The sequence below is a fragment of the Salmo salar genome, chromosome ssa19 (assembly GCF_905237065.1).
Source record: "Salmo salar chromosome ssa19, Ssal_v3.1, whole genome shotgun sequence".
NCBI classification, from domain to species: Eukaryota; Metazoa; Chordata; class Actinopteri; order Salmoniformes; family Salmonidae; genus Salmo; species Salmo salar.
Genome location: NC_059460.1, coordinates 22,137,158 through 22,209,246, shown reverse-complemented (window position 1 = coordinate 22,209,246; position 72,089 = coordinate 22,137,158). Strand labels below are relative to the sequence as shown.

At 42.0% G+C, this 72,089-nt stretch overlaps 1 protein-coding gene across 3 annotated transcripts; it reads left to right on the top strand.

Annotated features, from left to right (window-relative positions):
- Nucleotides 1-49,994: 49,994 nt before the first annotated feature.
- Nucleotides 49,995-55,728, top strand: LOC123728993 (uncharacterized). Of its 3 annotated transcripts, XM_045702150.1 has the most exons (4): nucleotides 50,021-50,326; nucleotides 50,539-50,647; nucleotides 50,754-50,939; nucleotides 51,039-55,728. In XM_045702150.1, exon 4 carries the CDS (start codon nucleotides 52,200-52,202, stop codon nucleotides 55,461-55,463), a length of 3,264 nt encoding a protein of 1,087 aa, XP_045558106.1. In that variant the 5' UTR covers nucleotides 50,021-50,326; nucleotides 50,539-50,647; nucleotides 50,754-50,939; nucleotides 51,039-52,199; the 3' UTR covers nucleotides 55,464-55,728. The 3 variants fall into 3 exon arrangements, with proteins under 3 accessions (XP_045558108.1, XP_045558106.1, XP_045558107.1); XM_045702152.1 differs by lacking the exon at nucleotides 50,539-50,647 and having other exon boundaries at nucleotides 49,995-50,326; nucleotides 51,039-53,356; XM_045702151.1 differs by lacking the exon at nucleotides 50,539-50,647 and having other exon boundaries at nucleotides 50,222-50,326.
- Nucleotides 55,729-72,089: the final 16,361 nt, after the last annotated feature.

Genomic DNA, 72,089 nt, shown 5'->3' with positions numbered 1-72,089 from the left:
TCATTTAAAGTCAGACCTCTTTGGTCATTTATAACATACATAAATGCCTTTTATCATATGATGCTGTACTTACTATAAAGACAGACCTATTTGGTAATTTACCGTGCATTCAGAAACTATTCATTCAATTAATTGGACACATCTGTCTATATAAGGTCTCACAGTTGACAGTGCATGTCAGAGCAAAAACCAAGCCGTAACGTAAAGTCAGACCCATTTGGTAATTTATAACACATACAAAAATACCTTATATCATATGAAGCTGTACTTATTATAAGGTTAGACACCTTTGGTCATTCATAATACATAGATAAGAGCTTTGTATCATATAATGCTGTACTTACTATAAGTCAGAAACTTTTGGTCATTCAAAACACATATATTTTTTTATTTTATTTAACTAGGCAAGTCAGTTAAAAACTCTTAAAAATTCTTAATTTCAATGACGGCCTAGGAACAGTGGGTTAACTGCCTTGTTCAGGGGCAGAATGACAGATTTTTACCTTGTCAGCTCGGGGATTCGATCTTGCAACCTTTTGGTTACAAGACCAACACTCTAAAACACATCAGGAGATTACTTTTGAGGTCTAGGGAAAAAATAATAATACTTAGATTGAGTGTGGTTGCCCTTTAATTCAGTGAGCATGCCCTGCACTGTTGTTTGGTTAGCGGGGTTTCTGTAGCGCAGTAAGAGCAAATGTGATGTGATTCAGTTGCCAATGGAATGGGTGGAGCAACCCTCCATATTTTTCAGAGCCCCATGAAATGACACCATAGTGTACGTATATACATTCTACAAACCTTACTGACTATTCCCTACAATACTTTTACTGCAGCACCCAGAATAGTTCTTGCTCTAAGCCAAAATGTATTCCATATAAAGTGATTCGCTCAGCTAATTACAAATCACCCTAAATACAGCCACATCTCATAGTCATGTCATGAGATTTGTAAATGAACGAGGAATATAATAATACAAATTTAATGGAGTTTCCCATTTATCAATTTAGAGTTTCTGGCGCAGCACAGAAATGCCCTTATCCAGATGGTGCGACAAAAGCATTTGCTAACAGACCTTGCTAACTTTCTTTGGTGTTACTTTTAAGGTTGCAATCAAAATGCAGTACCTCTTGCAGTAAGAGAGGCAAGAAACATTTGCCCGCCAGTCCAGGGACAAGCTACACAATTCAAAGCCCGGTGTAATGTTCAATGTAACTGCATTGCTGGACTTTTAGAAACGTATTGTATTTTACTTATTTCTACATTTTTAAAAACAAAAGGAAATGTATGGTTTAAACATGTATTTAATGTTTATTTGCTTTAGCTGTCAGTGATGATTCCCTAAGTGTTAATACATTTGTGTTTATATCATTAAGCATTTATATGGGGTGGCAGGTAGCCTACTGGTTAACCTCTTTGGGCTAGACGTGCTGTCACGGTTGTCAAAAGGAGCAGACCAAAGTGCAGCGTGGTTGTAGTTCCACATTTTTTTTAAATCCGTGAAACATAACTGAATTTTACAAAACAACAAACCGTGACGCAGAGAGAATCAAACACTACTCAAAATATAATCACCCACAAAAACCCAGGAAGAAAAAAACCCTACTTAAATATGTTCTCCAATCAGATGTAACGAGGACCAGCTGCCTCCAATTGGAGATCAACACAAAAAACAACAACATAGAAAAACACCCCTTGTCACGCCCTGACCTACTCTACCATAGAAAATCACATCTTACTATGGTCAGGATGTGACAGTACCCCCCCCCCCAAAGGTGCAGACTCCGAATGCACCTAAAACAAAAGAAACCACAGAACAAAAGGGAGGGTAGGGAGGGTGACAATCCCCGCTCCACCCGCTGATCCTTCTGCTTTATTACCACATAACCGTGGATCATCATCGAAAGAACCGGACTGTAGATCATTGCTGGAGGTTCTGTGCTGCAGGCCGCCGCTGGAGGTTCTGGGCTGCAGGCCGCCGCTGGAGGCTCTGGGCTGCAGGCCGCCGCTGGAGGCTCTGGGCTGCGGAGCGTCGCTGGAGACTGGGGAGCGTCGCTGGAGGCTCCGGACCGGGGAGCGTCGCTGGAGGCTCCGGACCGGGGAGCGCCGCTGGAGGCTCCGGACCGGGGAGCGCCGCTGGAGGCTCCGGACCGGGGAGCGCCGCTGGAGGCTCCGGACCGGGGAGCGCCGCTGGAGGCTCCGGACCGGGGAGCGTCGCTGGAGGCTCCGGACCGGGGAGCGTCGCTGGAGGCTCCGGACCGGGGAGCGTCGCTGCAGGCTCCGTGCTATGGATCATCACTGGAGGCTCTGTGCCATGGATCATCACTGGAGGCTCCGGGCCATGGATTATCACTGGAGGCTTCGTGCCATGGATCATCTCTACAGGCTCCGGGCCATGGATCATCACTGGAGGCTTCTTTCGTGGAGCTGGAATAGGTCTCACCGGAAGAGAACGTCGCTGAGAGTTCTGGACTAGGGAACATCACTGGAGGCTGGGTGCGCGGAGCAGGCACAGGGTATACTGGGCCGTGGAGGCGCACTGGAGGTCTGGAACTTATGGCTGGCACAACCCGTCCTGGCTGGAGAACCTCCGTAGCCCGACAAGCGCGAGGATGTTTTGCTTTCGTTGTAAAGCGTTTTTGAAATCGGAAAATGTGGTTAGATAAAGGAGAGTCTTGTCTTTAACCTCGCTGGGCTAGGTGGCACCAAATCGTCCCACCTACGTAACAGCCAGTTGAATCCTGTGGCGCGATTTTCAAATACCTTAGAAATGCTATTACTTCAATTTCTCAAACATAAGACTATTTTACAGCTATTTAAAGACAAGACTCTCGTTAATCTAACCACACTGTCCAATTTCAAAAAGACTTTACAACGAAAGCAAAACATTAGATTATGTCAGCAGAGTACCCAGCCAGAAATAATCAGACACCCATTTTTCAAGCTAGCATATAATGTCACATAAACCCAAACCACAGCTAAATGTAGCACTAACCTTTGATGATCTTCATCAGATGACAACCCTAGGACATTATGTTATACAATACATCCATGTTTTGTTCAATCAAGTTCATATTTATATAAAAAAACAGCTTTTTACATTAGCATGTGACGTTCAGAACTAGCATACCCCCCGCAAACTTCCGGTGAATTTACTAACAATTTACTAAATTACTCACGATAAACGTTCACAAAAAGCATAACAATTATTTTAAGAATTATAGATACAGAACTCCTCTATGCACTCGATATGTCCGATTTTAAAATAGCTTTTTGGTGAAAGCACATTTTGCAATATTCTAAGTACATAGCCCAGCCATCACGGGCTAGCTATTTAGACACCCAGCAAGTTTAGCCTTCACCAAAATCAGATTTACTATTACAAAAGTTTGATTACCTTTGATGTTCTTCGTCAGAATGCACTCCCAGGACTTCTACTTCAATAACAAATGTTGGTTTGGTCCCAAATAATCCATCGTTATATCCAAACAGCGGCGTTTTGTTCGTGCGTTCAAGAAACTATCCGAAATGGTAAATCAGGGTTACGAGCATGGCGCATTTCGTGACTAAAAAAATCTAAATATTCCATTACCGTACTTCGAAGCATGTCAACCGCTGTTTAAAATCAATTTTTATGCAATTTATCTCGTTAAAAAGCGATAATATTCCGACCGGGAATCTGCGTTTCGGTAAATAGAGGGAAAAAAAGAAAGAAGGGGGCGACCAGTGCACGCGCCTAAGCCCACTGTCCCCTGATCGGCCACTTGACAAAGGCGATAATGTGTTTCAGCCTGGGTCTGGAATGACGACATTCAGCTTTTTCCCGGGCTCTGAGAGCCTATGGGAGCCGTGGGAAGTGTTACGTTACCGCAGAGATCCTTTGTTTTGGAAAGAGATGTCAAAGAAAGCCAATAAATGGTCAGACAGGCCACTTCCTGTAAAGGAATCTCTCAGGTTTTTGCCTGCCATATGAGTTCTGTTATACTCACAGACACCATTCAAACAGTTTTAGAAACTTTAGGGTGTTTTCTATCCATATCTAATAAGTATATGCATATTCTAGTTACTGGGTAGGAGTAGTAACCAGATTAAATCGGGTACGTTTTTTATCCGGCCGTGTAAATACTGCCCCCTAGCCCTAAGAGGTTAAAATGGTGTAAAATAGTCATATGTTTTAGCATTTTTTAGGTATTTGTAATTCGCGGCACTCTATACCATTGGATATTGGTGAGGCGTTCCGCTAGCGGAACGTCTGTCCCTAACAGGATAACCTGGACAGAGAAGACGCACCAGAGACCAGGAACGCTGAGCAGGCATACTCCTTCCTGGCTCAATGCCAACTCTAGCACTGCACCTGTGAGGAGCTTGCACCGAGCGCACCGGGCTGTAGCTGCGCCCTGGCGACACAGTGCGGATCTCAGCATAACATTGTGCTTGCTCGATCACTCGCCCCCCACAGTAAGCACGGGGTGTTGGCTCAGGTCTCCAACCTGACTCTGCTAATCTCCCCGTGTGCCCCCCCAAAAATGTTTTTTTGGGGGGGCTGTCTCTCTCCCTTGCCTCGTTGTTGGTACAGCGCCTCATAATGATGCCGCTCCGCTTTAGCTGCCTCAATCTCCTCCCTCGGATGGCGATACTCCCCAGCCTGCCTCCAGGGTCCTTTTCCTTCCAGAATTTCCTCACAGGTCCATTTCTGTTGCTCCTGGGCACGCTGCTTGGTCCGTTTGTGGTGGGTGATTCTGTCATGGTTGTCAAAAGGAGCAGACCAAAGTGCAGCATGGTTGTAGTTCCACATTTTATTAAATCCGTGAAACTTTGCAAAACATAAATAACTGAATTTGACAAAACAACAAACCGTGACGCAGAGAGAAACAAACACTACTCAAAATATAATCCCCCACAAAAACCCAGGAAGAATAAAACCCTACTTAAATATGATCTCCAATCAGATGTAACGAGGACCAGTTGCCTCCAATTGGAGATCAACCCAAAAAAACTACATAGAAATAGAAAAACTAGAACGTAACCTGTTAGGGCTAGGGGGCAGTATTTGCACGGCTGGATAAAAAAAATGTACCCGATTTAATCTGGTTACTAATCCTACCCAGTAACTAGAATATGCATATACTTATTATATATGGATAGAAAACACTCTAAAGTTTCTAAAACTGTTTGAATGGTGTCTGTGAGTATAACAGAACTCATTTGGCAGGCAAAACCCTGAGACATTTTCTGACAGGAAGTGGATACCTGATGTGTTGTATTACCTTTAAACCTATCCCATTGAAAAACACAGGGGCTGAGGAATATTTTGGCACTTCCTATTGCTTCCACTAGATGTCACCAGCCTTTACAAAGTGTTTTGAGTCTTCTGGAGGGAGATCTGACCGAACAAGAGCCATGGAACGATGATGGCCCATTAGACACCTGGCGCACGAGTTCATGTTGGGTACCCTCGTTCCAATACGTTATAAAAGAGTATGCATTCGTCCACCTTGAATATTATTCATGTTCTGGTTAAAAAAGGCCCTAATGATTTATGCTATACAACGTTTGACATGTTTGAACGAACGTAAATATATTTTTTCCCCCTCGTTCATGACGAGAAGTCCGGCTGGCTTAGATCATGTGCTAACAAGACGGAGATTTTTGGACATAAATGATGAGCTTTTTTGAACAAAACTACATTCGTTATGGACCTGTGATACCTGGAAGTGACATCTGATGAAGAGAATCAAAGGTAATGGATTATTTACATAGTATTTTCGATTTTAGATCTCCCCAACATGACGTCTAGTCTGTATCGCAACGCGTATTTTTCTGGGCGCAGTGCTCAGATTATTGCAAAGTGTGATTTCCCAGTAAGGTTATTTTGAAATCTGGCAAGTTGATTGCGTTCAAGAGATGTAAATCTATAATTCTTTAAATGACAATATAATATTTTACCAATGTTTTCTAATTTTAATTATTTAATTTGTGGTGTTGACTTGACTGCCAGTTATTGGAGGGAAACGATTTCCTCAACATCAATGCCATAGTAAAACGCTGTTTTTGGATATAAATATGAACTTGATAGAACTAAAAATGCATGCATTGTCTAACATAATGTCCTAGGAGTGTCATCTGATGGAGATTGTAAAAGGTTAGTGCATCATTTTAGCTGGTTTTATGGTTTTGGTGACCCTGTCTTTGAATTGACAAAACATTACACACAACTCTTGTAAATGTACTGTCCTAACATACTCTAAATTTATGCTTTCGCCGTAAAACCTTTTTGAAATCGTAAAACGTGGTTAGATTAAGGAGATGTTTATCTTTCAAAGGGTGTAAAATGTTTGAAAAATTTGAATTTTGACATTTATTTGGATTCAAATTTGCCGCTCTTGAAATGCACCTGCTGTTGATGGAGTGCACCATAGAGGTTAAACATAGAAATACAAAACATAGAAAAACACAAAAACACCCCGTCATGCCCTGACCTACTGAACCATAGAAAATCACATCTTACTATGGTCAGGACGTGACACTAGCGCCCCACCTCGACAGCATCCGGTGAAATACAAAATTTAAAAGCTTAATTTACTGTTAATCCAGCCGCTTTGTCAGATTTCAAAAAGGCTTCATGGTGTAAGCATACCATGTGATTATTTGAGGACAGCGCCCCGCGAACAAAAGCATTAAAAAGATTTTCCAAACCAGCAGAGGCGTCACAAAAGTCAGAAATAGCGCTAAAATAAATCACTTACCTTTGAAGATCTTCCTCTGCTTGCAATCCCAAGGGTCCCAGCTACATAACAAATGGTCGTTTTGTGAACACACAAAGGAAACCCAAGGTAAATCAGAAAGCGAGAAAAACTAAACTAAGAAAATGGAATTTGGGGAATAAAATCTTAAGTAGGGCAAAACATTCAGCTTTTTTTAAGCCCTACTAGTGCTGTGGCGGTCATTACATTTTTAGAGACGGTGATTGTCAAGCTAATAACTGCAAGTCTCACGGTAATTGACTGTTAATTAACATAAACACATGTAGCATTACCTGGCTTCAGTGAATAGCCTACAAGACTCTGATGCAGCCCTTTGGAACAGTCTAATAAGTCCATATTTTATAGCCTACACCATCACAATACATCCATTATTTATTTTAGACGGGTCTAAAGAAACATTATCTGAAGAAAATGAAGTCTATATCAGAAGAACAGAATAGAATACCCTGAGTTGTCCTTATGTTATGCCGTGATCTGGCTATGCGATATGGCTGTGGGCTACACTAGTCCATTTAGCAGACAAGATTTGTTTAGAATTCCATGGCATTAGTTTATATTATTTTATAGTATGAAGAATACAATTGAACATAGCTTAATAAAATAGAATGGATATTTTCTCTAAACGATGAGGAAATGTGCACATTTGGCTATTTCGTGTTGAATGGTTAACAAAGAAACAGGTATTCCAATATGCTTAATTTAGTTGTGATAAAAATGTTGGCCTATATGTTTGATTTTTAATACATTCTAAGACTGCATGATGCAACTCTAAAAAGTTGTATGAAAGGCATGAGATCAGCTTTGTTTTTGGCGCAGGCTGTACACACTTCATCAGCCTCTCTCATTCACAATTTGTGGGCTAGGGGGCAGTATTGAGAATTTTGAAAAAAATATGTGCCCATTTTTAACTGCCTCCTACACCAACTCAGATGCTAGGATATGCATATTATTAACCTCTATGGGCTAGGTGGGACGCTAGCGTCCCACCCGTGGTGCACTCCATCAACAGCAGGTGCATTTCAAGAGCGGCAAATTTGAATCCAAATAAATGTCAAAATTCAAATTTTTCAAACATACAACTATTTTACACCCTTTGAAAGATAAACATCTCCTTAATCTAACCACGTTTTACGATTTCAAAAAGGTTTTACGGCGAAAGCATACATTTAGAGTATGTTAGGACAGTACATTTACAAGAGTTGTGTGTAATGTTTTGTCAATTCAAAGACAGGGTCACCAAAACCATAAAACCAGCTAAAATGATGCACTAACCTTTTACAATCTCCATCAGATGACACTCCTAGGACATTATGTTAGACAATGCATGCATTTTTAGTTCTATCAAGTTCATATTTATATCCAAAAACAGCGTTTTACTATGGCATTGATGTTGAGGAAATCGTTTCCCTCCAATAACCGGCAGTCAAGTCAGCAACACAAATTAAATAATTAAAATTAGAAAACATTGGTAAAATATTATATTGTCATTTAAAGAATTATAGATTTACATCTCTTGAACGCAATCAACTTGCCAGATTTAAAAATAACCTTACTGGGAAATCACACTTTGCAATAATCTGAGCACTGCGCCCAGAAAAATACGCGTTGCGATACAGACAAGCCGTCATGTTGGGGAGATCTAAAATCGAAAATACTATGTAAATAATCCATTACCTTTGATTCTCTTCATCAGATGTCACTTCCAGGTATCACAGGTCCATAACGAATGTAGTTTTGTTCAAAAAAGCTCATCATTTATGTCCAAAAATCTCCGTCTTGTTAGCACATGATCTAAGCCCGCCGGACTTCACTTCATGAACGAGGGGAAAAATATATTTCCGTTCGTTCAAACATGTCAAACGTTGTATAGCATAAATCATTAGGGCCTTTTTAACCAGAACATGAATAATATTCAAGGTGGACGAATGCATTCTCTTTTATAACGTATTGGAACGAGGGTACCCAACATGAACTTGCGCGCCAGGTGTCTAATGGGCCATCATCGTTCCATGGCTCTTGTTCGGTCAGATCTCCCTCCAGAAGACTCAAAACACTTTGTAAAGGCTGGTGACATCTAGTGGAAGCAATAGGAAGTGCCAAAATATTCCTCAGCCCCTGTGTTTTTCTATGGCATAGGTTTAAAGGTAATACAACACATCAGGTATCCACTTCCTGTCAGAAAATGTCTCAGGGTTTTGCCTGCCAAATGATTTCTGTTATACTCACAGACACCATTCAAACAGTTTTAGAAACTTTAGAGTGTTTTCTATCCATATATAATAAGTATATGCATATTCTAGTTACTGGGTAGGATTAGTAACCAGATTAAATCGGGTACATTTTTTTATCCAGCCGTGCAAATACTGCCCCCTAGCCCTAACAGGTTAACAGATGTGGATAGAAAACACTCTCCATTTTCTAAAACTGTTTGAATGGTGTCTGTAAGTATAACAGAACTCATATGGCAGTCAAAACCCTGAGACAATTTCTAACAGGAAGTGGGTATCTGATGTGTTGAATTACTTTTAAGCCTATGCCATTGAAACACACAGGGACTTATTAATCATTGAGCACTTCCTACGCCATCCACTAGATGTCACCAGTCTTTACAAAGTGGTTTGAGTCTTCTACTTTGAAAACTGACCGAACAAGAGACTTGGAACGTTGGTCATAAGCGGATGGCCGATACTACTCTGGTGCGCGAGTGCATGTTTGGGTACTCCCGTTCCAATACGTTTTAAAAGAGAATGCAATCGTCCGCCTTGAATATTATTGAAGTTCTGATTGAAAAAGGCCCTAATGATTTATGCTATACAACGTTTGACATGTTTGAACGAACGTAAATATTTTTTTTCCCCTCTTTGGTGAAGAGAAGTCCGGTGGGCGTCGTTCATGTTTTTGAGTAGCCTACAGGACGCGCTAACAAAACTGAGCTTTTTGGACATAAATTATGAGCTTTTTCGAACAAAACTACATTTGTTATGGACCTGGGATTCCTGGAAGTGCCTTCTGATGAAGATAATCAAAGGTAAGGGAATATTTACATAGTATTTTTGATTTTAGATCTCTCCAACATGGCGCCTAGTCTGTATCGCCAAGCCTATTTTTCTGAGCGCAGTACTCAGATTATTGCAAAGTGTGATTTCCCAGTAAAGTTATTTTTAAATCTGGCAATGCGGTTGGGTTCACGAGATGTTAATCTATAATTCTTTGAATGACAATATAATATTTTACCAATGTTTTCGAATAGTAGTTATTTAATTTGTTGTGCTGATTGACTGGCGGTATTGGAGGGAAAATATTTCTTCAACATCAACGCCATTTTAAAACGCTGTTTTTGGATATAAATATGAACTTGATAGAACAAAAAATGCATGTATTGTCTAACATAATGTCCTAGGAGTGTCATCTGATGAAGATTGTCAAAGGTTAGTGCATAATTTTAGCTGGTTTTCTGCTTTTGGTGACGCCTGTCTTTACATTGACAAAACATTACACACAGCTATTTTCAATGTACTGTCCTAACATAATCTAACTTTATGCTTTCGCTGTAAAGCCTTTTTGAAATCGGACAACGTGGTTAGATTAAGGAGATGTTTATCTTTCAAAGGGTGTAAGATAGTTGTATGTTTGAGAAATTTGAATTATGACATTTAATTGTTTTCAAATTTGGCGCCCTTGATATTTCACCTGCTGTTGATAGGGTGTACCAGGGGTGGGACGCTTGCAATCCTCTCTCCCTACAATTTCACATTTGCACTGCAGCCATCCTAAGCTGTACAGCAAATCAGCAATCTGTTAGCTATCTCAATGGTTTTCAAACTTTTTGACCCACAAACCTCAGAATGGAGTGGTTCAAAGCTTGCATGCATGCGCGCACAGGGCACAAATGTAGTCTGTAATTACAGCCTTTATGTAGTTTCAAAATGCCAGATACAGTAATAAACTGCATTTTAGACCTGCATTTTCAGCTCAAAGTCATTCATGTTAGCAGTCAATATCAACTAGGGATGGAAAGCATGATCTGTCTGTATCCTTATTCTTCCTCAAAAATATTATAATTAATTTGCCAAAATATGCAGCCTGGTCTCATATATTTAAATATACATATTTTATTCCATCACTTTACTTAGATTTGTGTGTATTAGGTAGTTGTTGGCCATAGAAGTTAAGCACTTGATGATGCCTCAAATTTAATGGCTGCATCCCCTTTGTGTGGCTATAATGCCCCCTAAAAAAGTATATTCCTTTTGCAGCAGGTGGCCTTGTGTTCTCTTGGGCTGAATATAATAATTATAATTCCCTTCTCCCGGCTGCGTTCCAAAGCACGTCTCACTCACATGGCTCTCCGTCATGTGATCGGGTCTTTCTCACAGGCTACAAGTGAAGAACCATCCGGGACGCAACTGCGCACGTCCTTATCCAATTCCTTGGCGCATATTGAAGATATTTGAAGAACTTTCATTTACATTTCATCAGCCAACAAGATGAGAAGGCCTAACGAACAGAAAAAGCACTAGCCTATGTCAATCTAATATCACCCATAGTACAAAAGTTGACCTATTCTGTGATAGAAATAATTTTTCCACACAGCCTGATGCAACAGATCAGAACGTTTAGCTTAATATGTTCATAAACTATTAGGCTATTTCTTCTCATTATACAGTGCATTTGGGAAAGTATTCAGACCCCTTGACTTTTTCCACATTCTGTTACGTTACAGCCTTATTCTGAAATTGATTAGATTGTTTTTTCCCCCTCATCAATCTACACACAATACCCCATAATGACAAAGAAAAAACAGGTTTTTAGATTATTTTACAAATTTATAAAAAAATTTAAAACTGAAATATCATATTTACAGAAGCATTCAGACCCTTTACTCAGTACTTTGTTGAAGCACCTTTGGCAGCGATTAACCTGCTATGGCTAGGGGGCAGTATTTTCACGGACGGATAAAAAACGTACCCGATTTAATCTGATTAGTACTCGTGCCCAGAAACTAGAATATGCATATAATTATTAGCTTTGGATAGAAAACACTCAAGTTTCTAAAACTGTTTGAATGGTGATGTGAGTATAACAGAACTCATTTGGCAGGCCAAAACCTGAGAAGATTCTGTACAGGAAGTACCCTGTCTGACCATTTCTTGGCCTTGTTGATTATCTCTATCAATTACAGGGGATCTCTGCTCTTACGTGACACTTTCTACGGCTCACATGGACTCTCAGAAGGCGGCAAAAGGCTGAATCGTGGCTTTGCAGGCTCTGGCTGAAACAAAGTAGCGCGTTTGGGTAGTGGCTGGTTACAGTACTGTGAGACTCAGGCTCGTGCCCGCGTCGACCGAAAGCTTTCTTTTCCTTTGTCTGTTTAGCTAAACGGAGATTCCCAGTCGGAATATTATCGCTTTTTTACGAGAAAAATGGCATAAAAATGGATTTTAAACAGCGGTTGACATGCTTCGAAGTACGGTAATGGAATATTTAGAAATCTTTTGTCATGAATTGCGCCATGCTCGCGACCCTGATTTACCATTTCGGATAGTGTCTTGGAACGCACGAACAAAACGCCACTATTCGGATATAACGATGGAATATTTTGGACCAAACCAACATTTGTTATTGAAGTAGCAGTCCTGGGAGTGCATTCTGACGAAGACAACAAAGGTAATGAAACTTTTGTAATAGTAAATCGGAGTTTGATCAGGGCTAAACTTGGTCGGTGTCTAAATGGCTAGCCGTGATGGCTGGGCTATCTACTGAGAATATTGCAAAATGTGCTTTCACCGAAAAGCTATTTTAAAATCGGACATATCGAGTGCATAGAGGAGTTCTGTATCTATAATTCTTAAAATAATTGTTATGTTTTTTGTGAACGTTTATCGTGAGTAATTTAGTAAATTCACCGGATGTTTGCGGGGGGTATGCTAGTTCTGAACGTCACATGCTAATGTAAAAAAGCTGGTTTTTGATATAAATATGAACTTGATTGAACAAAACATGCATGCATTGTATAACATAATGTCCTAGGGTTGTCATCTGATGAAGATCATCAAAGGTTAGTGCTGCATTTAGCTGTGGTTTTGTTTTTTGTGACATTATATGCTAGCTTGAAAAATGGGTGTCTGATTATTTCTGGCTGGGTACTCTGCTGACATAATCTAATGTTTTGCTTTCGCTGTAAAGCCTTTTTGAAATCGGACAGTGTGGTTAGATTAACGAGAGTCTTGTCTTTAAAATGCTGTAAAATAGTCATATGTTTGAAAAATGGACGTTTTCGGATTTTAGAGGAATTTGTAATTCGCGCCACGCCCATCATTGGATATTGGAGCAGGTGTTCCGCTAGCGGAACGTCTACATGTAAGAGGTTAATTAAAGCCTTGTGTTTTCTTGAGTATGACACTACACGCTAAGAACAACTCTATTTGAGGAGTTTCTCTTCTACAGATCCTCTCAAGCTCTGTGAGGTTAGATGGGGAGAATCGCTGCACAGATTATTTTCAGGTCTCTCCAGAGATGTTAGATCGGGTTCAAGTCCGGCCTCTAACTGGGCCACTCAAGGACAATTAGAGACTTGTCCAGAAGCCACTCCTGCATTGTATTGGCTGTGTGCTTTGGGTCGTTGTCCTGTTGGAAGGTGAACCTTTTCCCCAGTCTGAGTTCCTGAGTGCTCTGTAGGAAGGATCTAGTTGTACTTTCCCTCAATTCTGACTAGTCTCCCAGTCCCTGCCTCTGAAAACATACCAACAGCGTGATGCTGCCACCACCATGCTTCAAAATAGGGATGGTGCCAGGTTTCCTCCAGATGTGATGCTTGGCTTTCATGGCTAAAGGTTCAATACTGATTTCATCAGACCAGATAATCTTGTTTCTCATGATCTGAGTCCTTTACGTGCCTTTTGGCAAACTCCAAGTGTGCTGTGATGTGCCTTTTACTGAGGAGTGGCTTCCGTCTGGCCACTCTACCATAAAGGCCTGATTGGTGGAGTTCTGCACAAAGGTGGTTGTCCTTCTGGAAGATTCTAACATCTCCACAGAGGAACACTGGAGCTCTGTCAGAGTGACCATCGGGTTTTTGTTCACCTCCCTGACTGCTTGGCCGGGCGGACATCTCTAGGAAGAGTCTTGGTGGTTCCAAACTTCGTACATTTAAGAATGATCTGTGCCTTGACACAATCCTATCTCGGAGCTCCACAGACATTCCTTCGACCTCATGGTTCAACCTCATAACATACATTTTTGCTCTGACTAGGGGACATTATAAAGACAGTTGTGTGCCTTTAGAAATCATGTCAATTCAATTGAATTTACTACAATTGGACACCAATCAAGTTGTAGAAACATCTCAAGGATGATCAATGGAAACAGGATGCACCTGAGCTACATATCGAGTCTCATAGCAAAGGGTCTGAACACGTATGTAATAAGGCATTTCTGTTTTTATTTTGAAAAATTTGCAAAAATGTCTCAAACCTGTTTTTGCTATGTCATTATGGGGTAGTGTGTGTAGATTGATGATTTTTTTAAAATACATGTCAGAATAAGGCTGTAACAAAATATAGAAAAAGGGAAGGGGTCTGAATACTTTCCGAATTTTATAAGCGCCAATGTTCCATTAGCAGGAAAACACCATTCTCAAAAGTGATCGTAAATGTGATTATGCATATGCTTTTATTATAAAGGTGTGATTTTATGGTGAAGATGGTCTTCCCCAAACTTGAAACTCACGCGCTATATACAGTACCAGTCAAAAGTTTGGACACACCTACTCATTCCAGGGTTTTCCTTTATTTTTTACTATTTTCTACATTGTAGAATAATAGTGAAGACATCAAAACTATAAAATAACACATACAGAATCATGTTGTAATCAAAATATATTTGAGATTTGTCAAATAGCCGCCTTGATGACAGCTTTGCACACTCTTGGCATTTTCTCAACCAGCTTCACCTGTAATGCTTTCCCAACAGTCTTGAAGGAGTTCCCACATATGAAGAGCAGTTATTGGCTGCTTCTCCTTCACTCTGCAGCCCGAGTCATCCCAAACCATCTCAATTTGGTTGAGGTCGGGGGATTGTGGAGGCTATGTCATCTGATGGTCCTGTGTGGCTCAGTTGGTAGAGCATGTTGTTTGCAACGCCACGGTTGTAGGTTCGATTCCCACGGGGGACCAGTACGGGGGGGGGAAAAAGTATGAAATGTATGCATTCACTACTGTAAGTTGCTCTGGATAAGAGCGTCTGCTAAATGACTAAACTGTAATGTAAATATAATGCAGCACTCCATCACTGTCATTCTTGGTAAAATAGCCCTTACACAGCCTGGAGGTGTGTTGTGTCATTGTCCTATTGAAAAACAAAAGATAGTCCCACTAAGCCCAAACCAGATGGGATAGCGTATCGCTGTGGTTGCCATGCTGGATTCTAAATAAATTACAGACAGTGTCACCAGCAAAGCACCCACACACCATAACACCTCCTCCTCCATGCTTTACGGTGGGAAATACACATGCGGAGATCATGTAAATTCAAAGATGGCGTAGCAGTCAGATGTGAGTTTCGTCTTGTCTTGTCCCAATTGTTTTCCTCGTTTTAATCTCACTTTCCAACTATGGACTGAATATACTCTCCTGCAACCCACCTCACCCAATGTTGTACGGATCTGCTATTTTTATACTTTAGATCCGGAACCCCGATTAGAAGCTAGCCAGCTAACTAGTTACTAGCTAGTAGTCAGTTAGCCACTGCTAGCCGTCTTCACCGTTAACTTGGACACCAGCCAGCCTCAGCTTGGTCAATACCTGCCAGTCTGCACAGCGCAATATCAACCCAGAGCATATCGGACTGCTTCCTCTCTACCACATCTCCGCATTCCTACTGCAAGCTCTGGACCATTATACCGGATCATCGCAGCTAGCTTGCTGCAATCCGAGTGGCTACTCCTGGCTAACGGCTCTGTCCCGAAGCAAGCACCAGTTCGCCTTAAGCTAGGCCCATCTCCCGTGTAGCCGAAGAGGTCTACCAGCTAATTCTTGGGCTACAATACCACTTTTGCCAATTGGCCTGGATCCTTTATTGCCGACACGGAGCCCCGCAATCCATCCCAACTGGTCTGCCAACATAATCGTCCGAAGTGGTTTCAACATGCTTTTCCGTTGCGACGTCGCCAAAGACCAATCTGCTGGCCACGGCCCACTAGCTTACTGAATCGCCGTGTCTCCAGCTCGCCGAGTGTAGTAGCGATTACCAAATGGCTCCCTGACTCACCTATTGCTGCTCATTGGACCCTATGATCACTCAGCTACACATGCCTCTCCCTAATGTCAATATGCATTGTCTACTGCTGTTTAGGTTAGATATTATTGTTTTATTTCACTGTAGAGCCCCCAGCCCCGCCCAAAATGCTGTAGATCGCTCTTTTGTCGTACCCTCAATACATGCGGAGACCTCACCTGTCTTAACTGGTGCCTCCAGAGACGCAACCGCTCTCATCGTCATTCAATGCCTAGGTTTACCTCCACTGTACTCACATCCTACCATACACTTATCTGTACATTATGCCCTGAATCTATTCTACCACACCCCAAAACCTGTTCCTTTTATTCTCTGTCCCCAAAGCGCTAGATGACCAGTTCTTATAGCCTTTAGCTATACCCTTATAGTACTCCTCCTCTGTTGCTCTGGTGATGTAGAGGTTAACCCAGGCCCTGTAGCCCCCAACACCACACCTATTCCCAAGGTGCTCTCATTTGTTGACTTCTGTAATTTAAAAGCCTTGGTTTCATGCATGTTAACATCAGAAGCCTCCTCCCTAAGTTTGTTTTATTCATTGCTTTAGCACACTCCACCAATCCTGAAGTTCGAGCCATAACGGAATCCTGGCTTAGGAAGGCCACCAAAAATTCAGAAATGTCCATCCCCAACTACAACATTTTCCGACAAGATAGAACTGCCAAAGTGGGTGGAGTTGCAATATACTGCAGATATAGCCTGAAGAGTTCTGTCATACTATCCAGGTCTGTGCCAAAAAAATGTAGCTTCTATTTTTAAAATCCACCTTTCCAGAAACAAGTCTCTCACTGTTGCCGCTTGTTATAGAGCCCCCTCAGCCCACAGCTGTGCCCTTGACACCATATGTGAATTGATTGCTCCCCCATCTATCTTCAGAGTTCGTACTGTTACAGTGGGGGAAAAAAGTATTTGATCCCCTGCTGATTTTGTATGTTTGCCCACTGATAAAGAAAGGATCAGTCTATAATTTTAATGGTAGGTTTATTTGAACAGTGAGAGACAGAATAACAATATCCAGAAAAACGCATGCCAAAAATGTTATAAATTGATTTGCATTTTAATGAGGGAAATAAGTATTTGACCCTCTGTCAATCAGAAAGATTTCTGGCTCCCAGGTGTCTTTTATACAGGTAACGAGCTGAGATTAGGAGCACACTCTTAACCTGTCTGGGATAGGGGGCAGTATTTTCACGGCCGGATAAAAAACGTACCCGATTTTAAACTGGTTACTACTCTTGCCCAGAAACGAGAATATGCATATTATTAGTAGATTTGGATAGAAAACACTCTAAAGTTTCTAAAACTGTTTGAATGGTGTCTGTGGATATAACATAACTCATATGGCAGGCAAAAACCTGAGAAGATTCCAAGCAGGAAGTGGCCTGTCTGACAATTTGTAGTCCTTCTGTTGCATCTCTATCAAAATTACAGTATCTGAGCTATTACGTGACACTTTCTAAGGCTTCCATTGGCTCTCTAAAGCCTTCAGAAAGCAGATTGACGCGTCTCCTGTCTCTGGGAAGAAAACAGCAGCACAGTTTGCAGCACAGTTTGTCATGCATGTATCTGGTGACAGAGAGACTGGAGATGCGCTTTCACGAGACCTCGCCATTATTATTTTTGTCTTTGAATGAATACAACATTGTCCGATTGGAATATTATCGCTATTTTACGAGAGAAAATAGCATAAAAATTGATTTTAAACAGCGTTTGACATGCTTCTAAGTAGGGTAATGGAACATTTAGAATTTTTTTGTCACGAAATGCGCTCGCGCATTACCCTTTGGATAGTGACCTGAACGCACGAACAAAACGGAGGTATTTGGATTTAACTATGGATTATTTGTAACCAAAACAACATTGGTTGTTGAAGTAGAAGTCCTGGGAGTGCATTCTGATGAAGAACAGCAAACGTAATACAAATTTTCGAATAGTAATTCTGAGTTTAGTGAGCCCCGAAGTTGGCGGGTGTCTGAATAGCTTGCCTGTGATGGCTGAGCTATGTACTCAGAATATTGCAAAATGTGCTTTCGCCGAAAAGCTATTTTAAAATCTGACATAGCGATTGCATAAAGGAGTTCTGTATCTATAATTCTTAAAATAATTGTTATGTCTTTTGTCAACGTTTATGATGAGTAATTTAGTAAATTCACTGGAAGTGGTGGGTATGCTAGTTCTGAACATCACATGCTAATGTAAAAGCTGGTTATTGATATAAATATGAACTTGATTGAACAAAACATGCATGTATTGAATAACATAATGTCCTAGGAGTGTCATCTGGTGAAGATCCTCAAAGGTTAGTGCTGCATTTAGCTGTGGTTTGGGTTTTTGTGACATATATGCTTGCTTCGAAAATGGCTGTGTGATTATTTTTGGCAGGGTACTCTCCTGACATAATCTAATGTTTTGTTTTCGCTGTAAAGCCTTTTTGAAATCGGACAATGTGGTTGGATTAACAAGAGTCTTATCTTTGAAATGGTGTAAAATAGTCATATGTTTGAGAAATTGAAGTTATAGCATTTTTAAGGTTTTTGTATTTCGTGCCACGCTCTACCATTGGATATAGGTGAGGCGTTCCACTAGCAGAACATCTAGATGCAAGAGGTTATTAAAGGGAGTGCTCCTAACCGCAGATTGTTACCTGTAAAAAAGACACCTGTCCACAGAAGCAATCAATCAGATTCCAAACTCTCCACCATGGCCAAGACCAAAGAGCTCTCCAAGGATGTCAAGGACAAGACTGTAGACCTACACAAGGCTGGAATGGGCTACAAGACCATCGCCAAGCAGCTTGGTGAGAAGGTGACAACATTTGGTGCGATTATTCGCAAATGTAAGAAACACAAAGGAACTGTCAATATCCCTCGGCCTGGGGCTCCATGCAAGATCTCACCTCGTGGGGTTGCAATGATCATATGAATGGTGAGGAATCAGCCCAAAACTACACAGGAGAATCTTGTCAATGATCTCAAGGCAGCTGGGACCATAGTCACCAAGAAAACAATTTGTAACACACTACGCCGTGAAGGACTGAAATCCTGCAGCGCCCGCAAGGTCCCCCTGCTCAAGAATACATGCCCGTCTGAAGTTTGCCAATGAACATCTGAATGATTCAGAGGACAACTGGTGAAAGTGTTGTGGTCAGATGAGACCAAAATGGAGCTCTTTCGCATCAACTCAACTAGCCGTGTTTGGAGGAGGAGGAATGCTGCCTATGACCCCAAGAACACCATCTCCACCGTCAAACATGGAGGTGGAAACATTATGCTTTGGGGGTGTTTTTCTGCTAAGGGGACAGGACAACTTCACCGCATCAACGGGACAATGGACGGGGCCATGTACTGTCAAATCTTGGGTGAGAACCTCCTTCCCTCAGCCAAGGCATTGAAAATGGGTCGTGGATGGGTATTCCAGCATGGCAATGACCAAAAACACACGGCCAAGGCAACAAAGGAGTGGCTCAAGAAGAAGCTCATTAAGGTCCTGGAGTGGCCTAGCCAGTCTCCAGACCTTAATCCCATAGAAAATCTGTGGAGGGAGCTGAAGGTTCGAGTTGCCAAACATCAGCCTCGAAACCTTAATGACTTGGAGAAGATCTGCAAAGAGGAGTGGGACAAAATCCCTCCTGAGATGTGTGCAAACCTGGTGGCCAACTACAAGAAATGTCTGACCTCTGTGATTGCCAACAAGGGTTTTGCCACCAGGTACTAAGTCATGTTTTGCAGAGGGGTCAAATACTTATTTCCCCCACTGTAGGTGACCTAAACAATCTAAGCTAGATGCCCTAAATCTCACACAAATTATCAAGGAACCTACCAAGTACAACCCTAAATCCATAACCATGGTCACTCTCATAGATATCACCCTGATCAACTTGCCCTCTAAATACACCACTGCTGTCTTAACCCAGGATCTCAGCGATCACTGCCTCATTTTTTGCATCCGTAATGGGTCCGCGGTCAAATGACCACCCCTCAGCACTGTCAAAAGCTCCCTTAAACACTTCAGCGAGCAGGCCTTTCTAATTGACCTGGCCCGGTTATCCTGGAAGGATATCGACCTCATCCTGTCAGTAGAGGATGCCTGGTTGCTCTTTAAAAGTGATTTCCTCACCACCATAAATAAGCATCCCCCTTTCAAGAAATGTTGAACTAAGAACAGATATACAGGAGGGAAAAAAGTATTTGATCCCCTGCCCTCTGACAAAGAAATGATCAGTCTATCATTTTAATGGTAGGTTTATTTGAACAGTGAGAGACAGAATAACAACAACAAAATCCAGAAAAACGCATGTCAAAAATGTTATAAATTGATTTGGATTTTAATGAGGGAAATGAACGTATCCTCTGCAGCAGAGGTAACTCTGGGTCTTCCATTCCTGTGGTGGTCCTCATGAGAGCCATTTTCATCATAGAGCCTGATGTTTTTTTTTGCGACTGCACCTGAAGAAGCTTTCAAAGTTCTTGAAATGTTCCGTATTGACTGACCTTCATGTCTTAAAGTAATGATGGACTGTCGCTTTTCTTTGCTAATTTGAGCTGTTCTTGCCATAATATGGACTTTGCATTTTACTAAACAGGGCTTTCTTCTGCATACCACCCCTACCTTGTCACAACAAAACTGATTGGCTCAAACACATTAAGAAGGAAGGAAGGAAATTCCAAAAAGTAACTTTTAACAAGGCACACCTGTTAATTTAAATGAACTCCAGTTGACTACCTCATGAACTGGTTCAGAGAATGCCAAGTGTGTCAAAGCTATCATCAAGGCAAAGGGTGGCTACTTTGAAGAATCTAAAATATGAAATGTACTTTTATTTGTTTAACACTTTTTTGGCTACTACATGATTCCATATGTGTTATTTCATACTGTTGATGTCTTCACTATTATTCTACGATGTAGAAAAACCCTGGAATGAGTAGGTTTTCCCAACTTTTGACTGGTACAGTATTGTTATGGAATTTATAGACATTGTGGACAGTATGTGGATAGACTTTGTAGTACATCTGAAGAATATAGACAATATATTAGTATATGTACAACAATAGATGAATAAGATGGCTTTGACTAGAATACAGTAATATATATATATATATATATATATATATATATATATATATATCATATATGTATTTGTTTTTTTTTGTTTCCTTTTGTAAAACTGTATATAAACATTATTAAAGTGACCAGTGTTCCATTATTAATAAAGTGACCAGTGTTGCATGTCTATGTACATAGGGCAGCAGCCTCTAATTTGCAGTGTTGAGTAACTGGTAGGTAGCTGGTTAGTGACAGTGATTAAGTTCAGGACAGGTTACTGGGTGGAGGCCGGCTAGTGATTGCTATTTAACAATATGATGTCCTTGAGATAGAAGCTGATTTTCAGTCTTTCGGTCCAAGCTTTCACCTGTACTGACATCACCTTCTGGATGTTAGCGAGGTGAACAAGACGTGGCTCGGTTGGCTGAGGTCCTTGATGAGCTTCTTGGCCTTCCTGTGACACCGGGTGGTGTAGATGTCCTGGAGGACAGTTAGTATGCCCCCGGTGATGTGTTGGGCAGACCACACAACCTTCTGGAGAGCCCTGTGGTTGTGGACGTGCAGTTATCGTACCAGGTGGTGATACAGCCTGACAGGATGCTCTCAAAGGTGGATCTGTAAAAGTTTGTGAGGGGCCAAACCGAATTTCTTCAGCCTCCTGAGGTTGAAGAGGCGCTGTTGCGCCTTCTTCACCATACTGTCTGTGTGCGATGGCGTCATCGGTGGATCTATTGGAGCGGTATGCAAATTGAAGTGGGTCTGGGGTGTCAGGTAAGTTGGAGGTGATATGATCCTAAACTAGCTTCTCAAAGCAGAGGCTAGTTCCTGCACATGTGCGAAGCTTAGAGGGAACATTGGTATCAAATATTGTTGCTGTAATTGCAGGCAGCTCGGTAGCGAGTAAAATGTATTTCATGTTAACCTCTCCAGCGTCTCATCCCGTCAGCGGGATCAAAATCCAGCGAAAAATCATATCGCCAATTAGCATTAAAAAAAAATCATAATTAAAAAAAAATAAAAATTATATATATATATTTTTTTTATAGATACACCTCTCCTGAATCGACCCACGTCGTCCGATTTCAAAAAGGTTTTACAGGAAAAGCAAATCATTAGATTATGTTAGATGAGTCCATCGTAAAAAGCAGCTTCATAGCCATTTTCCGACCAACCACTTGCATCACATATAATCAAAAAACAGCTAAATGCAGCACTAACCTTTTACAAACTTCATCAGATGGCACCCCTAGGACATCATGTTATACAATGCATGCATTCTTTTGTTCAATAAAGGTCATATTTATATATAAAAACAGCATTTTACATCTCTGTCTGAGGTTGACTAAATAATTTCCCCTCAAATGCGTCCCGGTAAACAATGCTACAATTCCCTAAATTACTATCCGATAACGATTTTTTAAATGTATATTGTCAATCTAACATTTATAGATGAATATCTCTTGAGAACACCTGTCATACCAGATTTTAAATTAACTTTACTGGGTAATCACACTTTGCGATAAAAGGAGATGCGATACTCAGAAAATGAGCTAATATACAGAGCTCGGCGCCATCTTGGAAACAATCGCATGTCACATCTCATCTTGTATAATATTGTCAATAATCGCCTACCTTTAGTTGTCTTCATCAGAAAGCATCCCAGGTCCACAACAGATGTATTTTCGGTCAAAAAGTCCATACTTCACGTTCCATTAGCCTGCTGTTGGTAGCGCGTCCTATGGCTCTCTCCAAGCGCAGGGCTGAAGTTCCGGATAAAATGAGATTCTCCCGCCTGTAGGTTCGTTCAAACATGTCAAACGTTGTAAAACATTAATCTTCAGGGCCTGTAACACCAAGAGAGCCAATAAGATTCGAGGGGGATGATTTCATTGCCTTTAAAACCGTTTCCAAAGGTGGGGGTAGACATGGCCGCCGGCGTCATAATGGTGATGGCCCATCCCCTGTGACCAATTTCCAACGCGTCTCATTCACTGAGTTTGGACTGTATAAGGCTCAAACCACTGTGAAAAGACTGGCGACATCTAGTGGAAGCAATAGGAAGTGCTCACTGAACCATGGTTAACGGTGTGATTTATAAGGAAAGATGAGAAGTCGAGTCCACAATTCTGAATTCCACTTCCTGTTTCAATCGGTCTCGGGGTTTTGACTGCCATTTGAGTTCTGTTATCCTCTTGAGGATACCGTAGGATAGGGGGCGCCACAGCGCATTTTGAAAAAAAATCGTTCCCATTTTCAACGGCCTACTAATCAAACTCAGAAGCTAGGGCATGCATGTACTTATTATATATGGATAGAAAACACTCTAAAGTTTCTAAAACTGTTTGAATGGTGTCTGTGAGTATAACAGAACTCAAATGGCAGTCAAAACCCGGAGACCGATTGAAACAGGAAGTGGAATTCTGAATTGTGGACTCGACTTCTCATCTTTCCCTATAAATAACACCGTTAACCATGGTTCAGTGAGCACTTCCTATTGCTTCCACTAGATGTCGCCAGTCTTTTCACAGTGGTTTGAGCCTTATAGAGTCAAAACTCAGTGAATGAGACGAGTATGAAATTGGTCACAGGGGATGGGCCATCATCATTATGACGCCGGCGGCCATGTCTGCCCCCACCTTCGGAAACGGTTTTAAAGGCCATGACATCATCCCCCTCGAATCTTATTGGCTCTCTTGGTGTTACAGGCCCTGAAGATGAATGTTTTACAACGTTTGACATGTTTGAACGAACCTACATGCGGGAGAATAGCATTTTATCCGGAACTTCAGCCCTGTGCTTGGAGAGAGCCATAGGACGCGCTACCAACATCAGGCTAATGGAACGTGAAGTATGGACTTTTTGACCGAAAATACATCTGTTGTGGACCTGGGATGCTTTCTGATGAAGACAACTAAAGGTAGGCGATTATTGACAATATTATACAAGATGAGATGTGACATGCGATTGTTTCCAAGATGGCGCCGAGCTCTGTATATTAGCTCATTTTCTGAGTATCGCATCTCCTTTTATCGCAAAGTGTGATTACCCAGTAAAGTTAATTTAAAATCTGGTATGACGGGTGTTCTCAAGAGATATTCATCTATAAATGTTAGATTGACAATATACATTTAAAAAATCGTTATAGGATAGTAATTTAGGGAAATGTAGCATTGTTTACCGGGACGCTTTTGAGGGGAAATTATGTAGTCAACCTCAGACAGAGATGTAAAATGCTGTTTTTATATATAAATATGACCTTTATTGAACAAAAGAATGCATGCATTGTATAACATGATGTCCTAGGGGTGCCATCTGATGAAGTTTGTAAAAGGTTAGTGCTGCATTTAGCTGTTTTTTGATTATATGTGATGCAAGTGGTTGGTCGGAAAATGGCTATGAAGCTGCTTTTTAAGATGGACTCCTCTAACATAATCTAATGATTTGCTTTTCCTGTAAAACCTTTTTGAAATCGGACGACGTGGGTCGATTCAGGAGAGGTGTATCTATAAAAAAATATATATATATATTATTATTAATTTTTTTAAATTATGATTTTTTTTTAATGCTAATTGGCGATATGATTTTTCGCTGGATTTTGATCCCGGTGACGGGATGAGACGCTGAAGAGGTTTTAAACTCAGACACCATTCAAACAGTTTTAGAAACTTTAGGGTGTTTTCTATCCATATATAATAAGTATATGCATGCCCTAGCTTCTGAGTTTGATTAGTAGGCCGTTGAAAATGGGAACAATTTTTTTTCAAAATGCGCTGTGGCGCCCCCTATCCTAGGGTATCCTCAAGAGTTAATGAGCCAGAAACAACAATACCTTGGACCCACCAGTGGTAAAAAGGTTCTTGGCGCTCAAAGATACGTAAGGTATTGTATTCTGTGGGTGGAAGTACAGTACCATTCGAAATACAGCAATTTTCCACAATGCACCATCATTTACAGTATGCACAGTAAAACATTTTTTTATTTTTATTGTTGATTATACCTAAACTTAACGTATAAATTACAGTTTTCCATTACAGTGCATATTTCCTAGAGTGCCTTGTCTTTTGAATGAATGTCACGGTTGTCGTAGGAAGGAGCGGACCAAAGTGCAGCGTGTGTGTCGTTCCACATTTTATTTTCACTGTGAAACTATGCAATACATACACAATAAACTGAATATTTGTGAATATTCAAAATAGAATGCCCTACAAAAACCATATGGGCAAAATCATTACTTCCGGGTTTGGAGCGAGTAGTCGTGCCGCACCTCGCTCCGCAGGTAATATTACATTTCATTACATTACAACGGTTTGATTTGTTTGATCTGAGCAATTTTTTTTAGTTAGCTACATAGCCGTCTTTGTATCAAAGATAATTGTGTAGTTTAGAGTAATTATCGAGGTTAGCTAGCCAGCTATTTTCGTCCTCCGCGACGCGTTCTTCAAACTCAGTCAACACTGCTATCCAACTTCTACCGACTAGCAGCACTGTAGAAACTAATACATTACAATGGAACGATTTGATTAGTGTAGTGTTAGCTAGCTACATAGCTGTCTTTGCATCTAAGATAATTGTGTAGTTTAGAGTAATCATCGAGGTTAGCTAGCCAGCTATTTTCGTCCGGCGCAACGCGACCCCGTTCCCCAGGCTCCAGACTTAGTCAACACACCTAGTCATCATCAAACCCACTGCTAGCTAGCCAACCGTTACCGACTAGCAGCACTGTAGAAACTAATACATTACAACGGAACGATTTGACTAGTGTGGTGTTAGCTAGCTACATAGTTGTCTTTGTCGTAGTTTAGAGTAATTATCGAGGTTAGCTAGCCAGCTATTTTCGTCCCCCGCGACGCCATTTCCAAACCTAGCCAACTTTTACTGACGAGCAGCTTGTAGAAACTAAATATATTACAAAGGAACGTCTTGATTAGTGTTATGTTAGCTAGCTACATAGTTGCCTTTGTATCATGATAATGGTGTAGTACTGAAACTATCGAGGTTACCTAGCCAGCTACACTTTCAAACAAAGTCAACAACGCAGCCACTGCTAGCTAGCCTACTTCACCAGCCAGCAATACTGTATCATTTTAGTCTTTTTAGTCAATAAGATTTTTGCAACGTAAGCTTAACTTTCTGAACATTCGAGACGTGTAGTCCACTTGTCATTCCAATCTCCTTTGCATTAGCGTAGCCTCTTCTGCAGCTTGTCAACTATGTGTCTGTCTATCCCTGTTCTCTCCCCTCTGCACAGGCCATACAAACGCTTCACACCGCGTGGCCGCTGCCACTCTAACCTGGTGGTCCCAGCGCGCACAACCCACGTGGAGTTCCAGGTCTCCGGCAGCCTCTTGAACTGCCGATCTGCGGCCAACAAGGCAGAGTTCATCTCAGCCTATGCTACCCTCCAGTCCCTCGACTTCTTGGCGCTGACGGAAACATGGATTACCACAGATAACACTGCTACTCCTACTGCTCTCTCCTTATCTGCCCATGTGTTCTCGCACACCCCGAGAGCATCTGGCCAGTGGGGTGGTGGCACTGGAATCCTCATCTCTCCCAAGTGGACATTCTCTCTTTCTCCCCTGACCCATCTGTCTATCGCATCCTTTGAATTCCATGCTGTCACAGTTACCAGCCCTTTCAAGCTTAACATCCTTATCATTTATCGCCCTCCAGGTTCCCTTGGAGAGTTCATCAATGAGCTTGACGCCTTGATAAGTTCCTTTCCTGAGGATGGCTCACCTCTCACAGTTCTGGGTGACTTTAACCTCCCCACGTCTACCTTTGACTCATTCCTCTCTGCCTCCTTTCCTCTCCTCTTTTGACCTCACCCTCTCACCTTCCCCCCCTACTCACAAGGCAGGCAATACGCTTGACCTCATCTTTACTAGATGCTGTTCTTCCACTAATCTCATTGCAACTCCCCTCCAAGTCTCCGACCACTACTTTGTATCCTTTTCCCTCTCGCTCTCCACCAACATTTCTCACTCTGCCCCTACTCGGATGGTATTGCGCCGTCGCAACCTTCGCTCTCTCTCTCCCGCTACTCTCTCCTCTTCCATCCTATCATCTCTTCCCTCTGCTCAAACCTTCTCCAACCTATCTCCTGATTCTGCCTCCTCAACCCTCCTCTCCTCCCTTTCTGCATCCTTTGACTCTCTATGTCCCCTATCCTCCAGGCCGGCTCGATCCTCCCCTCCTGCTCCGTGGCTCGACGACTCATTGCGAGCTCACAGAACAGGGCTCCGGGCAGCCGAGCGGAAATGGAGGAAAACTCGCCTCCCTGCGGACCTGGCATCCTTTCACTCCCTCCTCTCTACATTTTCCTCTTCTGTTTCTGCTGCTAACGCCACTTTCTACCACTCTAAATTCCAAGTGTCTGCCTCTAACCCTAGGAAGCAGGAAGCTCTTTGCCACCTTCTCCTCCCTCCTGAATCCTCCCCCCCCCCCCTCTGCGTATGACTTTGTCAACCATTTTGAAAAGAAGGTTGACGACATCCGATCCTCGTTTGTCAAGTCAAACGACACCGCTGGTCCTGCTCACACTGCCCTACCCTGTGCTTTGACCTCTTTCTCCCCCCTCTCTCCAGATGAAATCTCGCATCTTGTGACGGCCGGTCGCCCAACAACCTGCTCGCTTGACCCTATCCCCGCCTCTCTTCTCCAGACCTATTCCGGAGACCTTCTCCCTCACCTCGCTCATCAACTCATCCTTGACCGCTGGCTACGTCCCTTCCGTCTTCAAGAGAGCGAGAGTTGCACCCCTTCTGAAAAAAACCTACACTCGATCCCTCCGATGTCAACAACTACAGACCAGTATCCCTTCTTTCTTTTCTCTCCAAAACTCTTGAACGTGCCGTCCTTGGCCAGCTCTCTTGCTATCTCTCTCAGAATGACCTTCTTGACCCAAATCAGTCAGGTTTCAAGACTGGTCATTCAACTGAGACTGCTCTTCTCTGTGTCACGGAGGCTCTCCGCACTGCTAAAGCTAACTCTCTCTCCTCTGCTGTCATCCTTCTAGACCTATCTGCTGCCTTTGATACTGTGAACCACCAGATCCTCCTCTCCACCCTCTCCGAGCTGGGCATCTCCAGTGCGGCCCACGCTTGGATTGCGTCCTACCTGACAGGTCGCTCCTACCAGGTGGCGTGGCGAGAATCTGTCTCCGCACCACGTGCTCTCACCACTGGTGTCCCCCAGGGCTCAGTTCTAGGCCCTCTCCTATTCTCGCTATACACCAAGACACTTGGCTCTGTCATATTCTCTCCTATCATTGCTATGCAGACGACACTCAATTAATCTTCTCCTTTCCCCCTTCTGATAACCAGGTGGCGAATCACATCTCTGCATGTCTGGCAGACATATCAGTGTGGATGACGGATCACCACCTCAAGCTGAACCCCGGCAAGACGGAGCTGCTTTTCCTCCCGGGGAAGGACTGCCCGTTCCATGATCTCGCCATCACGGTTGATAACTCCATTGTGTCCTCCTCCCAGAGTGCTAAGAACCTTGGCGTGACCCTGGACAACACCCTGTCGTTCTCCACTAACATCAAGGCGGTGACCCGATCCTGTAGGTTCATGCTCTACAACATTCGCAGAGTACGACCCTGCCTCACACAGGAAGTGGCGCAGGTCCTAATCGAGGCACTTATCATCTCCCGTCTGGATTACTGCAACTCGCTGTTGGCTGGGCTCCCTGCCTGTGCCATTAAACCCCTACAACTCATCCAGAACGCCGCAGCCCGTCTGGTGTTCAACCTTCCCAAGTTCTCTCACGTCACCCCGCTCCTCCGCTCTCTCCACTGGCTTCCAGTTGAAGCTCGCATCCGCTACAAGACCATGGTGCTTGCCTACGGAGCCGTGAGGGGAACGGCACCTCCGTACCTTCAGGCTCTGATCAGTCCCTACACCCAAATGAGGGCACTGCGCTCATCCACCTCTGGCCTGCTGGCCCTCCTACCTCTGAGGAAGCACAGTTCCCGCTAAGCCCAGTCAAAACTGTTCGCTGCTCTGGCACCCCTATGGTGGAACAAGCTCCCTCACGACGCCAGGACAGCGGAGTCAATCACCACCTTCCGGAGACACCTGAAACCCCACCTCTTTAAGGAATACCTGGGATAGGACAAAGTAATCCTTCTAAACTCCCCCCTAAAAGATTTAGATGTACTATTGTAAAGTGTTTGTTCCACTGGATATCATAAGGTGAATGCACCAATTTGTAAGTCGCTCTGGATAAGAGCGTCTGCTAAATGACTTAAATGTAAATGTAAATTCATTGTCACGTCCTGACCATAGAAAGCTGTTATTTTCTATGGTAGAGTAGGTCAGGGCGTGACGGGGGTTTTCTAGTTTAGTTTTTCTATGTTGTCATGTTCTAGATTTGTATTTCTGTGTTGGGTTTTGTTTGGGAGGATCTCCAATTAGTGGCAGCTGGTCATCGTTGTCTCTAATTGGAGATCATATTTAAGTAGGTGTTTTTCCCACCTGGGTTTGTGGGAGATTGTTTTTGAGTTTGTGTATGTTTCAACTCTGCGTCACAGTTTGTTGTTTTTTCGTTCTTTAGTTTATGGGAATGTATTGTATAGTTTCACAGTTAAAATAAAATGTGGAACGACACACACGCTGCACTTTGGTCCGCTCCTTCCTACGACAGCTGTGACAGGTACAGCCTCAGTGTTCGCAGTAAAAATGCTCTGGAAGTTGCACAGAATTTTCACAACATTCAAGTTTGATCTCAGCAGACCTGAAGTTTGCAATGCAGTTAAAAAAGTGTTGTGTTTTTGCAGACTATTGTTTTTGCCGACATTACTGTAGTATTTTCTACAGTGTTTCTTTGTGGATAATACTGTAGATTTACTATAGTATTCTACAGTATACTACAACATTCTATAGTAAATACTACACATGATCAAGGGATACTACAGTATAGTATTCTACAGTATACTACAGTTTACTATAGAATTCTATTGTAAGTAAATCTAGTATTCTATAGTAAACTGTAGTATTTTTCATGTGGGCTTACTGCCTGCAGAAATATTGTCATCACCGTCCTCAATTTCTGTCCTGGGCCTAAAATATAAATCAATACATTAATTAGTATGTGTAGAATACAAAACAACTCTGCAAGGGTAAATGGATACTTCTGACAATGACAACCCTAAAGAAATTGATAAAGCATCGCATGGCCCGGACTGTCAACTGTCCTTTGAGCTCTACAGCAAATAAAGAATCAGGAGTAGATATCTTGGTCATATATTTATATATTTGCATTCCAGTTTCATAATTAATTCCCTCAGATTGTCTGTAACATGAAGTCAATAAAAATAATTATTACTGAATGCAGAGGGGGGATAAATAACTAGTGGTGTTGCTGGTGGAAATAAATCTCTACATAGGCTGCTTCTGCCTCTCTATCTCACTCTCTCTTTATCTCGTGCACTCTCTATCGCGCTCTCTGAAAATAATGTCACACGCTTGTCAGCCCCTAACTTTGTAGCCTTTTGTTTGATGCATCCAGATATAATTTATTTAATGCAGTCTGTGTAATACCTTAAGATGTCATCTGTTCACCTGCTGAATAATAAGAGTGCGTCCAAAATGGCAACCTATTCCCTATATAATGATAATGCACAGCTTTTCACCAAAGCCCCATGGTGTCACAATGGGTGGCTTGTGGATTCCGAAGAGTCAGGCGTAGGAGACAGAAAGATTCCGTTAATGAATTTAATAAAAATATGCAAGGTATGGAGTGCAAGGTGTGCAAAAGTAACGCACCACCCTTAAAAGAACGTAACCAGGGACGCAGCCCAAAAGGAATAGCGTAACTCCACAATATACAGAACCACATGAAACACACCCTGACAAACGAACAATCCCGCACAAACAACAAACCTAACTAACTAGCCTAAATACCCCTCCCCACTAACAACTAACACAAAACAGGTGCGCAACTAACCTAGGCCTAACTAACAGAACGTGAAACATAAATCGATGGCTGCTAGTAGGCCGGCGACGACGACCGCCGAGCGCCGCCCGGGCGAGGAGGGGCGCCACCTTCCGTAGGTGTCGTGACACATGGGCCCTGGTCTAAAGTAGTGCACTATAAAGGGAATAAGGTGCCATTTGTGGCACAGCAGTCATAGTGATGAAGTGTCTCTCACGACACAGTTGAAAGTCACGCAATTGGTGTCCAAAGATAGACACACACAGAAAGTCAAACCTTAAACAACGTCTTCATAAACCCTTTATGAGGCCTTACATACATTTATCATAAATCATGTATAAGCAAAAGTCCCAAAACATAAGTGTGATATAACAAGTGTTGCTTTGCCAAATGTAGAATAACCTTTTGCCACCATTTATACAATATGGCATTTGCTTACAAATGGTTTGTGAAGCATTTATGTAGACTTATAAAGGGCTTATGTAGGCTTAACTAAGCCTTTATGAGACACTTAATTAGTAGTCATCACAGTATAACCCACAGAGAAATTGTTTCCCCCTGGATAATGACCTAAATGCAAAGTAGAATGGAAAGTGATTACTACGTTGCCTATTATGTATAATTGTTTTCAATATACAACTGGATTGGGCATGCAGGAATCCACATACTTCAAATCATTACCGCTAATATGCTAAATCAGCCAATGATTTATTTTGTCTCCCCTGATATATGCAGACAGTCATATTGAGCTTAGAGGGTTAACAAATGAACATGGTTAATACTGAAATCTCAAGGATTTCCACAAGGGTACATTGTGTGAATGTTATATGAGTTTCTATTAAAAAGTACTAGTGCCATAGAGATGCCACACAGACAAGTGGGGGTTGATTGATTGTGACTAACATGTATGAAAAAAAACTATAAATAAAAAACCTTAACAGCATTTTCAACAGCTTTATAGTTGAAGGCTGTGGATTTGTTTTCAATATGTCTTCTCCCAAATGAAATGGTAGGATGGTTCAAGGTTGAATTTAAATGGGTCATGCAGGGTGTCTGCATCGTGACAGGCATAGTTGAGTCTGCATGTACAAGCATAATGGGCACAATATCAGTCCTTGACTCACTGCCTCAATATATCAGTGTTTCTATGAATGAGGTTCAATGAGGTTGTTTAACACTGCATTTAATGAACCATAATGACCCATTAATGCACTGAAAATATGCGTTGTTGGTAGTGTTTAGGCCAGGGTTATCAATTCACATCACATCTTTACAGAATACAGGCATTGAAATTGTTAGATATTGGTATAATTTACACCATGGACATTTTTTTTTATATAACTACGAATGTTTTACTAAGACGATTATGGCTGTAGATTATAAAAAATACATGTTCCATGAACTTGCATTAAGTCCAGATATTCACTGATATATGAATTTAATTAATTTAATTCTCAGATTATAAAGTAATTAGATTTTATGGGCAAGAGGCAGAGCAGGGATCCATGTCTGTTCTCCAACTCAGGGTAAGTACTTTGGTTCCATTGAAATAATTCATTATACTGCAAGTATGGGTGCATTAAAATATAATTGTGTTAATAATGGCACAATCAAATAATCTCGTGACTAGAGCAACATTGAAAGAATTGACACTGAGATTAAAATTGAGTGTCCTGTCAGGTTCATGTAGCTTTTGGCTTAACTGTAAATATCAAATCTTCTCAACTGTTCAATTATATGAGGAGATAAATAAACTGTAACGGGAAACTGCAGTTTAGACAGTCATTTTAGGTATTATCAAGTATTTAAAAAAATGTACTGCAGCATTCTGTAAATGATAGTGCATTGTGTAAAAAACATGTATTTTCAAATGGTGCTGTAAATCCACCCCACAGAATACAGTACCATATCTTTGGAGCACCAAAAACTTTTGGACTACTAGTGGGTGCAAGGAATTGTTGTTTCTGGCTCATTAACATATGTTGAGGCGTGGCTTGTAAGTGGCTATATTTGTTGCACCAATTTGTGTACCAATTTATTTCATATGTGATTATAATACTTACACATATTTTAAGTCACAAATGTTAAAATGCATGTATTTTGGGGGAATTGGATGATATGTGGATGAACCTCTAACTTTTGAGTCTACATTGATAAAGTTTGACAATAAAGTTACTGCTTCCCAGCCAAGTGTCAAACACTTGGATTCAGGATGCTCAATACCTAATATAATTAAATACCGCCATGTACCCAACATCGGAGAAGGTGTGTTTGTAGAAGGGCGTGGTTTACATACTGTAGCTAGATAGCTACTCTACTGGTACCAACATTTTACTGTACTGTGTCTGCAAACGTAATTAAAAGTTTATTCCATTTATCTGTGGCAAAGATACTAGCTAGTTACTGGCTAAATAGTTCTAAAGCCAGCGTGGAATGAGGGGGAAAGGGTCGCTCAAAACTCACTCAAAACTCAAACGAACTTGTGAAATCTACACATCTGAACAACATCACAGAAAGACATTCCAAAAGGGAGATGTATATATTTTTTTAAATCATTGATTGCAATTTCAATGTTTGAGTTGCTTTGTGTATCACCAAATGTGACCGACCGGGTCGATTTGGTCTTATCTAGCAAAATTTGCAGAACCCCTAGCCAACAGCCAATGGCGTCGCACGGCGCGAAATACAAAACCAACTAAAATACCACAATTCAATTTTCTCAAACGATCAACTATTTTACACCATTTTAAAGACAAGACTCTCGTTAATCTAACCATATTGTCCGATTTCAAAAAGGCTTTACAGCGAAAGCAAAACATTAGATTATGTCAGGAGAGTACCCTGCCAAAAATAATCACACAGCCATTTTCAAAGCAAGCATATATGTCACAAAAACCAAAACCACAGCTAAATGCAGCACTAACCTTTGATGATCTTCATCAGATAACACTCTTAGGACATTATGTTATACAATACATGCATGTTTTGTTCAATCAAGTTCATATTTATATCTAAAAACAGCTTTTTACATTAGCATGTGATGTTCAGAACTAGCATACCCACCGCAAACTTCCGGTGAATTTACTAAATTACTCACGATAAACGTTGACAAAAAAACATAACAATTATTTTAAGAATTATAGATACAGAACTCCTTTATGCAATCGCGGTGTCAGATTTTAAAATAGCTTTTCGGTGAAAGCACATTTTGCAATATTCTGAGTACATAGCTCGGCCATCATGGCTAGCTAATTTGACACCCACCAAGTTTGGCCCTCACCAAACTCAGATTTACTATAAGAAAAATGGGATTACCTTTGCTGTTCTTCATCAGAATGCACTCCTAGGACTTCTACTTCAACAACAAATGTTGTTTTGGTTCGAAATAATCCATAGTTATATCCAAATACCGACGTTTTGTTCGTGCGTTCAGGTCAGTATCCAAAGGGTGACGCGCGAGCGCATTTCGTGACAAAAATTTCAAAATATTCCATTACCGTACTTAGAAGCATGTCAAACGCTGTTTAAAATCATTTTTTATGCTATTTTTCTCGTAAAATAGCGATAATATTCCAACCGGGCGACGTTGTATTCATTCAAAGGCTGAAAGAAAAAAATGGAGTAATCTCGTGGACGCGCATCTCCAGTGTCACTCTTCCCAGCCTGACCACTCACAAAATCTCCTGCTGTTTTTGCCCAGAGACAGCAGACACCCCATTCCACTTTCTGGCGCCTTCTGAGAGCCAAAGGAAGCCTTAGAAAATGTCACGTTACAGCAGAGATGCCGTTTTTTCGATAGATATGCCACAGAAGGAGAAAAAATTGTCAGACAGGTCACTTCCTGTATGGAATCTTCTCAGGTTTTGGCCTGCCATATGAGTTCTGTTATACTCACAGACACCATTCAAACAGTTTTAGAAACGTTAGTGTTTTCTATCCAAATCTACTAATTATATGCATATTATAGTTTCTGGGCAGGAGTAGTAACCAGATTAAATCGGGTACGTTTTTTATCCGGCCGTGAAAATACTGCCCCCTATCCCAAACAGGTTAATTAAGGACTCACATGTGAGGCCAAGTGCTAAACAGGGTGAATACTATGACAGTGTACTAAACAACCAAAGATTTCAAGACTAAAGGCTGGTTTATACTACGTTTGATGGTCGTCCACAATTTCATTTGTCATTGTCGTTATGAAAAGTATAAACACTAAAATTACAGAATGCATGACATCATCAGCATGGTGGTCCAATAAAGCATAAGTGATATATGTAAAAGCACATCCGTTTAAAAATGAATTTAGGGAATGCCAATCTATCAAACCAGGCAACTATCTAAACAATGTTTTGGTTCATTTATAACTTGTTAGCTAGCTAGCTAACATTAAGTTAGCTGGCTAGAGAGTTCAAACATACACTTAGGTTGGAGTCATTAAAACTCGTTTTAAAACAACTCCACAAATGTCTTGTAAACAAACAATAGTTTTGGCAAATCGGTTAGGACATCTACTTTGTGCATGACACAAGTAATTTTTCCAACAATTGTTTACAGACAGAGTATTTCACTTATAATTCACTGTATCACAATTCCAGTGGGTCAGAGGTTTACATACACTAAGCTGACTGTGCTTTTAAACAGCTTGGAAAATTCCAGAAAATGATGTCATGGCTTTAGACGCTTCTGATAGGCTAGTTGACATAATTTGTGTACCTGTGGATCTATTTCAAGGCCTACCTTCAAACTCAGTGCCTTTTTGTTTGACATCATGGTTAAGTCAAAAGAAATCAGCCAAGACCTCAGAAAATAAATTGTAGACCTCCACAAGTCTGGTTCATCCTTGGGAGCAATTTCCAAATGCCTGAAGGTACCACGTTTATCTGTACAAACAATAGTATGCAAGTATAATCGCCATGGGACCACACAGCCGTTATACCACTCAGGCGTGTTCTGTCTCCTAGAGATGAATGAACTTTGGTGCGAAAAGTGCAAATCAATCCCAGAACAACCGCAAAGCATCTTGTGAAGATGCTGGAGGAAACAGGTACAAAAGTATCTCTATCCAGAGTAAAATGAGTCCTATATCAACATAACCTGAAAGGCCGCTCAGCAAGGAAGAAGCCACTGCTCCAAAACCTCAAAAAAAAACTGCACATGGGGACAACTGCACATGGGGACAAAGATCGTACTTTTTGGAGAAATGTCTTCTGGTCTGATGAAACAAAAATAGACATGTTTGGCCATAATGACCATCGTTATGTTTGGAGAAAAAAGGGGGAGGTTTGCAAGCCGATGAACACCAACCCAACCTTGAAGCACGGGGGTGGCAGCATCATGTTGTGGGGGTGCTTTGCTGCAGGAGGGACTGGTGCACTTCACAAAATAGATGGCATCATGAGGATGGACAAATTATCTTGATATATTGAAGCAATGTCACGTTCTGACCAGTAAAGGGGTTATTTGTTATTATAGTTTGGTCAGGACGTGGCAGGGGGTGTTTGTTTTATGTGGTTCGGGGTTTGTTGGGTTATGTTATTATGTAAGAGGGGTGTTTGTTTAGAGTGTTCCGGGGTTTTTGGGATATGTTCTTGTTAGTTTTTTTCTATGTTAGGTCTAGTCATTCTGTCTACGTTTAGTCAATGGGGTTGACCTTCAATTGGAAGCAGCTGCTCCTAGTTGCTTCTAATTGAAGGTCCTATTTAAGAGAGATGTTTTTCTGTGGGATTTGGTGGGTAGTTGTCTCCTGCTTAGTGTCTGAGCAACTGATAGAACTGTTAGTGTCGTTCGTTTGTTTTGTATACGTGATTTGTTTGTTTTCCCTTCTTCACATTAAAAAGAAGATGAGTATACACGTTCCCGCTGCGTTTTGGTCTGATCCTTACGACACCCGTTACAAGCAACATCTCAAGACATCAGTCAGGAAGTTAAAGCTTGGTCGCAAATGGGTCTTCCAAATGGACAATGACCCCAAGCATACTTCCAAAATTGTGGCAAAATGGCTTAAGGACAACAAAGTCAAGGTATTGGAGTGGCCATCACAAAGCCCTGACCTCAAACCTATAGAACATTTGTGGGCAAGAAGGCCTAAAAACCTGACTCTGATACACGAGCTCTGTCAGGAGGAATGTGCCAAAATTCACCCAACTTATTGTGGGATTCTTAGCGAAGGCTACCCAAATCGTTTGACCCAAGTTAAACAATTTAAAGGCAATGCTACCAAATACTAATTAAGTGTATGTAAACTTCTGACCCACTGGGAATGTGATGAAAGAAATAAAAGCTGAAAGAAATAATTCTCTTTACTATTATTCTGACATTTCACATTCTTAAAATAAAGTGGTGATCCTAACTGACCTAAGGCAGGGAATTGTTAGTATGATTAAATGTCAGGAATTGTGAAAAATGGAGTTTAAATGTATTTGGCTAAGATGTATGTAAATACTGTAAATGGTGAATACTTTCTCAAGCCACTGTATCTCAAAAAAAAAAAAAATGTAAAAAATTGTGCATGTAATGCTCTTATTATAAAGATGCATTTAATGGTGAAAATGTTCTTCCCCCAGCTTAAAACTTAATGAGCTGCGTGTGTGTATGTAAGTTAGGCTCTACAACCATTGTAAAATGGATTAATGTGCTTAATTTTAAGAGGTTATTTGGCAACTTAAGTGGTGATCCAAACCTTATCAAAACATTTAGGCCTATGGGCTAGGCTACATGAGGTGCACAACTATGACTTGAATTTTTTTTTAGAAAAGCATACGCTGTTTGCCTTAAGCTGTGCATCATTCACATTTATTTTAAAAGCACCCATCAAACTACTTTTGATTTAATCTTGTCTTTACATTTTCTAAATGATATATGTGTGAAATGTGTTTTGGATTTAACCTGTTGGGTCTAGGGGGCAGCATTTGCACGTCTGGATAAAAAAAAATGTACCCGATTTAATCTGGTTACTAATCCTACCCAGTAACTAGAATATGCATATACTTATTATATATGGATAGAAAACACTCTAAAGTTTCCAAAACTGTTTGAATGGTGTCTGTGAGTATAACAGAACTCATTTGGCAGGCAAAACCCTGAGACATTTTCTGACAGGAAGTGGATACCTGATGTGTTGTATTGACTTTAAACCTATCCCATTGAAAAACACAGGGGTTTAGGAATATTTTGGCACTTCCTATTGCTTCCACTAGATGTCACCAGCCTTTACAAAGTGTTTTGAGTCTTCTGGAGGGAGATCTGACCGAACAAGAGCCATGGAACGGTGATGTCCCATTAGACACCTGGCGCGCTAGTTCATGTTGGGTACCCTCGTTCCAATACGTTATAAAAGAGTATGCATTCGTCCACCTTGAATATTATTCATGTTCTGGTTAAAAAAGGCCCTAATGATTTATGCTATACAACGTTTGACATGTTTGAACGAACGGAAATATATTTTTTCCCCTCGTTCATGACGAGAAGTCCGGCTGGCTTACATCATGTGCTAACGAGACGGAGATTTTTGGACATAAATGATGAGCTTTTTTGAACAAAACTACATTCGTTATGGACCTGTGATACCTGGAAGTGACATCTGATGAAGAGAATCAAAGGTAATGGATTATTTACATAGTATTTTCGATTTTAGATCTCCCCAACATGACGTCTAGTCTGTATCGCAACGCGTATTTTTCTGGGCGCAGTGCTCAGATTATTGCAAAGTGTGATTTCCCAGTAAGGTTATTTTTAAATCTGGCAAGTTGATTGCGTTCAAGAGATGTAAATCTATAATTCTTTAAATGACAATATAATATTTTACCAATGTTTTCTAATTTTAATTATTTAATTTGTGACGCTGACTTGACTGCCGGTTATTGGAGGAAACGATTTCCTCAACATCAATGCCATAGTAAAACGCTGTTTTTGTATATAAATATGAACTTGATAGAACTAAAAATGCATGCATTGTCTAACATAATGTCCTAGGAGTGTCATCTGATGGAGATTGTAAAAGGTTAGTGCATCATTTTAGCTGGTTTTATGGTTTTGGTGACCCTGTCTTTGACTTGACAAAACATTACACACAACTCTTGTAAATGTACTGTCCTAACATACTCTAAATTTATGCTTTCGCCGTAAAACCTTTTTGAAATCGTAAAACGTGGTTAGATTAAGGAGATGTTTATCTTTCAAATGGTGTAACATAGTTGTATTTTTGAAAAATTTGAATTTTGACATTTATTTGGATTCAAATTTGCCGCTCTTGAAATGCACCTGCTGTTGATGGAGTGCACCACGGGTGGCACGCTAGCGTCCCACCTAGCCCCAAGAGGTTAAAATGTACCATTATCATGCGCCAGTCTCGAAACAGGGGCAGCAGGGAAAAAATACATGTCATCTATGTACTTAAATAGCGAATGGAGGACGCTTTTCCCGTGGTTCATTTTCATGCCAGCCAGGTAGACTTTTCTCCTGTTTTAAGGAGAAGCGATGTGCTTAATATTAGGAAAGCTGAGAAATAAATATAGTAGGCCTAGCCTATAGAAAGCTGATAGGACACTTCACTTTTTAGTAGAGGCCATCACTTTGTTTTCTCACGCAATTGCATAGCCTATAGAAATGTTGCGCAACATGAGCTCATGGGCTCTCATGAAGTGTTTGATTAGATTTTTGATTACATTTGCATTGATGTCAGAGTGATTAGAGGGACAGTAGAGTGCTGAGAACCAGGCAGTTAGCAAGTTTGGTAGGCTACTAATGACCATCAGCAGCATCAGAGTTTGGAGTAGCCTAAGAATTTGACTGCCATGTTGACTCATGACTGCCAGTGTGGCGGTTATACGGTCACTGTAACAGCCCCAGTCATCATACTTTGGTCTGGTTTTACCCAAATATCATCCAATTTCATGAAAAACATGATTTTGTCTGTCCATGACCTTTAAATCTATCATATAGTGTAGCACACTGACATCAATCCTCTTTGTATTTGTTTTTCGTGTCATGTCACATACTGTAGGACTGTATGTTTGTCCATTGGAATACAATGTTACAGTGCCTCAGTCATAGTGCCTTCTACTCGCCATGTTTCTACAAAAAGAACAATAAAAGGAACACTAGAATTCAATGGATGCTAGAACTCAACTGATGTTTCAAGGAACTTTAAACTCTACTTCCACTTTCTGACCCTACCTACTTTTAACAAGCATGAGTCAGACGGTATGTTGACACCTCAAGGTGAAATTTAACAGGTGATTATATCCTTATATCCCTTTTAAAACCTATTACCCCTATAGCTCTGTAGGTTTTCTGTATGGTTGTGCAGGGAGCTGGGGCTTTGAACTTCAAAGCTGACCTCCCCTTTCTTGATTGATTGATATGGCCCACCATTGATGCCGGTATATCCATCAAGGAAAGCCACCCGTGATGAATGAATATGCCCTCTATCAACCGTGCATCACATCATGAAGTATTGTCCATTTTCACCAAATGTATTCATCCTTCAGCCAAAGATTGATTAACTATGGACGTGATTCAGTCAGCAATTATGACTTCACCGCTAATCAATCTCCCTTTAGCCAAGGGGGACCTTTACTTAGCGTTTCACACACGCACCCACACACACTTTATCAGTGGACAGTTTTATCCCATTCTAAAGGATCATTGGAAAGTTTTAGTGACGCAAGTATTTAGTTGTCTCATTGTAGTGCTGATAACCTCTACTCAATATTCCTCAACCAGCAAAATTCATAACTGAAATAAGCAACTACTAAATTGTAATTCGATGTTCAGATTTATTGAAGGCAATTTACATTCTGATTATAAAAAGGACATGACATGAGTGTGAGTGTGAGTGTGTGTGTGTGTTTGAATCCACCTCTGCCTACGGCGCTCTCTGTACAAGTGGGATTGCCTGTGTTGTACTGATATATTCTCCGTGGAGTCTGCCAAAGCCTGTGCCAGTCATATTCATTTCTGTCAGTCAAAACAGAACGATCACAAGCATAGTACACACTGTACATAATTGAAGATATCTAGCCTTCACATAACATGTTGCAGATCAATCAATTAGATTTCGTAGTTGTTGTATTCTGATTGATATTCAGCACATTGTCCGCAGCCTACTTTTCCAATGCCATGAAAAATGATTTGCCACCTTTCTTAATATCTCTATTTTTGCCTATTTTTGATAATGAATGTTATCAGATTTTCTACCAAAACCTAGTATTAGATAAATGGATCCTAGAAAACTGTATACTTATTTGATTTATTTAATTAACAAAGTTATGCAACATCCAATTCCCCTGTGTGAAAAAGTAATTGACCCCTTACACAGGAGGGACTTAAAAATAATCCCCTTGGAAACATTAGAGGTGGACAGAATGCGGATGCAGATAGCTGGGGTAATTTTTGCCACTCTCCGGTCAGTGGTTGTAAACTTGTAACGCTAACGTCATGACGCAATGCAAACTACTCAGCTACGAAACACACTTAATAAAAAAATCTAGCTATCTACTGGAAATGATTACGGCAGGACATGGATGGCTAAGGCTCTGGACGGATATCCAGCGGGGTCCCAACTCTGCCCTTTCCTCCCTGCCAAACAGGCGTTGGTCTAAGTACACACATTAGCATTCAAAAGTTTGGGGTCATTTAGAAATGTCCTTGTTTTTGAAAGAAAAGCAAATTATTTTGTTAATTAAAATAACATAAAATTGATCAGAAATACAGTGTAGACATTGTTAATGTTGTACATGACTATTGTAGCTGAAAACGGCTGATTTGTTATGGAATATCTACATAGGTGTACAGAGGCCCATTATCAACAACCATCACTCCTGTGTTCCAATGGCACGTTGTGTTAGCTAATCCAAGTTTATCATTTTAAAAGGATAACAGCTGAAAACTGTTGTTCTGATTAAAGAAGCAATAAAAAATGCCTTCTTTTATAGGCTCAAAATGGCCAGAAACAAATAACTTTCTTCTGAAACTCATCAGTCTATTCTTGTTCAGATAAATGAAGGCTATTCCAATGTGAGAAATTACCAAGAAACTGAAGATCTCGTACAACACTGTGTACTACTCCCTTCACAGAACAGCACAAACTGGCTCTAACCAGAATAGAAATAGTGGGAGGCCCCGGTGCATATCTGAGCAAGAGGACAAGTACATTAGTGTCTAGCTTGAGAAACAGACGCCTCACAAGTCCTCAACTGGCAGCTTCATTAAAAAGTACCTGCAAAACACCAGTATCAACATCAACAGTGAAGAGGTGACTCCGGTATGCTGGCCTAAAAATGGTCAGAATGAGCTGTTCTCTCATTTGTGTCTGTAAGTAGCTAGCAAGCTAGCCAATGTTAGCTTGTTAGGTCAGAACGCTTGGATCAACCTTACAGTACTTTTCGGCCAGAGCGTCCAGCGTGCGCTCTGAACGCTCCGAGAGAGAAACGCTCTGAATTTACGAACGCCCAGAGCACACTCTGGCACTCCAGATTAAATTTCCAAACACACCCGTAGTATAAACCAGCCTTTAGTCTTAATCTTTGGTTGTTTAGTACATACCCTCACATGTGAATCCTTAAAGAGATGTGTGGAGCTAAAGCTTAAAAGGGTGTGAACAATGCTGAATGGGTGTAGACAAAGAATAGCTTGCAGTAGCTAACAAAAAAGTTCAATTTTATTAAAAGTGAGGTTAGAAGTTTATCAACTTTCAAAGCAGAATGACTTTCTCATTGTTCCTCAACTGTAGTGTATGATATACCATTTTCAAGCTCTGAGTCTCTACTTTTCTCCAATGTAAAAAACACATTTTCAGATTTTGCTACTTAAGACCGAATCGAGCCAGTCAGTCTCATTTATAATCCAAATGTGTGCTGACTGATCTGTGAACACAATCCACACAATGAACCATGTTAAAACAACATCAGAATCACTGCTTGCTTAGGTGACTTGTTGTGTGCCAGCCTGCGCACATAGATTGGATTTAACATAGTAGGTTTAAATCCATAACACTGAAATTAGTATGATATGTTACGCTTTGAGTATATTGATGTAGGTATTTTTATATGTACACAAAATTTCAAAACACTCCGAGACGCACAAAATGAATTATAACATTGCAGATCGAGTTTTCAATGACACAATTCTATGTGTACAACATCTAAAGACCTACATCACTATACTGAGAGCGAATCAGACTCTAAAAGGACATATTTGGGTGTTTTTGAAGCTTGTTCATGTCTTTTGCATGCCCTGATACTGCACACCGAGCAATGAGGAAGTGAATCGTGGCTGGGGTAAGACATGCTAACCTCAACCATTGGGAACTTAGCGGGTTTTTTTTTGGGGGGGGGGGGGGGGGTGATATTTATGCCTCTGTAACTTTCCCACTCCTCATTATTCACAATTCATTCAGGATTATCCATAATCACGGTAGCATCCAGATTAGTGTAGAAGTGTTTAGACACATTCTATTATTTACAATAAGTGACTTCAAAATGATACAATAACTTATTTACCATTTATTTCTATTGGGCGCAAAATAATCTGAAACACAACAAAAACAAACAGCAAATGCACCCAACAATTGTGTAGTTGTCAATGTCGTGTAGATAGGTGGCAGGGAAGTCAGGCGCAGGAGAAAACCAAATTGGTAAACTGGACTATTTAATAATAAAACAATCTCCAAAACCAAATTACAAAAAAACATGGTTCAAATAAACCCATCGCACACCGATACAACATCACGCGTACATAACATCACAAACAATCACCGACAAGGACACGAGGTGAAACAGAGGGTTAACGAGAGTCTTGTCTTTAAATAGCTGTAAAATAGTCATATGTTTGAGAAATTGAAGTAATAGCATTTCTAAGGTATTTGAAAATCGCGCCACTGGATTAGACTGGCTGTTGCGTAGGTGGGACGAATTCATCCCGCCTAGCCCAGAGAGGTTAAAGTCCTGAGGAGAGTGAATGAGGTATGTTATAGGTTAACCTCCCTGGGCAAGCGTCCCACCCTAGTCAACAGCCAGTGGAATCACGTGGCACGAAATAGAAATACCTCATAAATGCTATAACATCAATTTCTCAAACATGACTATTTTACACCATTTTGAAGACAAGACTCTCGTTAATCTAACCACACTGTCCGATTTCAAAAAGGCTTTACAGCGAAAGCAAAACATTCGATTATGTCAGAGTACCCTGCCAAAAATAATCACACAGCCATTTTCAAAGCAAGCCTATATGTCACAAAAACCAAAACCACAGCTAAATGCAGCACTAACCTTTGATGATCTTCATCAGATGACAAACCTAGGACATTATGTTATACAATACATGCATGTTTTGTTCAATCAAGTTCATATTTATATCAAAAACCAGCTTTTTACATTAGCATGTGACGTTCAGAACTAGCATACCCCCCGCAAACTTCCGGGGAATTCGCTAACAATTTACTAAATTACTCACGATAAACGTTCACAAAAAGCATAACAATTATTTTAAGAATTATAGATACAGAACTCCTCTATGCACTCGATATGTCCGATTTTAAAATAGCTTTTTGGTGAAAGCACATTTTGCAATATTCTAAGTACATAGCCCAGCCATCACGGGCTAGCTATTTAGACACCCGGCAAGTTTAGCACTCACCAATATCAGATTTACTATTATAAAAGTTTGATTACCTTTTGTTGTTTTCGTCAGAATGCACTCCCAGGACTGCTACTTCAATAACAAATGTTGGTTTGGTCCAAAATAATCCATCGTTATATCCGAATAGCGGCGTTTTGTTCGTGCGTTCAAGACACTATCTGAAAGGGTAAATAAGGGTCGCGCGCATGGCGCAATTCGTGACAAAAAAATCTAAATATTCCATTACCGTACTTCAAAGCATGTCAACCGCTGTTTAAAATCAATTTTTATGCCATTTTTCTCGTAAAAAAAGCGATAATATTCCGACCGGGAATGTCCATTTAGCTAAACAGAGGAAAGAAAACAAAGCTTTCGGTCGACGCGGGCACGAGCCTGAGTCTCACAGTACTGTAACCAGCCACTACCCAAACGCGCTACTTTGTTTCAGCCAGAGCCTGCAAAGCCACGATTCAGCTTTTTGCCGCCTTCTGAGACCCTATGGCAGCCGTAGGAAGTGTCACGGGACAGCTAAGATCCTCATAAACAGAGACAAGAAGAACGACACCTTGTCAGACAGGCCTTCCTGCATGAAATCTTCTCAGGTTTTTGCCTGCTATATGAGTTCTGTTATACTCACAGACACCATTCAAACAGTTTTAGAAACTTTAGGGTATTTTCTATCCAAAGCCAATAATTATATGCATATTCTAGTTACTGGGCAGGAGTAGTAACCAGATTAAATCGGGTACGTTTTTATCCAGCCGTGTCAATACTGCCCCCTATCCCCAACAGGTTAAACGGCCCCACAAACCGCAGACTCAGCTTCCGGCAGGGCAGGTTTCTGGTCGAGAGCCAGACCCTGTCCCCCGGTGCGAACACCGGGGCCTCACTGCGGTGACGGTCTGCGCCAATTTTCTGGCGTGGAACGGCGCGCTGAAGGTGGACGTGAGCAGCATCCCAGGTCTCCTCCGTGCGCCGGAACCAATAGTCCACCGCAGGAGCCTCAGTCTGACTCTGATGCCAAGGGGCCAGAACCGGCTGATACCCCAACACACACTGAAAGGGAGAGAGGTTAGTGGAGGAGTGGCGGAGCGAATTCTGCGCCATCTCTGCCCAGGGCACGAACACCGCCCACTCCCCCGACCGGTCCTGGCAATAACACCTCAGAAACCTACCGACATCCTGGTTAACTCTCTCCACCTGCCCGTTACTCTCAGGGTGAAAACCTGAGGTAAGGTTGACCGAGACCCCCAGGTGTTCCATGAACGCCTTCCAGACCCTTGACGTGAACTGGGGACCCCGATCAGACACAGTCTCCGCAGTCTGTAGGGCCATAGGGAGACCGGGCAAAGGGAGGAGATGACAGGACTTAGAAAAATGATCCACAACGACCAGGATCGTGGTGTTACCTTGTGAAGGTGGAAGATCGGTTATAAAATCCACCGATAAATGTGACCATGGCTGTTGTGGAACGGGTAAGTGTTGTAACTTACCTCTGGGTAGGTGTCTAGGAGCCTTGCACTGGGCGCACACTGAGCAGGAGGAAACATAACCCCTCACGTCCTTAGCTAAGGTGGGCCACCAGTACCTCCCAGTAAGACAGCGCATAGTCTGCCCAATCCCAGGATAACCCGAGGAGGGTGACGTGTGAGCCCAATAGATCAATCGGTCGCGGACAGCAGACGGAACGTACAGATGGACACTGAGGGGGAGCGGGCTCTGCACGTGACACCTGCTCAATGTCTGCGTCCAGCTACCATACTACTGGTGCCACTAAACACGAGGCTGGGATTATGGGAGTGGGATCCATGGACCGCTCCTCTGTGTCATACAGCCGTGACAGGGCGTCTGCCTTAACGTTCTGGGAACCTGGTCTGTAAGAGAGGGTAAACACAAAACGGGTGACAAACATGGCCCACCTTGCCTCGCGAGGGTTCAGTCTCCTCGCCTCCCGGATGTACTCCAGATTGCGGTGGTCAGTCCAGATGAGAAAAGGGTGTTTAGCCCCCTCAAGCCAATGTCTCCACATCTTCAAAGCCTTGATGACAGCTAACAGCTCCCAGTCCCCCACATCATAGTTTCGCTCCGCCGGGCTGAGCTTCTTAGAGAAGAAGGCACAGGGGCGGAGCTTAGGTGGCGTACCCGGACGCTGAGAGAGCACAGCTCCTATCCCAGCCTCCAATGCGTCCACCTCCACTATCAATTGCAAAGATGGATCCGGATGAGCCAACACAGGAACCGAGGTAAACGGAGCCTTCAGTTTCCTAAAAGCCCTGTCCGCCCCAGCCGACCACTGCAAGCGCACCGGACGCCCCTTCAGCAGTGAGGTAATGGGAGCAGCCACCTAACCAAAACCCCGGATAAACCTCCGGTAGTAATTGGAAAACCCTAAAAATCGCTGCACCTCCTTCCCCGTGGTTGGAGTTGGCCAATTACGCGCGGCTGCAATGCGGTCAACCTCCATCTCCACTCCTGACGTGGATAGGCGATACCCTAAGAAGGAGACGGACTGTTGAAAGAACAGGCATTTCTCAGCCTTGAAATACAGGTCATGCTCCAACAGGCGACCAAGCATTTGCGCACCAGGGACACATACTCGGCGCGTGTAGCAGAGTAAATCAGAATGTCATCAATATACACCCCTACCCCCTGCCCGTGCAGGTCCCTGAAAATCTTGTCTACAAACGATTGGAAGACTGATGAAGCATTCTTCAACCCGTACGGCATGACGAGGTACTCATAATGCCCTGAGGTGGTATTAAATGCTGTCTTCCACTCGTCTCCATCTCGGATACGCACCAGATTGTAAGCACTCCTGAGATCCAGTTTAGTGAAGAAGCACACTGCGTGCATTAACTCCATCGCCGGGGCGTTCAGGGGTAGCGGGTAACTGTACCCCACCGTAATTTTATTGAGACCTCGATAATCAATGCACGGGCACAGACCTCCATCCTTCTTCTTCACAAAAAAGAAACTCGAGGAGACGGGTGAAATGGAGGGCCGAATGTACCCCTGACGCAGGGATTCAGAGACATATGTCTCCATAGCCACCGTCTCCGCTTGCGACAGGGGATACATGTGACTCTTGGGAAGTGCAGCGTCTACCTTGAGATTTATCACACAATACTCCTGTCGATGGGGTGGTAATTGAGTTGCCTTCCTTTTATAGAAGGCGAGAGCCAAATCGGCATATTCGGGGGGAATGCGCACGGTGGAAACCTGGTCTGGACTTTCCACCATGTTAGCACCAACGGAAACCCCTACCTGAGCACTCTCGCGACCACCCCGTGAGAGTTTTCTGTGGCCAAGAGAAAGTGGGGTTATGACTAGTTAACCAAGGTAGGCCCAGCACTACGGGATACGCAGGAGTGTCAGAGAGAATAAAGGAGACGGCATCGGTCAAAATCGTGATTTATGACCCTATGCGTCTGATTTATGACCCTATGTCCGGCTGGTTCGTACATGCCCAAATAAGGGCATCCGGTCTGGACATCCTGGCGGGAAGGTGTCACGTGGTTAGGGTCATATAGTTCTATCCTGTTCTGTCACGTGTTAGAGTGTGTGTTATATCTATATTGCATCTCTTTGAAGTAGTCATGATGATTGATGTGTAGGGCCCTCATTGAACTGGGGGGGTTGTGTTTGAACATTTCAAAGAGGATGACCCCACACCCCCCTATTTAATTGCTCTTAGGGTTGTTGTCTATGAATTAGGAATGTCCGGGGGGTTATGTGTTGGAGGCAGACGTCTTATAAATACGCCCCAGACACACATGCGGCCCCAGAACACTAAACAAGATTTAAAAAATAAAAACCCTGAACATTAAACAGAAAATTATGACTCCTAGGCCAATTCTCGGGGTACTATGCGTCTCTTGTCGCGAACCCAATGATAAAAGCATCGAGGATCTTTGGGGTGAGGCCCCAGAATGTTTTAAAGAGTTTTTGGATACTAGTGATGGCCACATGACATATATGTTCAAACCTGAGGATTCAACGGTGAAGATTTTCACAGACAGCGGCCCCAGACCCCTTTATCATGCAAAAGCCGGGAGTTTTTCTCCTGCACTGCGTATGAGAGAATGGCTTAAGATACGGCTAGCGCTCTGTCAAATTGAACAGGCCCTGAGTGGTACAGCCGTGCCAGGTTATGCTATGGAAGAGCGGGTGGAGGGTCGCTATGATTTACAAGCCATCAGGATCTCTTCAATGGCTTATAGCCCCGACTCCAAAGTGACAATTTTAGCATGTGAACAATATGATAGTACAAATGCTACCAAGTCTGTAAATTCATATGTATTATCGAAAGCCTGCAAGGATGTGAATTTTTTTATGCCTGTGTTTAGCTTTAAATGGAGGGATTACCCTATATTCATAACCCTGATGAATAAGCTGGACAATCTTTTCAAAAATCGTGAACAATTACGTCGATGGCCGCTTCTATCCTTAAGACAGCTGGCGAGAGTCTACAGGCCAGACGTAGGATCTATCCCTGGGGTGAAAACTTACCGAGTCTTGACGCTGGGGAGTTGGACACAGACGTCGGTTGGGGTTCAGTGACAACCCTATAGCCGGGCCCGTTATCCGTAAGAAAGGAACAGTAGAAATGTATTGTATTAATTATGCAAAGGTCTGTACTAAATATTATGAATTAAATAAATGGTTTTAAAGCTACCCCATAACGAACGGGAATCTGTCATTTCTTCAAACGTTGTTTATAGCTCGAACATTAATGCGTGTTACAATATTGCACAAGCTGTTTTTAAAAAGGTCTGTACTAAATATTAGGAATTAAATAAAATGGTTTTAAAGCTGTATCTCACCTTTAAAGTTAGGGGCTATGCATTTTCGAGCCATCCCCAGGCGGCGCTTGAGAAAAAAGGAATTCCGGAAAGACATGTGCGTGCGCAGGGGGGTGTGTGCGTGTGAGGGAGGGTAATTGTGTGTGTGTGTGTGTTCAAAACAAAACAAAAAAGGGGGGTGTGTGTCTCTGCATGGGGTGCTTTTGAAACCAGAAAAAGTGTGTGTGTGTACGTTTGTTTAGGACTGGCACGTGCGCAGGGGGGTGTGTGCGTGTGAGGGTGGGTAATTGTGTGTGTGTGTGGGTGTGTCTCTGCATGGGGGGGGTGCTTTTGAAACCAGAAAAGGTGTGTGTAAGTTTGTTTAGGATTGCCGGCTTCTCTTCAATTGGTCTGGGCACTTTCCATTTTATTACCCCCCCAAGCCCTTTCAAATACGTATTTATCTCACCTTCAAACATGTGGGGGCTAAAAAAGTGAAAAAAGCCCCGGCATAAGACATCAGGTCTAGACGAACTCCTAATGTTTAAAACATATGTTATTTTCTAATCAGCGCATATACTAACGGTCCCCCACCCCGGGATATAAATTTACAACGGACACCCCAACGCTGTGCTATGAAGCATAAGTGCAATATCGGCAGACCGAATATGTCGAGACACCCGCCTGTGGTTTTGGGTCTCTAGACATTCGAGTACTTTATATGGCCCTTTTTTGCATACAGGATGACGCCCGAAAAAACGGCACCCCCGCTCTGTAAACTCATTGCAGGATAGTGAAGCCAGACGTTAAGACATCCTATAGAGCACCTCGAAAAGACTCCGGGCCAACAGATAATCTCGGAATCGGTCCTAATGGAGCTTTCTGAAGGTGAGTTAGTGAAAATAATATATTAGATTTGGAGAGGTATTTTCAGGGAATTGTATGGATATTAAAAATGTGATATCACTATTCTAAAACTGATGGACAATGATTTTAAGGTAATATGTCAAATGCCCGTATTCTCATATTTTAAAAATGTGTATATTTCGTATATATGTTAATGTTATCTAACGTCTGTAGGCTCGCAATCCTTTACGCAGATGCTCTGTGGGCTAGATGATTTGGAACCGAATTTGTCAGAGAGGGATTCTCAGAATCAAACTGCCTGCAGCGCTGAAAGCAGCCAGTCTCCGTCACACTATTGTAGACGTAAGTTCAATACTAAAAAAAAAAAAAAAAAAATCCCTAAGAAAATGTATACATTAAAAACATAAAGTGTGAACCCTATATTAAAAGCTATTTTTTGTGTTTACAGCGGACAGACCCAAAAGAAGGATCACGGGTGCTTCGTGTACTCTGAACGAGGACATCGATGCTATTCTGCCTTTCTGTTCGAACGGGTTTACCCTAACACCACCCAGGAACCAAGCGCAAGTGCATTGCGAAGAATCTCCCAGGCCCAAAAAGTTACTTCTTCAAGAAACGGCCCTACACGGACATGGTATGAAGCCCTTATGTTATTAGTAATACAGAGTTTATGATAATTTATACATTTTTATGATTGAAAATGCTAAAACAATGACAAATAATGTTTTTACAGACTCCTCCCCGGCGTATAACGGCACAGAAGACCATACACACCGAGAACCCGCGGAGGATTTCAGAGCGCCTGACATTCACAATAAAACAAGGAAAACTGATGATTTCAACGTTTTAAATGACATTTCACAGGTAGACGACTGGCTATTCTGTAACGCAGCCAATCTTCTTGATTCCTCCAATTCTTATGTAGAAACACCCAAACCTGAAATAGACCAAGCGGAGTTTATCAAGGCCTTTTCAAAGGCTCTAAAATCCAGAAATGTCTTGCTACACCAACGAATGGTTGATTTACTCGAGCGGCAATACAGTCAGGATCTATCCTTCTGGCATAGAACAATGCCCCGGTTGTTAAAACGCAAATACCGGCGCTAAAACCAGTTACCGAAATGGACGTGCCTATAATTGAGACAGTTGAAAGCCTTTTGGCGAAAATACCCCCTGATCTACTAGCTTTAATTGAACGGATGAACGAGGGTGGGTTATCAGACATAATTCCGATAGACGAAAATCTATTTTCCCAAATTCCCGCCGACCTAATTGAAATAATTAAACATATGAACGAGTCAGGAACAACATATGAAAACCAATTATCTCAAATCCCGCCAGCCCTAGTTTTTTTAATAAACCAGATGAACGAGAGCCTGAGATCTTCTACACCAGACCCTCCAAGCAGCCCGCTATTAATGCCTGAGTCAGAAGAGTCTGAAACGGAATATGATGTTTTTGAGGAATTGGAAAATTGTCTAATAAATCAGGAGGGAGATGGTCTTGATAGAAGTGTCAGGGTTGTGTACAGAAATAAATTCAGCAATACAGAGATTAGACAGTTTTTCAATTTCACATGGGTGAATCAAAATCTCAATTATGCTGTTTTTTACGTGATGATTTTGGATACTCTGAACGAACTGTTAGAGAGGGCAAGAGATTATGGCGAACCTCGTGATGTCTTACAGTTGGAAATTTGTGGAGATAGCATGCAAAACACTGTATCTCTTATTTTACCCAATGGTGAAGCAGATCTTGAACAATTTATAGCCCTGCTGGAATGACTTGTTCAATCAAATTTATCCATCATAGCCGATAGGTCGCTGGAGCTTGTTGTGCAAATAATACGGCAACCCCTGGGTGGTGGGGGCAGAGAAGGAAGCTAGATAGCCTAATGCAATCAGAAATCATAAACAATAAAAGGGCATGCCTCATAAACGTTCACAATCACGGTAATAAGCTATGCTTTGCAATAGGCCTAGCACATTTACTAAACCCCGGATGTACGGATCTAGAGGCGTTGCAAAAGGCTAGAGAGCTTCAAAATGCTGTAGGTCTGGGTATACATGATGCTGTCGCATTCTCTGACATAGTCAAATTTGAAAACTTTCTGAACATCAAGATTGTGGTTTTGTACCACAGTAGAGCTAATGCTTCTCTCTTGAAATTCCAAAACAACCCCCAACCTCATCCTCAGATCCTGTACTTTTATGTGCAAAACGACCATTACTATGCAGTTACCAACATCGGAGCGTTTTTAGGCGCCCCCTATGTGTGTCCAGCCTGTCATACCGGCTACACCCGAAAGGGTGGCCACTCGTGCCGTTATAACTGTTCCGTATGTCTGGATGAAAAATGTCCGATGCAGCCCTTAAACCTGACACCCTGTGCCGATTGTCACAGGACATGCCGTTCGGCCTACTGTTACGAAAAACACAAAATTGAAACATGGCACCCCAAGGCCTGTAAATCTGTAAGCAGTTGTGCTATTAACAGGAAATGTCCAAAATGTCAATGCAATTACAACCTTAAAATAGACAGCCCTAAACCTCATGTGTGTGGAATCATTCATTGCCCAATCTGTAAAGGGCCTTTGAAAAGCAGAGACTCTGAAGTTGTTCAAGATGTTCCCCACGAGTGTTATATTCAACCCTTGGCTGAAGATGAACATTCAGAGAAATACATTTTTTATGATTTTGAGACTAATCAACAATCAGGGGTTCATTTGCCTATTTTTGTATCTACCATGACTTTCAAGGGGGATAAGTGGTCAGCTGAGGGACCCAATTGTGCACTCCTCTTTCTAAAACACTTCAGAAAACCCCAGTACAGAAACTTTACGTTTATAGCGCACAATTCTAGAGCATATGATTCGTACCTTCTTTTGAACCCTCTGATACAGCAAGGCGTTGCGCCCAGTGTCATAGCTCAAGGTAGTAAAATCTTGTGTTTTGTAGACCCCGCTTTCAACCAGAGATACATTGACAGTTTAAGCTTCTTACCCATGAGATTGTCTCAAATGCCTGAGGCCTTGGGTTTTGAGAACTCTGTGAAAGGTTGGTTTCCCCATTTTTTTACATCTGAGGAGAATTTACACTATATAGGATCTTATCCGAGACCTGAAATGTACGGTTGTGATCAAATGTCTCCCAAAGAGCGAGAGAGATTCATGACATGGTACGAGACAGTATGTCACAGCACTTTTGATTTCCACAAAGAGATGGAGTCATACTGTGACAACGACGTGGTTATCCTTCGCGAGGGGTGCCTCAGATTCAGAGCAGAGGTCATCAAAGATGCAGGCATTGACCCCTGGAGTTGTACAACTATTGCATCGGCATGCATGAAAACCTATCGTACACACTTTCTACCTCCTGCATCTATAGCTATCCCCTCGCCTGACAACTACCGACGCCAATTTAAGTCATACTCTAGTGGCTCCATTCAGTGGTTGGAGTACTTGGCCCAGGATAAAGACATTTTTATTCAACATGCTTTGAATAGGGGTGAGAAGGCGTTTGGGCCTTATCATGTAGATGGATACACACAGATTGACGGTGTTGAGACTGTGTTTGAGTACAACGGTTGTTTCTTCCACGGGTGTAAATCTTGCTTTGAGCCACAGGCCCTGTGTGTCCTAACCCAAAAGACTTTTGGTGAAATGTACCTAGAGTTTCAAGACAAATGTGAATCTTTACAGGCTACTTATGGTTTGAAAGTGAATGTTATGTGGGAGCATGAGTGGACCGCACTCAAAAAGTCTGATCCTCATGTTCGAGCTTTCCTTTCCAGCTTTGACCCACCAGAACCCTTGGAGCCACGACAGGCCCTGTATGGAGGCCGTACCAATGCTTTGACCTTGCGGTATGTAGCGCAACCAGACGAGACAATAGGTTATGTAGATTTTACATCTCTTTATCCTCATGTAATGAGTTCCTCATGCTATCCTATGGGGCATCCTGAAATTATTCACCGCGACTTTGACTTACCCCAAAACTATTTTGGTCTGATTAAAGCAACGGTCTACCCACCTAGGGGTTTGTTTATACCAGTGTTGCCTTACAAGGGACCTCAAGGAAAACTTTTCTTTCCCCTATGTCGCACCTGCAGTGAAAACAACAACCAGGAAAAGCCTTGTGATCACTCAGATCAGGAAAGAGCCCTTACAGCTGTCTGGGTTACACCTGAATTCACAAAGGCTCTAGAGAAGGGGTATCGTGTGGCCAAAATCTTTGAAGTGTGGAACTTTTCCAGGAAATCAGACACTCTTTTTAAAGAGTACATCAAGACCTTCTTGAGATGCAAGCAGATGGCTTCAGGCTATCCTTCATCGGTCACAGATCAAGAGAGCAAAGACAAGTACATTCGAGACTATCGAGACAGAGAAGGCATTCTTCTTGACCCTGACAGAATAGAGGTCAACAAGACCAAACGAAATGTGTCGAAATTGTACTTAAACTCGCTTTGGGGGAAGCTTTCGCAGAGATGCAATATGCTAACTACGACGATCATTAAAGACCCCGAAGAATTTTTGGAATTTGTTTTTTCGGACCAATACGAAATTTCCCATTTTTCATTCTTGAGTCAAGACATTGTCCTGGTGCAATGGAGACGTAACACAAAGTGGGTTCTACCCCCGGGTAATGTAAATGTATTTCTTGCAGCATTTACCACGGCCTATGGCCGACTTGAATTGTACGCCCTCATGGAGCAGCTTCAGAGGAGGGTTCTTTACCACGACACAGACTCTGTGGTCTATGTAAGCAAACAGGGTGACTGGAGCCCCCCACTTAGCAACTATCTGGGTGGTTTAACGAGTGAACTCAAAGATGGCGACCATATCACAGAATGGTCCTCCTGTGGGCCCAAAAGCTATGCTTTTAGGACTAAAGACAATCACGTGGTGTTGAAAGCCAAAGGCGTGACTCAAAACTACGAAAATGCCTCGCGTGTAAACTTGGAATCAATCACACGCTTGGTCGAGGGGTTCATAAACGATCGGAATAGTGACTTGGAGATTTTGAGCTCCTACAAAAAAATTGTTAGGGATAAAAAGGGCTTCCATCTCAGGAATGCCCCACTTACTAAAAGATTCAGGGTAGTCTATGACAAGAGAATGCTTTTACCTAACGGGACCACACTGCCCTTTGGCTACTGACTTATGCTACAAGCCCCAGTGTGTCTTAAAGCTTAAGATATAATGGCGGCTGTAGAAGGTTTTGACCCCCGGTTGCAACTGCCATTTTCGGCCTTAATCGCAGGCCCCTCCAACAGTGGTAAAACTTGTTTTGTAAAAAGTATTTTAGAGAATTCTGAACATGTGTTATCTCAGAAGCCTGACAATATTGTGTGGTGTTATTCATGTTATCAACCTATGTATGATGAATTGTTGAAGAAAATAAAAATCAAGTTTGTTGAAGGAATACCTGAATCCCTGTCTGATGATGAACTTTTACCTCCACATAAAAACAATCTGCTGGTTTTGGACGATATGCTATTTGCAGGTAGCGAACATCCTGAAATTGCACGAGCATTTACACAATATACTCAACATAGAAACCTGTCTGTGCTTTACTTGGTGCAAAATGTGTTTCACCAAGGTAAAAACAGCCGTACCATCAGTTTGAACGCCAATTACATGGTTTTGTTCAAAAACCCTAGAGACAAACTACAAATTAACACTATAGCTCAGCAGATGTACCCGGGAAGGAAGTCCTACTTTATGGATAGCTATGAGGACGCTACCAAAGAGCCATTTTCTTATTTAATCGTGGATTTAAAAGCAAATACTCCAGAACACCTGAGGCTCCGAACAGGCCTGTTCCCGTGGGAGTGGCCGGCGGTGTACATTCCTAAAAAGTAACCGCTATGTCTCTGCGTTTAAAAAGAAACCTGCCCCTCTTGAGAAGCCTAGTTGGGGCTACAGCTAAAGAACGGAAGGCCATCTTGGATCACTGTTCTTCAGATCTCATATTATCCCTATGTGAGATTGCTTTGAATCTTCTCAAAGGGCGCATTCCACTCACCCTGACCCAATTAAAAAAATTAAAGAGACAAAAAAACAGCCAGTCTTCGAAAGAAAAGACGTAGCCTACAACAGTCTGGGGGTTTTCTTCTGCCGTTGCTAACTATAGCAGTACCCTTCATCACCAGCCTTATTGCTGCCAGGCGTGGGGGTTGAACACAGAGTGTGATGGCAAATAAAATGTACTTGGTGCCTCAACAAGAGTTGGATAGACTTAAAAAACAAATGCAGGGTCCTGAAAATATCAGACAAACAGCGGAAAATTATTTGGATACGGCCATGAAGGATGTTTTGAACCGAAAAGGATTGAACCCCTATGATAAGGTTAAAAAAATACACAAACCTCTTGCAAAGGTATTTGACCTTGGTAAAACAAGGTGAGAGAGATACCAACCATTTAACGCTTTCCCTAACTGAACCTTTAAAAGATGACGCGCTTAGAGAGAGCCATCCCCCGGTAATGCCTGTACCTGCGATCTTACCGGCTGAAGATCATATGCCTGTTGAAAATAATGTTATGCATGACATGTTGACACATGTTCCGGCACGTAACAGGAAAAATGCTAGATACATTATGAACAAGCTAAAAGACTCAAAGGGGACCGCTACTTGGAATGACAAAGGAGAGTTTATCCTTCAGGGCTCTGTTGTCAAGGGTTCACATATGTTTGAGTTGCTTAAAAGTACCACGACAGCCCACAAGGTTGCTGATGACAGAAGACCACCAGGGTGGCCTCAGTTTCTTAAGGCCCTGGCAATCCTCAACATTCCCCTCTCGGGGGTACCTAACCATAAGCTTCGTCAACAGATTCAAGCTTTAAAACAAAACCCTTCACCGAGCTACAGCACCCCTAAAGATGTCCCAACAAACCCTCCCCCCTATGAAGGGGATGATGATGACTCATTTAGCCCCATGAACGCCTCCGGACCTTTTCCTAATCCCGATCTCTCGGGGTGGTTAGACTTTTGAAGGAATTTTGAATGACTTTTGAATTAATTTTGAATGACTTTTGAACGACTATGATTAAATTCAATAAAGATTTATTAGAAAAATTAAGCAATTTAACATTTGTGGCATTCTTGAAACATTTGACGTGAGCATACGCCTTGATTACACGGTCTTAAAGGACACATATTTGAACACTTTTGATATTTTCTAACAAAACAATCTACGACGCTATCATTACTTCTTAAATCATCATTATAAAGAGACATAACATCTTCAAAAGAAACTCCACGGGCTCTTTGGCACAGGTAGAATACACAGTGTTGACCACATTTAGTGGAAAGGTTATCTTGCACTTGTTTGATGCTGTAGTAGATCTTTGATCCGTTTTTGGTCAAAAAATCTTTAATAGATTTGGGAAAATGTGAAAAACCAGGGGGAAAGCCGTAGGAATCAAAAAAAGTTGAGAGTTTTCTTCCTCCTTCATCTTCTAGTGTCACAGCTAGCCAGTGTTCACCTGGCATGTGTTTAGGATGGGTATTGACAATAAACATGGCCGGCCGCTCAGGCCATTTCTCAATAGGTAATTCATCACAAGCCCACACTCCATAAAATTGTTTTCCAATCAAGCGGGTCATGAGCCCTTCCAACTCTTGGGTATTCATGTCTTTGCTCAACAGTCCTTAATAATAATCCACTAAGACCTGTCTTCGGGCATTCACTTCCAATATTGAATCAGAGCACGCATAAACAATCATGCTAACTGTACAGGCTAAAGGTGTACGGAAACGCATTTCCAGCCTGAGGTTGCCTTGGGACACCACAGACAGATTTCCAGAGGTGTCATCATCAGGGGATAAATTGAAAGCATACAATGTGTAACCCTCTGCAAAATCATTTCTGTCAATAGGTAAAGAGAGATCTTTTAGATGCCTCCCGGTAGCCAGGAATAGATTGTAAAATTCTCGCACAGATATGTTGTTATTAAATTGCGATTGGAAAGCCGTTAGCAGGGACCTAACGTCCGTCCTGACAGAGAGCTACATACTCTGCATTGAAGTGTTGAATATTAAATGGGTTTTTATGTAAGCTGCCCGTATTAGAGGCGTGATCAACCAAACCTATAACCACATAGCGGGGTAAAGGGCCTAGAAAAAGGTTTTCCTGACTGCAGATTCTACTGCCCACAGGTATGCTAAAGGTTTTCATGGTAATTCTTTGGAGAGGGTATAGGGCATTTCCTTTCATCAAAGCCTGTGTGTGACCCAGACGAACTGCCGGAGATACAGACACTTTTTTAATAAAAAGCGTTGCCCCCAACACTTTTAAACTAAAGTCCCCGTCTTGGGCAGATTCAGACAAAACTCATCCTTGGCCCTGGTTAATTTGAGTCTTAAATCAACCGAATTTAAGAGTAAACGTTCTTGAAAGAAAATGTCAGAGTGTATAGGCCCTAGCAGATGAAACTCTCGAGATTCGACACAGTAGCGAGCGCGTGCCTCCAGTCCTTTGTTTGCACCGGTGGAAGGGTCTATCGATTCCATAGAGACTCCTGCAGTATCCTTGCTAAACAGCCCGGCGCTGAATTGTGTCTTGAGAGTGTCTTCGGAGTAGTTGAGTAAACACTCCATGATGGCCCTATAGGGGTATGTGGCACTGCTTTGACTGATTAGACGTTCACCCAAAGTCACATCCACTTGGGAGAAGATGGTGGCCAAGGGGTAATTAATGAGACTCACTTTGGCATCATTTGCAATATTAGTACCATCTCTTTTGGTCACTTTTAGACGTAAACGCACCAAGGTGTTGTTGAGGTCCAGATAGTTGTCACCGTGGCCTGGTATGAAAAATTCTATAGGACCGTTGTCTGTAATGGCAGAGAGTGGGGCTATCTCCACATAACTGGACCTATCTATTGAATGTTGGGTTAAGGGGGCCGTGAAAAGATCGAGCTCAGTCTTTATAGCTTCAGAGGACATGCGGTGTAAAAGAGCCATGTTTCTTGGTTCTTTTAGAAAATACTTCCGAGTATTCTTTTTGTCGTTTTAGGTCCAGACCTCCTCACTTTACCCCGTCTTTCACTTAATGAGTTTCTTTTAACGATTAACCTCTGCTTTTTAGGGGCTGGCCTGCGCCTTATACCTAGAGGACTCTTTTTTGGTCTTCGAGACAACATCATAAGCCCCGAGCCTTCTTGATGCTCTGCATCTGGTGACGCCCTTCGGGTCATAGCATTGGCTACAACCTCACTTACTATATTTTTAGCCGCTGATTTTAAATGCGGTTTGGCTATGCTGAGGCCTCTCTTCATAAACGGTAAAACCATCCTAAAGAGGTTACGAAATATACCGCCTATCCCCGAACCGTACATGGTCGGGGATCCATGATAGCCGGGTAACCCATTACCCACTTGATCAACATAGTATGAGACGTAGCGGTTAGGGTCGAGATGGTGGTTTTGTTCCATAACCATTTTTATTTTATTTTGTATTATGTTTATAAAAAAACGATATAAAATTATAATATATAATACTAATAAGATATTATATATGTAGAGAGGCTTTGGAAGGCCTAAAGTGGAGTTTTACAATCGTTTTACCATAAGTAAATTCGATGTTTTCGTTCTGATCCGTTTTAAGCTCAACCAGAATGTTCTCAATATATTTCTTGCTTACAGGTACGTAGTGTGGCTTGTCGTAGATGACAGTGACTATCCCTCCATCCTTTCCCTCTATATGAACTGTTCTCAGGAGGGGCACACAACTGTCTCCTACCCTCTGATATGATATGATGTCGGTATACACAAATATGTTGTAAAACCCTGCATGTATATCCGCAGGGAATGGGGTTAATTTATCTTTCACATACGTCCATTTATTGGGAACCAGCCCCAACATGTAGGCTAAATTACCGGTGGTCTTTATACCCCTATCCGCAGCCCCTGAGATTTGTACACGTTTATGAATAGGGTTGTAGCTCAAGAGTATTTCCGTATTGTTCTGGGTTAGGAGTTCATTCAACTCTGAGACGATCCTGTCGACGGTTCTATAGAACCCTTTTTTAATCTTTATAAGTTTCACAGGTTCCGATATCCTTTTGCAATAAAAATCCCGGTCCTTCTCTTTGATATTATACCAGCTGTGGGGTTATGTAATCTCGCTGAGACCTACTTCCCAGGCCTCGGATAACTCTATAGGCTTTGGAAAGTTGGTTGTATAATTAGAACTTTGGTTCTTACTATATATGTGTGCAGACGCATTACTGGGGAGGGTCAGGTAGAAGCCGCTATGTTCCATGATGCACTCCTGTGTACACGCGAATGACGATGTATTTATCATGCCTGAGGGTTTAAGTTAACCCCCGTTGCCTCCACCACATCTTGCTCTAAAACCCAACTGTTAAACTTTTGGGGCCAGTTTTTCCAATGGACCAAGACCCATTTTTTGCCCCTTTCTCTCTTATGATCTAGAATTTCCTCCACGTGAAAGACTTTGTCTTTAACCACCTGTACCTTCTGTAGCTCCTTCTCGTAAAACGATCCCTCTATAAGCTCCCCGTCATAATCTTTTAATTTGTAGACAGGGGGTATGCGAGGTAGACATTCGTTAACGGTGAACACTTCGTCACTATAACCATGCTCATATTTCTTGTCGAAAACACCCCTCAACTTTGATATACGTACCATGTCCCCCACTATGAATTTAAAATCAATTTTTTTCTTACGGCGAAGGGGGAACAAACCATACAGATTTTTAAAGACTTGAAAATAGTTTTCAGAAGAGACCTCTGCGGGCTTCATCCTTATACTCTTATGGTAGCTGTAGTTGTAACTCTTTACTAAATCTTGAACTATATCGATATATCTATGCGTGTTGTGAGCTGTAAAATATCTCCACATCCGCTCCTTCAGAGTGCGGTTAAAGCGTTCGACAACTGAAGCTTTCAAATCCGAGCCAGTAGCAAAATGTACTATATTATGCTTCTTCATGAGTTTCTGAAAAGTATTATTAAAAAATTATTTTCCGCCATCAGTCTGCACTTTCTTGGGGACTCCTCCATCCTTCAAGATAGATTCAAAGGCCCTGGTCACCTCTGCCCCACTCTTAGACCCTTACAAAGGCCATTTTAGAGAAAATATCTATAACCGTTAGCATGTATCGATTTCCATCATTTTTATCTGCATGGGCCTGCATGTCACATAGATCCGCCTGAAACTGGGACAGGGCATGAGTCGAAAAAACTATATTTCTTGGAAATTGTTTTCGTACAGGTTTATGCAGAGTATAAGCATCCTGCGCGGCTAACCAATCATCCACTTGAGCAACGCCTAACCGGCTACCTGTTCCCTCGGCCAAAGCTCTCTGTAAACGCTCCTTACCCCCATAAGACCCAGGGTTAGAGGGGGTGTAATACACCTTTTTCAACATCTGCTCCGCCATCCTTCCTGCCTCTCTGAGGTACAATAACGTTAATGAGCCACTTTCAAATAACGACAACATTTCAGTTTCATTTTTTAATTTTTGTAATTTTTGCAAACATCATGTATTACATATACAGACAATTTAGGATTCGTTGCAGGATACTTGTCCCCGTTTTCTCAATGATCCCAGCATGCAACACCCTGTATATTTGGTTTAGATTTACAGGCTTTTGTCGCTGAATTTTTAAAACACACACATCAGATATATAAGTATATAAACAACACATGTGATACATGTTACAATTAAACAGTGTTTCAAACAAATAAACTAAAATCTTAGACAAGTTTGTTTCTAGTTCTTCAGAATCATCCACAAGACGGGAGACCAGTTGTGTCCATTGCATACTCTCGCCCGTATGTCGTACATGATTCATGATTTGCTCCATTTTTAGCACACGCTCTACATTAGCCCAGGTATTATGGGTTGTGTAGAATGATACATTGTTCACTTTATTTTCAATAATTTGATGCATCACATTTGTAAGTTCTCTCAAAAGAAAAAACGTATTTATTCTCTCTAACAACGTATGTATATAGTTCCCCATTGCTTTACATCTAAATAACAAATAGGTATTGTCACTCGGTCTCTGGGGTTTTGTTGAGCCAGAAAGTCATCACGTCCTCCACCACAGCTTCCCGGTATTTGTTGTCGTCCACCAGGGTTTGTCGGATTTCTTTGAGTTTCTCGTGGATGTAGATCGCCTCCTTCAGTTCATGTAGGAAAGCCTCGGTTACCTCGTAAACTCTGGGAATAGAAGGCACAAGACCCATAGACTCCAGGGCTCTGACCAGCGCAGGTATAAACCTGCAGGACCACAGTCTTTTCACCAGATCCTCAAAATGGTTGAAGAAGTAGTATTTTGGGGGCTCGTATAAACACGGATGCCGGCGCTGGCTGGGGTGATTGATCTCACAACCTATGCATTTTTCACATATATACTCTCCAATCACCACGTTTAAAAGTGTGGCTACAGAGGCCTTGATGGTGTCCACAAAAATAGTACTGACCACCCCATCAAACACATCCTCAGGCTGTGGACATGTGGGGGGTGTCGAGGGTCTTGGCTGGGGGGAGTAGAATGGTTGGCTGCGAGGCATACAGTCCTTAGGGTCTGGCCCCCATGACGTATCAGAGTCCAGGTATGTTGTAGGAATATCCATGGTATATGCTGAAATGAAGAAGTGGAGGCTTTAACGGACCTCCTTTTATTGTAGAACCAGGCCTTTGGGTGGGGTCAGGGCGTGGTTAACGCAGCCGCGTACTTCGTTTTCTTCAGGGGCTGACCCTTCTGAGGATGAGCCTTCTTGGGATTCCTTTGAATCATAATCCTCAGGATTCGTATATATTATGCACTTCCTTAGCCGAACAATGCTCTGCCACTGTTGGCTCTGTACAAAAAGAACGTCCAACAACTCTAACATGCTCAATTCCATTAGATCCCAACTTTTAAAAGGAATAAGCATGCGCAACCTGAAATCCCCAGTCAGGCCACCATCACGAATGTTTTGGTTGCGGGTTTCCTCGTTGCTGATATAGAACTCCACGCAGCCACATGGAAGTCCATTCTTTCTCTGTATTTTCACCCTGTGAAATACTCTTCCTGAGGAGTCTGGGGTACCTTCCCAATGGGTCTCGTAGCCCGTGAACAAGCTATACCCCATGGTGATAACTCTCAGTTCGGGACACAAAACCTTGCGAAAAACCGCCCAGTCTTCAACCCCATAGACCACTCCTAAAGTCTGGTCTGTATATTCTCCACCTTCGGCTACAGTATAGAGTTTCACTCTACGGGCCTGGTGATCAAACTGATACCCCCAGTGCTGTCCATTAGACATCATCACTTGATCTTTCAGTGCAGTTGCGGGAGGTATTTGGGTTCTACACACACATATAAACCGCTTTTTTGGCGCATCATATATTGTTGCTTTATACTGGGTCTTTTCTCTATGTTTCAACCGAGGTCCTGCTTCCGTTGTTACGGTCATCACTGCTTTACCAAAATCCATGTTTATTTTTAAAATCTTGTTTAGTGTTCTGGGGCCGCATGTGTGTCTGGGGCGTATTTATAAGACGTCTGCCTCCAACATACAACCCTCCGGACATTCCTAATTCATAGACAACAACCCTAAGAGCAATAAAATAGGGGGGTGTGGGGTCATCCTCTTTGAAATGTTCAAACACAACCCCCCCAGTTCAATGAGGGCCCTACACATCAATCATCATGACTACTTCAAAGAGATGCAATATAGATATAACACACACTCTAACACGTGACAGAACAGGATAAAACTATATGACCCTAACCACGTGACACCTTCCCGCCAGGATGTCCAGACCGGCTGCCCTTATTTGGGCATGTACGAACCAGCCGGACATAGGGTCATAAATCAGACGCATAGGGTCATAAATCACGATTTTGACCGATGCCGTCTCCTTTATTCTCTCTAGTGTCAATAAGGAAAATACAGATTTTTTTCCTTGTGAGCCCCTGCGTCACCACACTCAAAGGAGCTGTGGCCTCCTTGATCAACCCTGACCCTAATAGTCGACTATCTAAGGTGTGCACGGGGAAAGGCACATCCACGGGTACAATAGGGATCCCTAAACTATTAGCAAAAGCTTGATCAATGAAATTCCCAGCCGCGCCTGAATCTACTAGCGCCTTATGCTGGGAACATTGGGAAAAATCAGGAGAAGGAACAGACACAAATATATGTGCAACAAAGGGCTCTGGATGAGAATGGTGCCTACTCACCTGGGGTGGCGCCAGAGCGCCCTGCCTGCTATCTCGATTCCCAGAAGAACCTACCCGGCACCAACCAGCAGTGTGCCCTCTGCGGCCACCGATGGTGCACGAGCGGGAACCCCCTCCGGTCTCCCTGTGCACCCTCTCTCCCGGCTTCCTGGGTATAGGAGAGGGGGTGCGGGAGGATGGAACCACCAGACCCCAATCTGGACGTCCGCGAGCAGCTAGCAAGTTTTCCAGCCGGATGGACAGATCCACCAGCTGGTCGAAGGTGAGGGTGGTGTCTCTGGAAGGCCAGATCCCAACGGACGTCCTCACGCAGACTGCAGCGATAATGGTCGATCAGGGCCCTGTGATTCCATCCTGCACCGGCTGCCAGGGTCCTGAACTCCAAAGCAAAATCTTGGACTCTCCTCGTCTCCTGCCTCAGATGGTAGAGGCACTCACCCACCGCTCTGCCCTCGGGTGGGTGGTCGAAGACTGCCCGGAAACGGCAGATGAACTCCTCATCACGGTCCAATGCCGCATCTCCTCCATCACACACAGTGCTGGCCCATTCCAGTGCTCTCCTGGTGAGGCACGAGACGAGGGCGAAACTCTTCTCACGGTCTGATGGAACTGGGTGGACCGTGGCCAGATAAAGGTCTAATAGGAGGAGGAAACCCTGGCAGCCGGCAGTATTTCCGTCATACCCCTGAGGCATGGATATACGGATTCCATCAGGTTCAGGTTGAGAAGGGGCATGCAGTATAGACCCCGGTTGGGCTGGTGGAGGCGCTGGAAGAACTCCCTGTCTCTCCCAGCGGTCCATCTTCTGGACAACGCGATCCATGGCAGCGCACAGATGGTGAAGCTTCTTCGCTTGCTCCTGGATGCGCTCCTCCACCTCCATGTCCGGGGTATCCTCTCCTGCTGACTTCATAATTCAGGTCGGTGATTCTGTCAGTGTCGTGTAAGTAGGTGGCAGGGAAGTCAGGCGCAGGAGAAAACCAAATTGGTAAACTGGAGTATTTAATAATAAAACAAACTCCAAAACCAAATTACAAAATAACATGGTTCAAATAAACCCATCGCACAGCGATACAACATCACGCGTACATAACATCACAAACAATCACCGACAAGGACATGTGGGGAAACAGAGGGTTAAATACACCGCAAGTAATTAATGGGATTGGAAACAGGTGTAATTGAAGACAAGACAAAACCAATGGAAAATGAAAAACTGATCAATGATGGCTAGAAGACCGGTGAAGTCGACCGCCGAGCACCACCCGTGCAAGGAGGGGCATCGACTTCGGCAGAAGTCATGACAGTAGTCAATAGCTTGATGTAGTCATTGCGTGCTATGAATATGGGACCAAATACTTAACTTTTTACTATTTTAATACACTTTTGTCCCAATCCTTTTGGTCCCCTAAAATGGGGGGGACTATGTACAAAAAATGCTCTAATTTCTAAACAGTTCACCCGATATGGATGAAAATACCCTCAAATAAAGCTGACAGTCTACACTAGTATATTATGTCAAATCCAAAGTGCTGGATTACAGAGCCAAAACAACTAAAAATGTGTCACTGTCCCAATACTTTTGAGCTCACTGTATGTACAGTACATCCTTGATGTCCTCTTAGCAGACTGTCTATATCCTGTCTCCTTCCTCCTCAAAGCCAGCTGAGACATTCATTTTGAGATTGATTGCTTTTCCTAAATGACCCTTTAGGGTCAACCTGTAATGGACTGGCTTCCTACTCAGAAACCTCTCTCTCTCTCTCTCTACAACATTGTGTCTGCTTCTGAAATGGCATCCCTATTCCCTACATTTTACACTACCTTTGACAAGAGCCCTATGGCCTTGGTCAAAAATAGTGCACTATATATGCAATAGGTTGCCATTTGGGACGTACCCTCTCTCTACAGTCTGGTCTGTCTGTCTGATGCTTCTAATCATTGTGTAATCCCTATAGCAGTGTGACCAGAGGTGCACAACAGAGTGAGAGGCAGGGACAACATTTTTCCAGAGTTCCCAGTTGTCTTGAACTCACTGCAGTCAGATTTCCCACTTCCGAGTTTCCAGTTATTTGAAAGTCATGCTGGATTGACAACATGGCCAATGTATTCAACCTTTTAGTGTAATAATAGCCTAAACAAGCCGGTATAGCTCCGTTATTGTCTTTACATGCTTTCACCAACATTATCTTAGCCTATATTATTGAGCATTTGACACTATAGAAAACTCTGTACAATGCAAAACCCAAACTCACCTCTTTTACCGAGCTAATTTGATCCAAATTAACCAGGCATTTTGCCCGGTGTTGAAACAGCCAGTTGCATTTAAACCCAGACTTGAACCACACACCCACTCCACTGAATAGCAGGCTAGTGATTGCTTTGCAATGCTTTGAGTTAGCCACTGATTCCTTCCAAACCACTCATTGTTGAATTTGGGAAAACCAACGTGTTGTGTAATGTTTATGTCCAATAGCCGATGAGCACCGATACGTTCAATCTATTATTTCTCTTCATGTGACAAGGATTAAAAAGGATTTGCAAGTAGATTGTCAACTTCATTCATGATATTGACTGCTTGTCTAGCTTGCTTGCTAAGGTTTTGAAAGTATGATGTTGACAATCAAAGCTGCTGTAGATATAATGTGATTTGATGTCATTTTATCTGTGGCCAATGACCTTGAGCCTTCTTGGATGGGCACTTCTAATGTAACTCAATGACAGAACCCAAGGAGCTTGAATTTTCTAGCTCTACCCTTAGATTTGGGAGTTAACTAGTGTCCCCATGAATGACAGAACACTGAGCCAGTCACGGTGCAACTAGAGAACATTACGCTTCGTATCTTCCGCTGGCTGCCCCGCCACCACAGAAAGCACTGAATTTTGGGAGCTGCCATACTCAAGAAATCCAAAAATAGACCATGTTTGTATGTGGCTTTATTAACTCAATTATATATATTTTTTACATTACTTGCAAACTGATATGTGACATAACACGTCTTAATGCCAAAATAACATGCAAAACTGGAAGGGGTGGGGTGGGGGGGGGGGGGTGCTAAACAGGTGGGGCTCAAAACCTGAATGACAGGTTGCCACTGATAGCAGGTATCACCAACAAACACCCTCCCATCCACCCACCCACCCAGTATGAGTGAATGTTGAAACTAACACTGTGTTAACATGGTGTATTTACAACCAAGACCACACCTGTACCAACTGAATCACATGGAAATGGGTCTCCTTACTGTGTAATTTCAAACCATAACCTGTGAGCATAATGCATGAATGAATGATCTCTTGCTCAATTTTTTTTTTTAAATAACTATATTAAGTGCCAAATAAAGTAATAGGGTTGATGATTTCTTTAAAACGTCTCCATACCGTAGGAACACACCATCTTGAAGTGAGAGTATTTTATTTTAGTACTTGTTACAGGGTATTGCCAGTACCCATAGCAACTTATACAACTATTCTGATACTTTTTTCTTTAATGCCCACAAACTAAGTTACACAAGTGCCTTACTCAGTTGAAAATAAATGAAGATGTGTATTTTTGTCTTAAAACTTTATAGTACACATAGTAGATATTAAAGGGACTCCGCACATCCAGACCCCTTGTAAAGATTAAATCAAGGATGCTTTGTGTAGTGAGAGCAGATTTAAATATTGTCTGTGATTTCTCAGTTACACTCCACTTTGGGAGCCTAAACCAGCCATAAATCCTCTTGTGACAAGCTTGTTGTGTGAGTGTTAACTGAATGAGTGGCAACTGAATGCATGCTTCCCAACAAAAAACCCAGCTCACCTGCTTTTACTCCATGATTTGACTATTAGATGTTCAATGTAAAACAAACAAAAAAATATATAAAAAGGAATATTTGTGTGAGTGGCAACTGAATGAGTGGAAACTGAATGCTTGCTTCACAAAAACAAACAACAACAGCTCACCTACTTTTACTCTATGATATGACTATTAGATGTTCAATGTAAAACATTTATTTTAAAGGAATCATTTTTACCATACAGTTATGATTATAACTACTGTTCCCTAAAGGGAAACGAGGTACAAAACAGCAATGGGGAGTTCGCACTCTAGAGCCCCCTACTGAAGAACAATATAATCACGCTTGACTAGGCCAATGAACGCCGTGCATCACCGGAAATGGGCGGCGTGGGGCCGATCAGGGGTTGTACCTTGTTTCCCTCCTTCATAGAATGGTAGTTATAGTCATAACCATAACATGTACGTTCCCTTTCAGTAGGTCAACTCGGTATTACACAGCTATGGGACATGAAATCATGGCCTAAGCCGAACCCACCAGATACCATATGAAATTGCCCATGGCAGACGACCCAGAGTGCCAACACAAAAACTTGCTTCCTAATGACCCTCTCCTGCCTAAGCTGTAGGCACACTGTGGGTGACAGGGATATCCAAGCGATAAAGCCTCACAAAAGTGTGTGGTGTTGCCAAACTTGCTGCAGCACAAATATCTCCTACAGGCAACCCTATAAACAACACCCAAGATGTCTCCAGATCCCTGAGTGGACATGTAATTCTTGCCTTTTGCAGTCATATGCCAGAGCAATAGCCTTCACTATCTAGTGGGAAGATGCTGCTCCATAGGTTTAGAAACCGGCCTGAGATGGCACACACCTTTAAAAACCGCACCACCAGGGGATGAGCCCTTGAAGTGGCACCATCAATTCCCACATGACATGCTGCAATAGCTGCCATATACACCTTCAGCGTGGAGAATGAACGCCCCTGCGCGAAAAGCCCCTGTAGGTAACTAAAATATCTACTAGAGAGAGCTCTAAAAATGAACAATCCCTTTATTTTCGCACCAAAGCTCAAACTCCCGCCACGTATATGATACAACCCTCTTGTGGAGTGTGCCCTTGCGGACTAAATATTAGCAATACCATTTGGCAGTAAACCCCTTACCATGATATTGAACGTTTCATCGGCCAAATAAAACTTGTAGCCTACAGGCTCAAAATGGAACTTCCAGAACTTCAAAATGGAACCTCAGGAACTTCCTGTGAGGGTGAAATATACAGCCAAATGAAAGTATGTGTCCTTCAGGTCAAATGAAATCAAATATAATTTTATTGGTCACATACACATGGTTAGCAGATGTTAATGTGAGTGTAGCGAAATGCTTGTGCTTCTAGTTCCGACAGTGCAGTAATATCTAACAAGTAATCAAACAATTCCCTAACAACTACCAAATACACACAAATCTAAAAGGGGGAATGAGAATATGTACATAAAAATGTATTGATGAGCGATGGCCGAAAGGCATAGGCAAGGCGCAATACATGGAATAGAATACAGTATATACATATGATATGAGTACTGTAATATATGTAAACATTATTAAACTTCTTCGGGATTGGTGTCCCGTCCACGGGACGGTTAAGCTAACATAGCTAATAGAATTAGCATGAGGCTGTACAGTGCATTGCAAAAGTATTCAACCCCCTTGGCGTTTTTCCTATTTTGTTGCATTATAACCTGTAATTTAAATGGATTTTATTTGGTTTTCATCTAATGGACATACACAAAATTGTCCAAATTGATGAAGTGAAAAAAATACAGGTGATATCAGTCATTGATACAGCAATTGTGGTAGAAGCTCGGAAAGCTATGACCCAAGACACTGTGAGTTCAAATCCCAGGAGAGGACATGTTGAATAATAATTACTGTATAAATAAACATACAAAATGTAATTATGTGTGTCAAATATGTAAGTTGAAAACACTATGTTAAAAGCTCAGTCTGTGTGAATATTCTAACTAATATTGATTTGCAGGGCATCCATCACCTGTGAAAACTCATGTGGAAAATATTTGAATCCACTGGAAACATTTTGTTCATGTGAATATCCATGTAAAACTTCATGTGAAATATCATCACATCTTAAGTGTTCCAAAAACTTGGTTTCTCATGTAGAATTTTGCATGTGGTTTTTCAGGAAGGACCATTTTATGTATTTTTATGACATTAACATATTCAATTTCTTGTATACAGCGCCTTGCAAAAGTATTCATCCCCTTGGCGTTTTTCCTATTTTGTTGCATTACAACCTGTAATTTAAATGGATTTTTATTTGGATTTCATGTAATGGACATACACAAAATAGTCCAAATTGGTGAAGTGAAAAAAAAAAATTGTGTCAAAAAAATTAAACATTTAAAAACTGGTACGTGCATATGTATTGACCGCTTTGCTATGAAGCCCCTAAATAAGATCTTGTGCAGCCAATTACCTTCAGAAATCACATAATCAGATAAATTAAGTCCACCTGTGTGCAATCTAAGTGTCACATGATCTGTCACATGATCTCAGTATATACAGTTGAAGTCGGTTGGCGAAGGTGTATGAAGTTTACATACACCTTAGCCAAATACATCTAAACTCAGTTTTTCACAATTCCTGACATTTAATCATAGTAAAAATTCCCTGTCTTAGGTCAGTTAGGATCACCACTTTATTTTAAGAATGTGAAATGTCAGAATAATAGTAGAGAGAATGATTTATTTCAGCTTTTATTTCATTCATCACATTTCTAGTGGGTCCGAAGTTTACATGCACTCAATTAGTATTTGGTAGCATTGCCTTTAAATTGTTTAACTTGGGTCAAACGTTTTGGGTAGCCTTCCACAAGCTTCCCACAATAACAGAGCTGGTGAAACTGAATCAGGTTTGTAGCCCTCCTTGCTCGCACACGCTTTTTCAGTTCTGCCCAAAAATGTTCTGTGGGATTGAGGTCAGGGCTTTATGATGACCACTGCAATACCTTGACATTGTTGTCCTTAAGCCATTTTGCCACAACTTTGGAAGTATGCTTGGGGTCAATGTCCATTTGGAAGACCCATTTGCGACCAAGCTTTAACTTCCTGACTGATGTCTTGATGTTCCTTCAAAATATCCACATAATTTGTTCATCCTCATGATGTGATCTATTTTGTAAAGTGCACCACTCCCTCCTGCAGCAAAGCACCCCCACAACATGATGCTGCCACCCCCGTGCTTCATGGTTGGGATGGTGTTCTTCGGCTTGCAAGCCTCCCCCTTTTTCCTCCAAACATAACGATGGTCACTATGGCCAAACAGTTCTATTTTTGTTTCATCAGAACAGAGGACATTTCTCCAAAAACTACGATCTTTGTCCCCATGTGCAGTTGCGAACCGTAGTCTGTTTTTTTATGGCGGTTTTGGAGCAGTGGCTTCTTCCTTGCTGAGTGGCCTTTCAGGTTATGTCGATATAGAACTCGTTTTACTGTGGATATAGATAATTTTGTACCTGTTTCCTCCAGCAACTTCACAAGGTCTTTTGCTATTGTTCTGGAATTTATTTGCACTTTTCGCACAGAACGCGTCTCCTTCCTTAGTGGTATGACTGCTGCGTGGTCACATGATGTTTATACTTGTGTAAAATTGTTTGTACAGATGAACGTGGTATCTTCAGGTGTTTGGAAATTACAAACCTGACTCAGTTACACCAAGTCTGTTGAGAGGAATGGGCCAAAATTCACCCAACTTATTGTGGGAAGCTTGTGGGAGGCT

Coding starts and splice junctions, on each gene's coding strand:
- LOC123728993 (XM_045702150.1), top strand. CDS start 52,200: ATGCAATCAGAAATCATAAACAATAAAAGGGCATGCCTCATAAACGTT.